General features: G+C 36.9%; 1 protein-coding gene across 2 annotated transcripts; it reads left to right on the forward strand.

Moving 5' to 3' along the window:
- The first annotated feature begins 3,772 nt into the window (after positions 1 to 3,772).
- On the forward strand, positions 3,773 to 60,567 carry CHD1 (chromodomain helicase DNA binding protein 1). Of its 2 annotated transcripts, XM_074931187.1 has the most exons (37): positions 3,773 to 4,102; positions 6,060 to 6,261; positions 21,295 to 21,499; positions 22,472 to 22,573; positions 23,852 to 23,919; positions 26,012 to 26,161; positions 26,436 to 26,713; positions 28,262 to 28,487; positions 29,325 to 29,425; positions 29,682 to 29,860; positions 30,892 to 31,019; positions 31,566 to 31,782; positions 32,370 to 32,459; positions 33,319 to 33,509; positions 34,603 to 34,791; positions 35,125 to 35,287; positions 36,899 to 37,051; positions 37,538 to 37,609; positions 40,665 to 40,814; positions 41,387 to 41,535; positions 41,820 to 41,916; positions 42,005 to 42,100; positions 42,965 to 43,141; positions 43,327 to 43,487; positions 44,712 to 44,753; positions 45,445 to 45,575; positions 45,998 to 46,136; positions 46,863 to 47,013; positions 47,596 to 47,718; positions 48,065 to 48,202; positions 50,409 to 50,660; positions 51,080 to 51,220; positions 54,955 to 55,133; positions 56,745 to 56,841; positions 57,054 to 57,111; positions 58,028 to 58,238; positions 58,449 to 60,567. In XM_074931187.1, the coding sequence occupies exons 2-37, from the start codon at positions 6,209 to 6,211 to the stop codon at positions 58,810 to 58,812; spliced, it is 5,421 nt and encodes a 1,806-aa protein (XP_074787288.1). In that variant the 5' UTR covers positions 3,773 to 4,102; positions 6,060 to 6,208; the 3' UTR covers positions 58,813 to 60,567. The 2 variants fall into 2 exon arrangements, with proteins under 2 accessions (XP_074787288.1, XP_074787289.1); XM_074931188.1 differs by lacking the exon at positions 50,409 to 50,660.
- The last annotated feature ends 381 nt before the right edge of the window (positions 60,568 to 60,948 follow it).

Genomic DNA, 60,948 nt, shown 5'->3' on the forward strand with positions numbered 1-60,948 from the left:
CTGCTTCCAAGTTTTGTAATTAGGAGTTCCATTCATATCCTGCAGAAACAGAATTGCTTAAGCCTTCCTTCTATTGCAGTGACTCCAAGTGAGGTTACCAAATGTGAGGCACCTTCATTTATGAAAGACAAATGAAAGGGCATGTGTAGCACATCCTGAGGAACAGCACTTCGGGACATATTTAGAAGACTTAAGAGAATGGAGGTTATCTCCTGGGTTGCAAAGTGTAGGCTAGTATTTTTAACTGCTGTGTTCAGGAAACCATTTATATTAGTGAGCACACAGGCTAGCAACCGCTACAGTCAGGAAGCAGAAAGATGTCTCATGCCTCTAACTAAATCATGCAACTGTGAAAAAAGCTAAGGATTGATCCTCATTGGAAAGGAGGTAAGTTAAACCTTATTAATTTGGATATGAAAACTACTGGTGTCGAAGTCCCAGGAGGACAAAAAAACAAAAGGACTGTTTATAGCAGACTACCCAATAGTAACCGCTTATGGTAAAGTGTACACATAAGTGTCTTTCTGGCAAAAGGGCATTCATACCAAGTGGTAGTGTGTCTGTATTGCTTAATTAATCTGAAACAACACTGACCATGACAGAACCTTCTAACAACCACAAGGCAGCTCTCCAAGGACAAATGATATGCTGGGCTGCATGCAAATGTGAGGAGGACAGAGGAGTTGTGCATCTGCAAATGGAACCATACATGAGAACAATTTTATATCTTGATAGTACTGTTGGTAAAATTCGCTAGCACTGACTCTGATTATTGATTTATACTGATGTTCATTCTGTTATGTGTTCGCAGTTATTTTTGATAGCTAAAATAAGCTATTACAAGTATACTTAATATAAGTACAGTCATATCTTCCTAACTGTGCAGACAATCTTGCAGAATATGACCATCTTATTAATGAAGCAGAGGCCCTAAACACTTGGAGGAATGCCAGGGAACTGTGGTCACATTTAAAAAGTTTGAAGATTTGGGCCCTTAACCTGCAAAGAAAACCATGTATGTGCAGTGTGATCAGTATTTAAATATAGAAACTGTCACATCAGTAACTCTAACAATGCAAAAGACAAAGTAGGGGTTGCCATGTGAAATGGAAAAACTAGCCTTTCTCCCTCAATTCTTTTCCTGAAAGAATACGTAGTTTCATTGATTCCTGTATTAAAAGCTAAACCAATATATTTGCCTTATAGGAATACTACTTTACTTTCATTTGTTAATAGAAGTTGATTACAGTTGCTGATGTTACCATGTGTTAAAAATCAATAAGTATCAAAATTAAATTATACACAGTACTCAAAGCAGCAGCCACCTGGAAAGATATTTTTTAGCAGAATAAAACTCTTTTCTACAACGATTTCTTACAGAAGGTTAGGACGGAGGAGAAACAAAGAAAAGAGAAGGATGAAAGTCACTGTATATCTGTGAATAATTAGAAGCTTGAAGAGAGGAAGTTGGATAGCAAAAATAGAGGAAGTTGGACAGCAGAAATAGAGGAATTTAACTAACATCTGCCCTCTTTATTGACATTTAGCTTTTTGGATGGTTAATAAGAATTGATTGCATTCTGTAGATAAGTAACTGGAATTGATGGAATTTATTTTGTTTTCTCTTTTTTGTTTCCCTATCTCATTTCTTACCTGAGCATTAGGTATCTCCAACTAGACAAAGCGTAGCAGTTTGTAAGAGAGATTCTGTAAACAGAAAGGGATGCTTATTTCCTTTTATTTGTATTTAGGTATGGTTGTATTATTAAAGGTTTTACTGATTCTGTGAATCACATTGATATTGAAGGTGTAAATTATGTATTTACATATTATATTGACCAATGGGAGTTTTACAACCAGCTCTAAAGCTCAATGAAATTTGTTTTGTTATTTGTCTATGCAACTCAGATTCTTAATCTATGTAAATCACATCATTTGTAGACCTAACACCTAGCATGTATCAGAATTCTCATCAACTTGGTCTTATCTCCTACTTGCTGCAGGTAACTGCTTTAGTTCACAATTTTTCCATAAACCCTTCTGGTTGAACAAGCCAGTGGCTTTTCACTGTTTCTTTCCTTAAAACTAACAAATCTCTAACAGTAATACAAATCCTTCCATTAGGGTCTGAATTGTCCTTGCTAAAGTGTTTTGTTATTAATTACCTTAATTTAAAAGAGTTACTTTCATTTTGGCACTCCTGAATTTAATCTTCAGTCCACTGATCTTGCAGTGTCCTAGTCTATCACAACAAAATATTCTCCCTTGAACAGACTTAGGCAAACTTCTATGCTTCAATAAGGAACATAATGTAATGAGCCTTCTTGTAAACTTTGAAGCTGTTTTCTTGTCTGAGCAATTCCTGGTGCATTTTTTTTTTTAACTCTAAGGGGGAAAATTATTCTCTGCCATCCACCACTGAGATTTGGGGGTACCTTCCTATATGGTGCTTGAGAGCTGGGCTAGTGTATATGCCTCATCTTGCCTCTGCTGCTCCTCAGATAGTGAGTCTCTGTGTGGCCGTAATCTCACAACTCCTTTGGTGGGCTGAAGGCACAGCTCCAGGAAACCCCAGCAAACCAGCTGAAGGGTGGCAGGTACATTGGCTACCCACCCTCCACTGAGCACTGAGGTAACCAGCTTTGCTCACCCTGGAAGAACAACCATGAGGTAAGCTATACCCCAGTATATACTTCACTAGTACAACTCTTGAAGCTTGAACTGCTGTAACCACCTTCCTCTAGTATACTCACACAGTGACTTGCTTCCTTCAAGCTTCCCTTTGTTCATGAGCAAACTGTGTTTTCATGCTGATCTTGACCTCTTTCACTCTTGCAGAGTGCTAAACAAATAAATATCCAAAGGTCAGATGTCAGTCAGTAATGACCTCACACTTCTTTAGAGTGAGAGTCTAATTGCACACGTGCCTCCAAAGGAAAGAAGGCGGGTAAACTGCTCTCTCTTTCCAGCAGTGTTTGGCTGTGGTGTGGTATTGCTTTACAGAACACTCTATCACTCAACTGCTACTACTTTCCATTGCTACCCTGGGAACATTTGGACACACAGCTTACATGACTTTTTCTTGTTTTATTTTGGTTTGCTTTGGTTTTGGTGGTGGTTTTTGTTGTTGTTTTTTGGTCGGTTTGTTGTTTGTTTTTTTTTTTTTTCTTTTTCCCCCAATAACGAAGGTGAGGCACCTTAAACATAAACAAACGTCTCAAGAGAGCTTTAGGTTCTGGAATGGAAGGAAGACGACCAGCGCCCAGCCAGGGGATAGTCATCACGGATACAATCGTCCTCCCAGCAGCAACATGTCAAGCCTTCTAAATACACCCCTGTACTACTTGTCACTACGTAGTTACGACTAAGAAATGCTGTCATCTTTGTCGCTGGCCTGTGATTTTACACCGAAAACCCAAGAGCAAATACAAAAACCCCACTGGGCAGAACGGCAACCGGCGGCCCGCACCAGGCGCGAGGCCGCGCCGCTCAGGTCATGGGCCGGGCCGGGCCGGGCCGCACCCTGCGCTTTCACACGCGCCAGTCTCCTCGCCCCTTCCATGCGGCAGGCAGGGAGGGCAACCGCGGCCTCGAGCCCACCGGCCTGCGGCGCGGCAAAGCTACGCATCCTCCCTTCACTGCCCCACTCAAGAGCGGCCCAGCAGCGCTGCCAGTCGCCTCAGGCCGTGGCTCCTCCTCCTTCTGCTGGTCGGTCCCAGGGCGCAGAGCTGACATCACGCTCGGGGTTTCCATCCGAACGAGGGAGGGGGAGGCAGAGCGGAACGGCAGCGTGATGGCGGCTGTTGGGAGGACTTAAGCGGTGGTGGAGCAGAACGGCGCAGCATCCACCTTGGTTCGCCCTGCGCCCCTCCCTCTCCGTTTCGGGGCCCCATTGTTTGAGCCGGCGAGTGAGCCCCCCGGGTGGAACTGTGAGGAGCCGGCGGCCAGCGGGAGGAGCGGCGGCCCAGGCCCCGCCGCGGCCGCGGGAGCAGCCCCCGACCCTAGGCTGCGGCACGAACCTCTCCGTGGGGCATAGCGCAGTCTTGGGCCGGGGCGGCCCTGGGAAGGACTGGCCAGGCCGGGCTGGGCTGGGTGCACGCAGGTAGGCAAAGGCCCGCCATGACTTTTCTCTTGCTGTCCGGGAGTTGTGCAGTTGCCTAAGATGGAAGGGGGAGGCGGGCGGTGCTGACGAGATGGGGCGCGGGGCCCGCTGTCGGCCAGCTGGGGGCTGGATGCCCGGTGCTGGGCTGGGTGCTTGGGCCCACTCGCTGTTTTCAGCGGAGGCAGGGAGCTGCGAGGGCCGAGGCTGGCAGCTGGGGTCGAGCCGCGCTCGTTGGCCGCCCGTTGGCTCCTGCCGGGGGAGCCAGTGTCGAACCACCCGGGAGACTGGAGAGGAGCCGTGGTTCTCCTCTGGCCATGGGGGGCGCCGCGGGAAGCGAGCATGGAGAACAGTGGCGGCCTTGGAGACGCTGCCAGAGAACCTTGGCCGGGAGTGGCGCCTGTGCAGGCCGCTCCGCTAGCGGAGGGCCGTCTCTGAGGGCAGGAGGCAGCCCTGGCCCGGGCTCCCGCGGGAGCGCCCTGGGGACTGGCGGAAGGAGAGCGACCGCGGGACCGCGGTCTGGACGGCCAGATCTCGGGGGAGGATCGCTGCGAGCAGGAAACGGATGGTAGGGAGAAAATTTGGCCGCGTCTCAAAGTGTTTTGCGGGGTCCAGAGGGTACCGGGCGTGGAGGCGAGGGGGTGTTTTTCCGCGCGGGAGGACAGACAGCGGGCAGCCTGCTGCCGGGGGCGCAGAGCGCGGCCTCGCGGCCGGGCCGTGGGGAGCCTCCTGGCTCGCCTCTTCCGCCGAGGAGTCCCCAACCTCGCTTCACGGACCGTCCGTGGTTGCAAGGCTCCTTCCTATTACTTTCCCTTCTTCATCGTCTTTGTTTGCTGGCCGGAGTGTCTCGGGTATCATCTGGTGCCTCAGCGCGGGGCATTTCCCTCGTCGGAGCTAGGCATCCCCCCGCCCCCAACCCGGTGAGTTTTGTATTGCCTGTTCGAGGAGAGCACCTCGGGGCAGGCAGCCAGCAGGCGAGCCCCTAATCGCTTTCACACCACTAAATCTGAGAGGCGCTGCTCTTTATCTGATTATAACTGAGTTTATACTTGCAGTCCCTTTACCGTGAGCCTGAACTTTATTTAGCTGCATCGGATAGTGCAGGGATCTGATTTAAGATGCCCTTATATGTGAAATAATGGTAATTCCATCTGTGGGATCTTGCTGGTTTTATTTAGTGGAGACACTTGTTTTAAACGGGACAGTCTTTATCTTCCTGCCTCTGCCCACAACTGGATATAAGCATTATGTGTGTATGTGGAAATGCTTCTGCTATGTTTTGTGCATGAAACACATTTTACCGAGCAGATCTTAGCAGAGCATTAGTATCTATGGTATTTACCTATGTGTTCATGGAGGCAGTTTTTCTTTAAAGTTTAGATGTACTTTGTCCTGAAGTCAGGACAAAGAATGACAGAAGTTAAGCCACAAAGTGTAGTGCAGACATACAGTAAACTGTTCTTAGCCTGCAGTGCTAAAGAGAATGTAATTTCTGTAACATTTCTTATTCTGCAGCTAGTGGTTCAGCAGAAATTGCCATCTTTATGGCACCATCAATTAAAAGTTGCATAAAGGAGAATTATGGCCGGTATGCTGGGACACAACTGCAGTTGAAAAGCTGGACAGGTCTTTCCTTTCATGAGTTTTGTGTATTTAATTTAGTTTTTTCATTTTTTTTTAAACTGTAACTAATGAAAGACTTGTTCTCTTCTGAAGATTTTTTTTTTTCTGGTTTTCTCGGAGATCAAGAAAGATTTTTTTTTTTTTTTCAGACAAGAAAATGGTAATAAAATGATCATCCATGAACAGGTAACACACAAAAAGCTATTTTTCAGTTAAAAACATTACATCAAACATGATGCCCCCTTTCAGTGTTAGTGAAAGACCAAGTTATTTTTGGTATCTTTTTAGTTGCAAACATATTTTCAAATTGTGTCAACATTTTCCTTTACTATTTTAGGTATTTGGGGAGAAATCTTGAATACCTGCAGAGAACACTAGAACAAACACGTAACCTGGAAAACGTACAGAGAATCAAGAAGTGGATCCTTGATATCCACCTTGTAACCTGAGTGGATTTTTATTTATCTTTTAAACTTAATATTTACAATGAATGGGCACAGTGATGACGAAAGCGTAAGAAACAGTAGTGGAGAGTCAAGGTAAGCACTTGCTCATTTCACATATTCATGACTATGTATTCTATATTTTCTTTACTAAAACTGTAGTTTTATATTTAAACTTGGTGCCAAAGCTTCCTGGTTAGCAAGCAGACCATAGTTAGGAGGACTGAACATGCTCTCCTACAGGTGCTTAAATGTGCTTGTTACATTCACACAGCTTCAGCTAAGAATTGTAATGATCTTGTGTATGCCTTACATAATAAAACTTACATAGTATTGAAACCACGTCAGCATCCAACGGAATAGCATTACTCTTCTGAGGAAAAAAATACGTTGAAGTGTCAAAAGCTGAAGCGTTGGATCAGAATGTTAAAATAAAGCTTTTGTCTCTAAAGTGCAAGACAAACATGCATAATACGTGTTGTATAAAACCCTAACTAGATTATTTCTAAAGGTGGAGCAGTGGGCTCATCATTTTAGTTTTTGTTATAGAGTATTTAATGATTCTTCCTTCTTTAGAGCTGTCAGAGCAGTATAACTGAAAGTTAGTTTTGTATTTGTTTTCTGAAATGAAAGTACAGCTTTTTAGCTGCTTTTTTAATTAAAAAAAACCCCACCAATCCTCTAATTTTGAATGCTAGTCTTCTAGCGTGTTCAGAGTGTTCACATTCGGAAAAGTCTGGTTAGAATGTCTCTGCATCCATGCAGGATGACAGCCGATTTGTAGGGGTGGATTTAAGTTCCCTCTCTAGAACAGTGCTAAATTCAGAAAGTTTGTCCTGGGCTAGAGAGTTTAGATTTCTAAAACTGGAAATATGATGAATGCTGAAGGTTTAAGAAGTCATAGTAAACTTGCAAATAGTAAGTGGCTTTAGACTTCTAAGAGGCAGTTAAGACCATGCTGTTAGTTTACCCATCTGTCTTTCTGCCCCTCTTTGTGATCATAGCCTGTTGAATCAGTTAGCTCATTCTGTCAATCAGAGGGTCATAACACTATGATCTACAGACTATGGAAACCTAAGTATCAGGAGGATGCATAATACTTAAAACTTGATACTTGGCCTGTGAAGTGAGACTGTTATTCATTTCAAATGTCCTGCTGAGCACATTTTAAAGCTTATAAGAAGTTTTAAAATGCTAAAAACTTTTTTCCTAGATTTGTATCAGTCATTAACCGTATAGCCTAACCCACAGGCAGGTCTTGGAAAGCTTATGCTCTTGTTTGCCATGTATTATCAGGAAACTGTTTTTGTAAGTGAAAGATGAAAGCTTTCCATTTTAAATGATGAAACACTCTTCTGTGTAGCCTAGTGCCATTATGAAAACAATTATTGCAAAAGGAGGGTGACATTTACGGAATATCTTTATATGTCTTGCACCTATTATTTAGTCTTTTTTTCTTCTTTGTAAGGTTCCAGATTTCTAGATGGTTTTTACTCAGAGGGGAGTTGCCTTAGGAAGCTGCAACTGCAGATAGATAGCTAACTGTAACTTGGCAAGCGTTGCTGTGTTTAGCCTTCTAATCTGGAAATGTGAATTCTACAGAATGGAAGTAGCTTCTAGTGGTCCTCTTCCACTTAGAATGCTAGAGGGAGAAGTGGAATGAGTGAAGAAAGCAATTGAGAATTGCTGCTGGGAATAAATTGCAAAGATCAGACTCTCGAGAATTGGTAGGAAAGAAGAAGAGATGAAGGTGAATACGGTGATAATCTAAACATCATCATTGGTGAAAACTACAAGAAATCTTTGAATTTTCCGGTGTTGTCTCTATTCATCTGTCCAGTAGATGAGTAGAAAGCTTTTCTTTGCTGCAGGTGTTTAGCCTGACATTCTGTTTTGCTACAGGTGGAAAAGTGCATCTCTTGTATTTTCACAGTTGGATAACTGGCCACACTATTTGGACTCTCCTTGTCTATTTCAACAACCTCTGAAACTATAAATCATAACTAGAACCAAACAATGATGGAAATTGTAGACTAGCATAAACATAATACCTAGTCTTGTTGCTTGATGTTCTGATTTCTGTGTAATAATTACAGTGGAGTCTTCTCCAGCTTCTTGTTTACTTTAAGTCACTACTCTGGAGTATTAACTAGCTCAAGGTAAAACATTGCAGATATATTTCACCGGGACAGCAAGTGAGTGTAGACACAAAAACTTTATAGCAATACTATGAGAAGCTGACTATTAAGCAAAGCATCTTTGTGTCATGTTCTTGAAAGCATTCTGTTGCAAACTTGAATATGAGTAAATACATTCTAGTTAGATAGGAATAAGAAGCTTAATCAGCAAGGAAGGGAAGTTATACCTGAACTGCAAGACAAGCCTCAGGTAGAAGAGGGACTGTAGAAGGGAAACACTGGTGCTAATTGAATAACAATCAGATTTCCTGTATCTTTGTTCTTCCTCTGTTTCCTGCAGAACGAGGTATAGAGGACTTGAGCAAACCTTCCTTCTCTGTAGGTAAAAAGGGATGTGCTCAGTGCAGCTTAACTGAAAGGTAGCTGGCTGGAAGGTATTGTACTCCCATTTTTTCAGAAAGCAGCTGCTTACACTAAGTAATTTAACCATTCTTTAAATACTTGAAAGCTGATGTTTATAGAAGATAGTAATTTCAGTGAGTTTAATTCACTTTGTGGATTGAATAGTCTGTGGACTACAAAAGAAAGTTAAGTAAAGGCTAAAGACTTTGTCAGCAGGTTTCAATTTACTGTATAAATTCATACCTTCCATAGGAGGTAAAAAAGATTACTTGAAAGCCATGATGAGGTTCTTGCTTTCAAAAAAATCTAAGTGGGAGTTAAAACAGAGATTCCCCAAGTATATTTGCAGAATTACTCCTGTATGCTGGCTTTTTTCTGGCAGAATTTTAATAAATAATATTAATGAAAATGTGTGTATATAGCAAGAGAGAGTATATACATAAAACTGTACATATATAGATACACCGTATATACACTAGAGCTATTCAGATGTGGCCCCTAAAGTGTTTGGGTTGGGTTTTTTTTAATTGAATTCCATTTAATACTTTTTTTGCTGGTGATCTACAAGGAGCTTCTGATAAAGACATCATTGTGTTGGCCCTGGAACCAGCTGCATGTTGCGAGGATGGTCACATTGTACAACAGAGTAGTAGACGCCTGGGGAACCACTGACACCTCCTGCCTGTGAAGGATGCCTGAGACTTCTTTGCTCTCAAGATGTGTGACTTGTGGTTCTCATAGACTTTCAGTGTGGTTCATAGGGTCATGAAAGTTGGTAGATGATCTGTGTGGTTTTGATACCTTTCCTTTGCAGAAAGTTTCTAGTGACAGCAGATAATAGTCAGCAGGACTGGAAATATAATGCATCTCTTCTGAGTTGTTGGTAGGTATCAGGAAAATTCAGTTGTGTTCATGCTTTGCAATAGCTGAGGACAAGAAATAACAGTTGGTAGCCTGGCTTCTTGTACTCTTTTTTCCTCTGCTTTTCATTGGTGGTGATAAAAAAAAAATAAAAATCCCTGTGCATATAAATCAAATTAGATAGTTAAAATGTCTTTAAAAATAAAACTAAAAACCACAGAGCATTTACCTAAAGAAACTTGCTTTTGAAGTTGCAATTTTAAGAGTTTGGCATTTTAGTGTCAGTTACTTCTGCACATTTTGAATGGGCTCTTCATATTCAAATGTTTACCTTCCCTCAGATGCTTTTCAAAGACCCTGTAGTGAGGTTCTGGTTTTTTTTTTTTTTCAGTGTCTTGAATTTTATTTTGCTTGAGTTGGTCCTCTTTCCTGATGTTCTTAAACCGGAAGATTCATAAGGTAGCTTAACCTAATGAATGCACCTGAAATCATCAATGATAAATTATCCACTCTTAGATCCATTATTAACCTAGACCTTATGCAGGACTCTTAAATGCTCAATCACTTCTTTTACAATGTGGCTTGTATAGCTTTCCATTTCAGGGTTTCTCTTCCTAATGCTTTGTGTAAATCAGTAGACTTCATTCTTCATTGTGTAATTCTGTTAGGGACACCTTGTTTTAAGGGGTTAGTGAAGCTAAATTTATGACTGTTCAAAAGAACTAATGACTGGGACAGGATACTTGCTTGTAATCTGTTCCAGTGATCTGTCTCTAAGCGTGTCATCTCCCAAAGCATTCTCCAGTTTTATTGCATAGGTATTTAAAAAAAGGTAAAAACAAATGTGAAGTATTGTCTCCTTTGATACTTTAATTAAGCTGTGTTGCTTTTCTTGCAGAGTAGCTTGTAGATAAACACTGCATTCAGCCATAAATTAATCTTGAATATGTAAGGGGTATCCAGAGACAGTGTTCTTAAAAAAAGAACAGACAAATACTTCAGTGTGTCAAACTTCATGACAAATCGGATTTGACACGTGCTGCTGTACAAATGCAACTACTTGACTCGAGGGCTAGGGGTGAGAGAGGTTTCTTGACTGCGTATCCCAGAAGATGCTCTTTATTGACTTCACACCTCAGTTTGTCAACATGCATGAAACTATACTTTTTCAATTAGGGATCCCATCCTGAGAACATGCTATTTATTTTTAGTATATACTGTTGCATGCCTGCTACTGCAGGTTATTATTGACATGTAACTTTGTCATTGCTGTGGTTTGTGTGTATGGTAGAGAAATAGTCTCACTCCAGCAGTGCTGAAGAGATCATCATTATTGCTTTAACCATCATGTTTGTTTCTATTTTCATAGCCTTATGATGCTCCACTGTTTTGTACAGTCCTGTGTATTGCTGTCTTTGATTTTTTTAGTGGCGGGTTTTTTTTTTTTAGTTGAACAAAGTACAGTGAATGTAATGTAAGGTTTTTAGTGAGGAACACCTCTAAACATGTAATGCTGTTTTCTGTGTACTTTTGATTGGGTTTTTTTTTTGTTTAGTTGGGTTTTTTAATAAGTAATATTATTTACTTGGAGCTGGAGGAAGGAAGAAGGTTTAGGGACTTTACAAAAGCAGGAATTTTATTTTGAGTAATAAAGTGCTTAAAAGAGCACAAATGGTCTTCAACAGTTAGTGTTACCAAATATTGTATTTCTGTATAGATTAACAACATCTCTATTTTGTAGCTTAACTTGCTTTGCCCTGTTGTTTCCATCTAGTCTTCCTATTATAGTCTTGATAATGTTTACAGTTTCTTTTGGCATTTGGTTTCTTGGAAGCCCCTGCATCAGTGAAGGAGGTAGGAAAAAAAGCAAGTTAGCCCACAAAATAGAGCTGGTTAGAGGAGGTCACCAGCATAAAACCAGAGCAAAGGGAAGACGTAATGTGACATGGTGAACACTGGTAATCTTGACAAACACAGGTGTATAGCTATTTAAGAATGAAGTCCTGTAAAAATTTGACTGTTTCTCTGATTATGTTGAACAAAGAAGGTAACCTCCAGCTCTGGATTGTCCTGCAGAGAGACTGTCTTGACTGTGTTTGGAAAGGGTGAGTGAAAGACAGGAAGGTCCTAATTTATGTTAGCTCCTTGGAAATTACGGAGATTGTCTCTGTCCTGTTTTAATCAGGCTTTTTTTGGAAGAAGCAGAAAAGAGGATATAGATGCACAGGCAAAAAAAGGTGGTTTAAGTTGTACCCAAACCATCTGTCTTACTCAGCTTCAGGCATCCACAGCATAGCAGGGTATGGTGTCCACTTTTCCTTTTTGCTGAACTATTTCCAATAAAAGCATCTGGAACAAAGACAATGATCCTGGCCTGTTCAGGAACAGAAACTGGCAAGAAATAATGCACTTTTGCCTCTCCTTCTCTTTAAGGGGATCTCTGAAGAGCAGGGGACCAGAACTGCTGATCCTAAGATAATATTTATGTAGTCTGCATTAGGCAGCAGGTGATAGGTAATTGTGACAGTATTTCAGGCCTTGGTTGAGGAAATATTTAATGTTCCTTGCATCCTACCCCTAGAGATACCAATACAGGAATCTCAGTAATTAGTAGTGCCAGTTCAGGTGATTAATTTTGTGGAGGTCAGTGGTGCAACTTTGCACTAATGGGCATTAGTTACTGCAAAAGTTAGTCAAATTATTGACCCCAGCTAGACTACATCAGATAATACTTAAAACTCTTTAGCAAGAGAAGGAATTGCTTATAGACTTAAAAAATGCGGGCAAAATAAAAGAATACCATAGGCAAAAGTGGAAAAGAAAGTGACCAAGGGTGTTATAACTACCTCACAGCTCCCTTTGTTTTATGTTTTAGTATCTTTAAACAGGATCTGTTTCTTGAATGAAAGTAAAACTGTCTTGCTATCAGACAAGGGTTTTTTGTCTTTAATGCAGCAAGTATTTTAAAAATCAAATTTTAGTAGGATGTGAAACACTGTCACTTATCATTTGGTTTGCAATGGTAGCTTCTATCAATTATAGAAAATATGCATGTATTCTTAGATTGTGTATCCTTTCCCTTTCCACTTCAAGGAAGATTAAACTGGTATTCTGCTGATACAAATTGTTAAAATAAGAGATTACTTATCTTCAGCTTGAGAGAGGTCTATAAGCTTTTTAGAGCTTGATTATGATTGTTTTTGCCTTGTTATAGCAGGCTTTTAAGGCATCCGTTTCATCAGATCAAAAAAAAAAATCATGAGCTACTAGAAATCTGTATGAAACTTCTGTATCCTATATATCTTCTCCTATTAACTTCAAAAACTCCCACAATTAAGTTTTAAAAACTTTGACAAACAAGGTCTCTAAATTTCTGGTGATGCTGGTAGGCACTGCAGTGTAATAGGAGTTCTGCATGCTGTTGCCCTTATTCTTAGTCATATCAGTGATGCCACACTCCATAGGAAAAGAGAGAAGCTATTACACTATCTGTTTAAGCACTTGGAAAAATGACTTTCAGTATGTCACGATACAGTGTGAAATCTGTGTGTACTAAAATTGAAAACTACCAAAAAATTCTTTTTCATTTGAAATCTATGTTTTTTCTAAATTCTGTATTGTTTTGCGCTGGTTTATACTTCAGTTTCAGGACAGCAATCTTAAGATATACTGCCTGTTCGCTTCTGCTTGTTTGTTCCTCATTGGCCCTTTAGAATGTTTATGAAAACAGACACTGTTTTAAAAAGATGAATCTGCTCTTCCTGATTGTTACTGATCCCACAGGGGGGATTAGAGAGGGCATCAATAACACTGTCAGAAAGTTATTGTAGAACCCTCACCAACGGGTGATTGTTTTGGTGAGGACTGAGAGTGTTTCATTGTTTAAATTGTGTGAAAATTGCTGAAACTCAGAGCAAAGGTAGGATTAGTTAAAGGGAAGCTTCTAAATTCCTTGTTCCTGAGTTCCCCCTTTACTGTCAGGAGGTGACAGATGTAAATTTCATTCCTGAGTGCATGTGTGTGTGTAAATGTGTGTACCTTTTCTTAAATAATTCCATCTTTACTCTTAGAGTAACTCTTAGATTAAATCCTGATCATGCTAAATGCTAACTCTGAGTTATTGCTTATGTGGAAGAGGGTTAATTCCTTTCATGGGATTACAGATTTATGTTAATTTTTAATAGCCAAGGCATGCTTAATGTGTCATGGTTGTGGAGAAAGGACGGCTTCTCTCCATTATGTTTTTTTTAAATTCCTTAGTACAGTGGCCTCAAATTTTTGTTTATGCACTCCTATCAATAAAAAATACTTGAGTACACATCTCTGATGTATGTATGTATGTAGTTATTTTTATATATATACTGCTGTACAAATACCTACATTACAAAACATACACAAGAAGTAGAAATTTTAGAAGGATAAGATAATTATTAAATCATACAAGAAAATATTTTACTTTGTTAATGGCAAAAAAACCCTTTTTGCACTCGCTAAAAGAATTATTATGAATATTCTTATTTATTAAAATCTTGGTTTAACACTTTGTAATACAGTGTTTTGAAGGTATGGTTCTAGGTTCAGTTTGTTTTGGTACTTGGTTTTAATGGCTGGCATAGCTGAAAAAGATATTTCACAAAGATACATGGTTCCAAATGGAAGAAGTGCATTGTTGACTGCACTTACTAAATTATGATACTAATTTTTTTTTCAATCCCATCAACTAATTATGCAAAGATTTTTCTTAAAACTTGGCTTGTAAATTTCCATCTGCCTTGGTGTCAGTCAGTTCTTGCAAATTAATCAGAAGGGGTTGCAGTTTTATGTTCTTAACAAATGGGTTCAAAACCCACTGAAACTTTTTGGAAGATTTTCAAGTTAGAAATTTCTGTCTCCAACTTTTTAAGTGTATAGATATGATGGCTTTTATAGGTGGTATGCATTGCTTTGGGCAATAAGAATCACAGTGGAAACCTTTCCAAACATCTGGTTTTAAAATGCTCTCTCCACAGCATGAGTTTCTTTAGAAAAGCAGTTGCTTTCTCATCATTAAAATGTCACCTTCACCTGGAGTGTAAACACAATGAGTGTGTTTATTTTTTCAAAAATACTGCTAGGTAGCATACTACTGGTGGCTGCTTGTTTTCACAGAAAAGATCAGCAAATTTGGAAGACTTGTGGGGTTTTTTAAAAGCAAAAAAAGGCCCCAGACCCCACCAAAAAACTAATCTTCAAGGTCAGCAATGCTTCTGAGCAGTGAACCTTACTTGGTAGAAAAGGTTTTTATGGCCACTCCTCATTTCATTACAAAGTATTGTAAACAGTTTAGTATTTAATGGTCCTGTTTTAATTAACCACATCGATAGCATCCTTTCACACTTTGTACACCTCTTGCTCCAGATTCTTCTGTGCATTAGCTTGTCTGTAGTTGATGCAGTGGATGAATTTCATGTATGATGCTATCTATATAACCTTTACTAGAATCTGGTTTTTATTCCAGTCAAAGCAACCACTCCGTCAGTGGTTACACTTGCACATTTTTTCCATAACACTTTCTTTGTTTTAATAATTTTAACACTTGTCTTTGTTTAAATAATTAAGTCATTTACTGTTGAGAACATTTTTTCTGGTACATCTTTCCTTTAGTGGCTCACAAAAAAGTAGTTATTTGTGCATTTCATCATTGAAACAGAAACTAGCAAATACGGTAAATTGGAACATCTGTACTTTCATCCAACTATAGAGCAAACTCCTACAGTGCATGATTCGTTTTCTTCAAATCTTCACCAGTGTTTTCTGTGCATCTTTCAACAGTGTTTGCTGACAAAGAAATGCATTATTTTAGCCATTTTTACAGCACAAGAAGTGAGTTCTCGAGTGACATGTGGCATTTTTGTTCCTTGCTCTTAGCTAAAAGAACGTCAAAAGAGGCTTCTAAACATTTATAGTTAAATTTAGTGAAATTTTGAAAAGTACAGGATAGGATTGAATATTGCATAACTTGAAACATTGCTGGAAAAAAATGAGGTTTGTCTTTGTGTTATAGATTTTCAAATGTCTTTCTGACTGTGATGGTTCATACTATCATGTACTATCTCAAGGCACAATATACAGATAGAGTGAAGTTAATTAACAACAGTGGATGTAAATACATAAATAGTCTTGATAATTCCAACTTTTTGGGTCCAGTTTATTGTCAGATGTGATTAGATTATCATTGTTTTTTTCATTGCAATGCAGCTGATGAAGAGCTTGTACAAGAGTAGAAGTGCCAGCTCTGCCACTTTCTTGTTGTTCACTTGCACTCACAGTATTAGTGTTATTTTCAGTCCACTGTTTTGGTTAAAATTAAGTAACATAATGCATAAATCCACCTAACCAGGGAGAGGCAAACTGCAGTTTGTCACAGGGCACAGATAAGGGAATGAAGAAATAATTGTGCCATTGTCACTCTTATGCACTGTGGAGCATATACTTCCCCCAGGAAACATCACCTAGCATATGTGACACAGGACCCTCAGACATACGGACTGAGTGAGATTGCCAGTGTCAATCCATATATAAAATGTTCATAAAGCTGAATTTGTGATTTGGTTTTGATTTGTGTTTTTTTTCTCTGGGTTGTTGGGTGTGTTTTTTGTTTTGGGTTTGTTTTGTGTTTGAGATTAAAAATAAATCAGAAGTTCCAGTATTTTCTTCACATATCCCATGGGTTGTCTTGCACACCTCCAAGGTGTGTGCATCCCTGTTTGGAGACAACTGCCTTCGTGTGCCAGTAGATTTGTCTTTACAGTGAAGTGTGGTGGGTCTGGGAGAGGGGGAAGCTTCTTCTGTTTCATGAACACTGTAGTGCAGCTAAACGATTGGCTCCTCATAGGATAGTAAAGCCTTTAGTTAAATCGTGGCATTCCTCACATCAGTTAGCAGAAGTTCTTCTCACCAGGGAGGCTGACTCAGAGATACATTTCTCAGTTAAGTCCTGAAGCAGAGTAACTCTGGATCCTGTTTATGTGATAATGAGAAGTGGTGACTCATTGTTAAATTTTGTCGAGGTCAGCACTACATGTAGGACAAAAATAAATAGCCAGGTAGAGAAAATGTCCTGGAGATTTTACATCTGCAGAGATGAAGTGCTAGAAATGGTTGGTCTCTGGATGATAAATTGATTTGATGTAGCAAACTGCTATCTTGACTGAATGAAGTTGAAACTGAGAACTACTTATACAGAGGTATCGGTCAGACTTTTTCAGTACCCCATTTTTTCATGATGGACACTGCTTAAGGAGACATAGCTGGGAAATGCCACAGAGTATTTTACTTTTCCATTTGTTGTGAGAGGAAAGGTACTCTTTACTTAACACTTTCTTTGTCCCAAGCAAGTATTTTCATATTTAAGTGGCTTTCTTGATTTTTTTAGAAAAAGTTATATAGGTCTATGTTTTTCCTTTATTGCTGCTGCTTTCTTACAAGTATTAATTAAAAACAAAAAAGGTGGTCCTTTATATCATAAGTTGATCAGTAGTCTGGCAAGTTGGTAGTCTAGTCTGGTGCTAGTCTTAAACTGTTTCCCATGAAAGATTTTAATAAAACCAAGAAAAAACCCAGTTAGTAATTAAGTCTGTTCTTTCTTTGTTTGCCTTGTAGATACCTTTAGAGATAATTAAGTCTTTAACTGAAAATTTCCATTCAGTTTCTGTTTGTATGGATGGCTGGCCCTTTTAGGCAGTAGAGGTTTTTTTGTGGTGTTGATACAAAACGGTTTTCTTTTAACTGCTGGCATTTTCAGGTAGTTTGGTTAGGGAATGAGTTTCCTTTTTCCCCCCTCTGCCTTTCTCCCTCTATTCTTTTCCCCTGCCTTATTCCCTCTATTCTTTTTCCCCACCTTTTCCCCTCTTTTTCTTTGCTGCCCTTTTCCCACCTTTGTCCTGCCTTTTTCCTCTTTTAAGAAAAAATTTCAGTGAGAGCAGAGACAGTGACTTTGATAAAGGGAATGGCTGAGCTAAGTTCCTTATTCTTCAGCCTTCTCATGATGAAACCTATGTTACTGTAAAATCACTTGAAATTAGCTAGTAGTTTTTCTTTGGAAAAGTAAAAAAAACAGTATCATAGCTTGAAATTATGATACTATAGTGTTACACATTGTGAAAGAAGACTGTCAATAGAAGTGCTAGACCTAACTTTTCAAGTACAGGAAAAGCAAGAACACAGTCTGCACCCAGAAGTGTGTGATATTTTGATTTTTGAACATGTTCTCTTTTGGATCTTTGACTGCAGTGACTTAAGTGATAAAAAGAAAAATTCCAATTTCCTTTCAAATTTTGTAAATATTTTTAATGCTGAAAACTCAGCACTTGTAGCTCATGCTGTATGGTGTGTGTTTTGCCTGGTGATCTCACTGTTACTATAGGTTCAAATCCTTTAAATTTCTCAGAGGAGAGTGCTTTAATGACCATTGCAACTATTCAGAATTTATAGGTATTGTCATACAGTCCTGCTCAGCACTGTCTCAATGATCTGCAATGTGTCTTTATTGCATATGTTTATGAAGAACTTCTGTATAACTTATATTACTTATGTAATATAACTTATGTATTAAAACTTATGTATTACCCCATTTCCTATCATTTCTGGGTTATAGTACAACCTCTACAAATACAGTCGAGGTTGTGCCTCCAAGTCAGTGTTCTGCTGAAGCCCTGGTTGAAACATCTTGTGCAAGGACACGATGAAATAAAGATGTGTTGGTAGTCCTCACAGCCTATCAGTTACTTGTATTGTGGCCAGTGAACAAGAAAGTTCTTCACAATTCAGTAGAAATGAAGTCATATCTGTTAATCTCTTTTTTTTTTTTTTTTTTTTTTTTTTTATACACACTGTAGTTGCATCAAGACCTCTGAGAGTATGTGGTACACATGAGGAAGTATACAGGTAGAAATGCTAGTGCATTTCCACGCATCTGTATTCATTTGGATGATTAGAGTTGAAGTAAACTCAACCCAGCATAGACTAGTCCACTGCTATAGTGCATTTTACTAGTTAATTTCAAACTCTCTTCAAGCATGTGTAAATACTGCCATAGCATCTTATGATTTGATAAACATTTTAGCAAGTCCTTGCTGTTTCCCTTCTTTTAAGATTACTTGCTGCTAGTCATTTTGCCTTTTCCCATTTTCTTGTTCTGGTTTAACACTGTGGAATAAGAAAGCATTAATAAGACGTTACAGAGGCTGCAGCATTTAATTTTTTTTTTTTCCTCTCTTCTATGTCCCAATTAGCTGTTAGTCTATAGTAGTGATCCTGTGTTGTCCTGCATACATGGTATGTTTAAGGGCAGCCCTAAATCAGTTGCGGTGAACCTTATTACTTGTTCTTTCTTCTTGGTTCTTGCAGTTTTCTTTCTTTCCCTATCCTTTTGCTTCTATTGTCAGGCTTGTTTGGAGTCTTGCATTTATTAGCAACGTGGCTGAATATTGACTAATACTTGTTTTCTTGTCAGATGTTCCTGTTAGTGAGTATGAAGTTGGGTTGTATTAGTCTGCTCTTGTCCAGATCAGGCCAACTTATTGTGAGAACCAGGGTTGATAAGCTCTTACTTTTCTCATCCTGCTCATAAGACTAATGACAATTCATTCCCAGACTCCCACGTCTGTTGAGAGCTTATTGGCAAGATAAGGAATTGATGTGTTTTGTCTGATTATTGGATTCACATCTGTTGACAGGTTGGTATTGCTTAATGGGGACATTGGATGATAGCTAGCTGACCACTTCATAAAGAAAAAGATTTGGAGTTACTTAGAGGTTTTTGCGTCCAACTCCAGAGCAACCAGCACTATCTACTAGACTTTTTTCCCCTATCTCAGTTCATTTGTTTTTGAACTTAGCACTTAATTCCTGTGTGGAAGAACATCAAACCATTTAAAATTTCCCATCAACTGTGATCTGACATGATTTTTGCTTGCTTATTTAAGTAAACTGGAATGTCTTTCTTCCCCCCGCGCCCTCCTTTAGTCTCTCCACCATTCTATCCGGTAGCCGGTTTACATGTTTCTCATAATGTTGGCAATTTGTTTGAGCAAGATGGCTCACTACAGTGTCGGTTCCCTCATGTTACCTTAGGAAAGAGGTACTTTGCTTTGGTTGCCTCTGGCCCTATGTGGAACAGAAGCTATGGTTAGCACTGTGTTAGTGTATATGGAAAGCTAACTTAATTACCATTCTCATGGCTTAGTGTTTTGCATCTTTTTTAAAATTTGGTAATTCACATTAGTATCGCCCTTTTTGAGCAAGCCTTGCCCTGCATGGCAGTATTTGATTCCCTTCTCCTCCAAAGTTATGTAGGATTTACACTTTTTTGATGGCTTTTTGTCACTAGGACTTGTCTGGCTGGTATTTTTCTCCATGCCAAATTTTCTTGTGATTCTCTTCATTTATAGCTAGTGCTGACTTCCACAGTCCCCCTGACGTTTATTTATGGCACTTAGCTGTGCTGAGGAATGCTGTTGTTTTATAATGGACTGATTTATCCAGCATTAAATGTGAGGTAACATTTGTGTACAAGAACACTATTACAATTAAAATCTCTTTGGAAGATAATCATGAAGTGCCATTAGTTTTTGATAAACAGTTTACACTCTAGTCATATTCTGTAGTGAGTGTCCTGTTTTATTTGACAAATGAGGTTAGTGTTATAGAACTATGCCTTAAGTAAGCCTTTGATGAAAGAAACAGGAAGTTTGGGAGCATCCTTGTTGCTTCCTAGTTTTCCTCTTGGCCTAAGGAAACCCAACAGAAGTATGTTTCTTCCTATTTTCCCCTTCAGAGCAAGGAAGCTTCACCATTGTCTGTTTCTTTCAAAGTTGGCAGTTGCAGATGACTGATTCAGGTGCAGTCTACAGGAGTCTGTTTATGGGTAGCTTAGTATCATCTTTACTGGTGTAGTTTTGTTGGTGTTAGCAAAAACAGAAGGAGGAACAATTTTGCTTTATTTTGTGGTTTTAAAATGTCAATTAAGTGTGTTCCAGGGCCGACAATGACCAGTCCGCCCTCTCCCCACTCTTTCATTGTCTCTGGCTGACTGTCAGCCATATGAATTGTGCTGGCAGAGATCAACTAGGGTTTTGATACAGGCTTTTGGTTTTATCAGTTTTGATTTTAGCTTCATGTTTACTTTGGTTTTTAAGTGTTTCCAGTATATGTGTAGGTAATTTTAAATTATTTTGGCCTGTGGTAGTATGATTCTGATGGGTTTTCTCATGAGGTCTTTGAAATATGGTAGTATTAACCTAATGAGTAATCTTATTAAAGTTTTAACCTCACTACTTTATGAAGTTGGTATAGAAAACTAAATGTTTCTAAGTTTTTAAGTGGTCATAAAATAAATATTTATCTTTAATTATTGTGGTTTCTAAGTATGTTAAATCTGGTGCAAAATTGAATATACTGGTAAAATAATCTGGCAGCTCAAGTGTATGCTAAGGAAAGTGCCCTGGCAGAAGTCATACCTTCAGTGACAAATTTAGAGTTGTCTGCATGGGGAATATTGCTGCTGTTATTTTAACAGAAAAATACAGTCTGCATAACTTTCTTTGTGCTTCTAAATTTAATTTTTTTTAAGGAGTACTGTTGTTCTTATAAAGATTGAAAACAATAATTTATATATAAGTCTTATATATTATAGTTTAATCCTGTTACCTTGGCAATTGTGTAATATCCTACTGACTTCTCATTGCAGCCGATCAGATGAAGATTCTGGGTCAGCATCACGTTCTGGATCTGGTTCAAGCTCTGGAAGCAGTAGTGATGGAAGCAGCAGCCAGTCAGGCAGCAGTGACTCTGACTCTGGCTCAGAGTCAGGCACTCAGTCAGAATCAGAGTCTGACACATCTAGGGAGAAGAAACAAATTCAGGATAAACTGCCAAAAGTTGATGGCTCTGAGGTAAACAAAACACATAAATGAACCCTTTGTGGGGGAAATAATTATTTAAAAAATCTTTCTGTGTAGTTTTCATTTAAAAAAATAAGAGGTAATGAACTGCTTTTGATTAGATTTTTAACTTGGTTGGGTTAGCGAATGCATGTGCTGAGCTGTCTTAAACATTGGGCTGAGTTGTTCATGGATAAGTACTTGAATTGATGCTTTTAGAATTCTCCCTTTTGTAAGTATTTTAAGTTAAATGCTTACCTAAATTTCACCATGCAGAAACATGCACTAATTTACTGGAACTTAAGGAGGACAAAGAAACACATAATGTTACTTCTGAAATTCTACTTTTACATTGTTTCTTTAATGCTTAGTCTTCTTGTATCAATGAATGATTGTATAAAAATTTCAGGCTTACATGCTGTTGGCTTTCTCTATCAATAAGTCAGCTAAATTCAGGAAACGGTGTTTAGAAATCTCTTAAATCCTGTGCACCAAAATTTCCTGCACTCTCTTGTGTTATATGGACTTAATTGGGGTGGCAGACAATATTTGTGAAAGGTAGTCATATATTAATTACCACAAAAATTGAAAACTGCTAAGTATTCTTTGTTACATTTTTGTTCATGTAGTTCAGTATTGTATGAAACAAAAGCATATCAGCTAAGTGGTCTGAAAGGATTTATCTGCGTCAGTTTAAAAATTTACTGTATAAATTTTTTATTTTAGCAACACTTACACAACCATTGTTAAACGTGCTATAGAAATTGTCCTGGGAATTATTACATAACATTCTCTTCTGCAGAAATCTTACTGCTTTAAAAATCTATCTGATGTTATTATTGCATGCAGTATTTTGTAGTGAATTTTTTTAATTTATAAAATTAAGCACAGTCTTAACAGTGATGCTATTCCGGAAAAGTAACTATGTGGTAAACTGGAGACTTACAGTATGTTTAAATGACTTGTATCTCCATTCCTGTTCAGTTTTGGAAGTCAAGTCCAAGCATACTTGCTGTGCAGAGATCAGCAGTGCTTAAGAAGCAACAACAACAGAAGGCAGCCTCATCGGACAGTGGTTCAGAAGAGGTGAATAACATAACTTAGATTTTTAAAATGTAAACGTGTCTGTCTCGTATGTTAGAATAAAACTACGTAGAGCCAAACGATATTCTCCCAGTGTTTATAAAAGTCTGGTTTTAGAAGTAACATTCAAATAACTGACATTCTTATAAGCAAAAGTAAAAATATCTCTAGTTACTTGTTTTCAAGTGAGTTGTGCCAAAATTATAGAAACCTTGACTATGCGGTATTTTTAGGTACATGTTCTGTAATGTATGGACAAAATATGCAAACCACACAATACTGACTTGTGTTGTATTTTTGGCTTCTTGAATTTTGTGAAGACTGTTAAAAATGCTAAAAGATCTTTTTTCAACTTGTTTCTCTATAAAGGTATCTGGTGTGGCTTACAAAAATTCTATATGGAGTAGAAAACTACATTTTTGCAGATTTTGTGACCATTACTACAAAAGACTTACTGTGTTTAAGAATGACACCTGTATCCCAAGTATTTTAAAACCTAAAACATAGGCTGAAGAAATGTTGACTTTGTGCAGTAAGAACATCTTTTAAGGACACTAGTGACTATAAAATGGAATTTATTTTTAAATGGAATTTTTCTTCATCATCAAAGTTATGCAATGTAGTCACACTCCTTTAGTTCAATTTCTGTTATTTGTGGCTTAGTAGCTCATTAAAACTTAAAACCCAGAATCACCTATCATTAAAACATTAATTTACAGCTGTTGTTCTCTCTTTCTGAAAGATGTTTTTCAGGATAATTTAAACCTAAACTTAATCCTGATGAGATTGTTTTTTCAGGAAAATCTCATTTTTATAAGAGGGTTCTTGGTTTTCCTTTGAGCATAGAGGAAGAAGAAAGATGCTATTCTCAAAATTTTCATAAACTCGTGTTTAAATGTGAAAGAATGTGGAAGGTGAGAAAGCTCCTAAGGGTAGGAGATTTTTATTAGGATTTTATTAGAACCATTGTCTTGATTAACTTGGGGCAGCTTAAACAATGCCTGTTTTTCTGTAGGCACAAAGATTATTTTTTAAGACAGGGTTTTTTTGTGATGCTCTGTAGAGCTGTACTAGTATAATGTATTCATAGATGGCTAAATACAGAAACAATAGCAATCTTTATCTAATTCTGCATTAAGAGCTACACTGTTGGGGATGAATAGCATAAAATATTTATAATACGCCTCTAATTTGGACGTGGAAGCTGATTTATCTTTTTAATGGTAGAAGTACTTCATTCTTTTTGTGATAATAAATTGGTTTTATTTTCTTCACCTTCAGAACTTGTCAAGTAGTCAAGATTCTGTAGATGATTCATCCAGTGAAACCAAGAAGAAAAAACATAGAGAGTAAGATATTTTCATAATATCTCAATTTTTTTTCAGTCACATACGCTCATAATTCATGCTTTGTTTTTTCACGCTTGAAGTTCTGCAATTCCCATTTAATTCATCTTGATCTTGCATTTCCAAATGACTTTTAAAATAAATTCTGAAAGGAACATACTAGTTTCTGAGCAAGAGTCTGTGGTATTGTTCAAAAACATTCATCAATGCTTTTATTTTTAAAATAATCTCTTGCAGATTATTTTTGAGATGAAGGCCCTCCCTAAAAATTCTTGTAGGAATGGCAAACTGCTTAAATAGGTTGTCTCAACAAATTTGTTAGAATCCCTTAATGCTAAATTCTTTTTTTATGTTTTGTTTTCCCTTGGACATGTTTAAAAGCTATTATAGTACTGATAGTAGTGAACTAGCAAAGAATTTTAACTGGAAATTAGCTCCTAAATAATCAAAAAGTTTGTGAAAACGATTATACATTGTCATTGTGGCAGTGAGAGGCAGTGACCTGTGTTTCTTATGAATGGTGTGTAGAAATTGAACTGTTGTATCATTCCTCTTCTCCCAGTTCATGAATCACCTCAGTGTTCAGGGTTGCCAGTATAATATGTTAAAATAAATGGTAGCTGAAAAAAAAGGCAGACACAAAAAAAAGCACTTAACTGTGCAAAACGGTGCTTTCGTGGTAATGGGCTGCTACCCAGTCTTTTGTTACTTAAGAATTTGCTTGCATTTAATGGCATACTCCATTACAAGAAAGATATTTACGTTTAGGAACCCATAACTAAATCATTTCATATATCCAGTGCCTGAATTTATGTCCTGTGGCTCTTCTGAACAAGTATGTTGTTGTCTGACAAGCAAATTAGAGATTTCTCGTATATAACTTGGTACATGATCAAGCCTTAGAGGATGGTACTTTAGATTTGTTTTTTTGTATTTCTAAATAAATACAGGTCATGGATTTCTATTTACTTTTTTATAAAATTTACTGCTTACAGGAAAGTATTGTAATAAGACACTCTGTACTATTGGTCATGTGCCATCTGTACAATAGACACATACATAGATTTGTCTTGAATGACTGAAACAGTGGGAATGTAATTTCCTCCAGGGCCCAATGTCCTGGAAGACAGGAAAACGAGAAGAGAAGGATCAAAGCACTAATTCCTAGGCTTCTTGATTGGAAATTTTAGGAAGAGATTTCTTGGTAATAATAGTTCAGTTTTGAATATTACTACTGCTGTAGCACCTTGGTCCAGTAGACCTAAACCGAATGTTAGTACAAAGATGTAGCAATGTTTCAGTAATATACCAGACTTTTTTTTTTTCCATTTCTTGAAGCTATTAAGTTTAAATTTGTCTGTATAAGGTCAGAATTTGAAGCAAGATACTGTCAGTCATCAGGTACCTCTTTGCCATTGCAAAGTAGATCTTGGGTAAGCATGAACAAGGAGATCCTGCTGCTCAGTCACAAGTGTCTGTCTTGTAGTATCTTGCCTGGTTGTGAGCCACTGGTTTGGGAGCTTAGTGGGAGCTTTTGAGAGCCAGTGCCACTCATAGGTTTCTGCAATTTGGGTTTTTCTGGACGTTTCTCAATTCTGCCTCTGTTTTTTGATTTCCTGTGCCAAAGTTGCTGATTCTTCACACTGGCCACAGGGACCACAGGCATTAGACAATATGGGACTCTTCAGAATATCACATGACAGGGATTTATGATTTGAGCATGTGTAAGTTCTGATAAATATGTATCTCTCCAGCTAGACTTGTTAAGTGCTTTGGTTTCTTAATGTCATGTTAATTCATTTCTTAATGATAAAATTCATATAGAAATCCAGATTTTTGTTTTAATTTGGATTTTAAGACTACCTCTTGATAACAAAAAGCTTAGTCCAACTGCCTTTGAAGCCATTGAGCATTTTTACTTACCTGTTATTCCTTGATGGCAATTTTTTGTATTATTGGCTGAAATAACTGTTACAGGATTTTTATTTCTGTGAAGAATGTAAAAATTACAGCAGATACCCTGTGAATGAAAACCTGATTTAAAAAAAAATAATCACAGTGTAAGTTACTCTTTTTTGTTTTCCAATACTTGTAGTGAAGACTGGCAAATGTCGGGATCAGGGTCAGTATCAGGTACTGGTTTTGATACTGAATCAGAAGAAGATAGGGAGAAAAGCAGTTGTGATGAGAGCGAATCTGACTATGAGCCAAAAAACAAGGTCAAAAGCCGGAAACCTCCAAACAGGTAAGAAATCACACATTTGGATACTCTGGTACTATTTCTAATAAAGAATTGAATATTTACTGCTACTATATGTGAAAATGAAAACATTAATGCTTATTAAAAATCGAATTTTTTCAAGACACAAAAGATGACAGTATACTAATGCTTTCTAGTGAATACCTTTTCCTGTCTTCTGTAACTGAAAGTTGCATTCATGAAACACATGTATTCAGAAAGCAATACAGAAGATTTAGAGTTGAAAATTGTTGTTCTGTTGTACCTTCTTGTCTTCAAGAATTAAACCAAAAGGTGGGAAAAAGAGTTCAGGACTGAAAAAGAGGCAGCTTGATTCATCAGAGGACGAGGAGGAGGAAGAGGAGGATGACGATGATTATGATAAGAGAGGATCTCGTCGCCAGGCAACAGTCAATATTAGTTACAAAGAAGCTGAAGAAACCAAGACAGATTCTGATGATTTGTTAGAAGTTTGTGGAGAAGATGTCCCACAAACTGAAGAAGATGAATTTGAAACTATAGAGAAGTTCATGGATAGTAGAGTTGGCCGAAAAGGAGGTATTTTTTTTTATTTTTTTTTTTTTTTTTTTTTTTTTTTTAGTGTTAAGATCCTGGAGTGCATTGTGGTGCAACTTCAGCCAATGTTCTCAGCTGTAGGTCACCTGTGGGGTTTATAAATGCTAATAATTTTAGGTTACCAAAACATTATCTTGTTTTGTCTGTCTTATTCATATGGATGTTCCTTTTAAAGTCCCTTTTAAGTATTGCAAAGTAAAATGTAGAAGAATTGCATACCTAAGTAGAAAATAAAAATGAAGTGGAAGATAACTCTGTATTGCATAAATGCATACCATATTGTTATGACACTCTTTATACAGTTTAGTGATACTTGGTCAGCATAAAACAGTGGAGTGGAGAAAGCTGACTAGACAGGAGAGCTAACTAGTAACCTGAAGCTTGAAAGATGGTGTTGGCAAGGCTGAACCACTAAGGTTATGATTTCAGTTATTGCTGTACAGATTGTGTCAATACAGTGCAGTGCGTGGGGTGACTACAAAATGCATCTGAAATTTCAGTGGTGCACTTGCATGTGAACTCTGAAAAGTTAGTGAATAGTGGTAGGCATGTCATATTTCCAACAATAATGGGATGCAGTGCCTAGAAGTTCTGTTTACGTGTTTGAGTCTGCAAGTCAGGATTTTAATTATAAAAACACACACAAAAACCCCCTCAAACCCTGAGCCCCTTGCACTTCAGAGCTACCTTTCTCCATTAGCTATGCTCAGTCTTTAAAGTTTCTGACCCATCTTAGGACTTGAACTCTACTTCCTCTCAACTTTCTCCTCCCATGCTGTCCCATATTCTAGTCTGTCCTGCTCCAGTACATAGTGTTACTGCTGTGGTCAAAGCCTTTGAAACTAAGCTTCTTATATTCTTCCTGCCCAGATGATGTTGCTGCTTGTGCTGTCTTTTGCTGTTGCCACTCTCTGTGGCTTTATCTGGCCCCTGCAGCTTGCTGGGCTCATTTCCTTACCTGGCTGTCCTCACAGAAATGAGCCTGTTTCCTGCTGCTAGTATGCTTCAGCTGTGATACAGACTGTTCTTAATTAAAAATTTTCTCAGGTAAGATAACAAAGGCAGAAAAAACATAGTAAAACATATTTAGGAAGAAATAGATTCATAGTATCCCTAGTAGTAGGTTATTGATGTCTCAAGGCTGACCAGGCATAATGTCAGATGTCTTTTGTGTGCTCAGAGATGAGAGCAATGTAACACAAGTCGACAAGCAACATTAGTGGAGCATTCCATGGTGATGATGTTAAACGCTAGGAATGCAAAGAAAGTTCTCATGAGAAAAGATTAGATATTGTAGGTTAGGTGCAGAAGTTTTGGTGTCTTTTTTGATTCTCTTTTGACTGCTTGTGCATGTGTTAACATACCTACATCATAATTCAAATAAGAGTAATAACATGAAACGTGTAGCATACTATTCAAGTATATGCTTATCTAAAAGTATCACTAATTGTTTTCTACAGTACATTTATTACTGGTTAATTTATGACAATGCACACTTAATTAAGGCTTATGATGTGGTTTCTTTCTCAGCCACAGGTGCTGCAACCACCATCTATGCAGTTGAGGCAGATGGTGACCCAAATGCTGGGTTTGAAAAGTCAAAAGAGCCAGGAGAAATACAGTATCTTATTAAATGGAAAGGTTGGTCACACATCCATAACACTTGGGAAACTGAGGAAACACTGAAGCAACAAAATGTTAAAGGAATGAAGAAACTGGACAACTATAAGAAAAAGGATCAGGAAACAAAAAGATGGTGAATATTTTTATGTAGACTTCCATGATACGTATTTCATAATAATGTAGATTTTCTGTTGTGTTTCTGAGACCTGTTACCTGGTTTTGAGGGCATAATATCAAGCGTTTATGCAGCAGAAAGACAAAAGCTTCAAAAGTTAAAGCATTGTGATCATGATCCTGTAAGATAATCCTCTAAACCTGATTTTAATGTATTTCTGTTACAAATGGAGTTTTAACAAGATGGGTAGTGTATAAAAATAAATAAGTTGTACCTTCTACTAATTTTGGTTTTATACTGTGATCAGAGTTCTTCAGGAATCTCTGCAGAGATTAATGTTTTCTTGATGCATTAGCCATTAGTTTGAAGAATTCAGTTTTCTTGGCTCAAACCTGAGATTCAAGCTTTGAGAACAAAACCCTGAAGAATCCATACATTTCGAAGTCACCTTTTCCATTTTATTAGTATGTTTATTATAATCAATGAATACTGGTGGGATTTTTAGCAGCTTATAAAATGGATTTTTGTAGAGTGAGCCACCCTGAATACTGTTTGAAAATACCCTGTAAAGTACACTGCTTATTGTTGAGAATAGATATTCTGTATTAGCAGCATGACTAGTACTACCTGTAGCTGTAGTAGTTGTGTCTCTTGAAAGCATTCTCAGTCATTAATGATGAGGCACCTAGGCCAGATGCAAGAGTTTTGTATTAGGATTTTCTAAACTGTCCCTTCAAAGAATCTCTTTAAGCAACATTCCTGTGATGCTTACATTGAGAGCATTAAGGCTGCCAGATTTTCTTAGTGTTAGAACTATATAGTGTAGTAAGTGTTGTAAATTAATTCCCATTACAGGCTGAAAAATGCTTCTCCAGAAGATGTGGAATATTACAACTGCCAGCAGGAGCTTACAGATGATCTACATAAACAATATCAGATAGTGGAAAGAATAATTGGTATGTTACAAGCTTATGGACAAAAAACAGTGCTGAGAATGCTGTATGTTCACTGCTTTTATGTTGCATTTGTAGTTAAGAAATTTAGAATACAAATATCACTAACATCTTAATCCAAAACAAAACTTCAGGTAAAGAGAAAAGTTGTCATAATGTCTGTGCTATGAAGCTAGCTTATGTTGTCTTATCTAAAATGAGTGTTTCATAAGATGCAGAAGTTAAATGCTGATCAGATACATCTGGTGCATTTCTGCAGCTCATTCAAATCAGAAATCAGCGGCTGGTTATCCAGACTACTATTGTAAATGGCAGGGTCTGCCGTATTCAGAATGTAGCTGGGAAGATGGTGCTCTCATTGCCAAAAAGTTTCAGGCTTGCATTGATGAGTACTTCAGCAGAAATCAATCCAAGACCACTCCCTTTAAGGACTGCAAGGTATGTAATTTGCAGTGGATTTATAATCATTTGTACTGCGTCTGGCTGAAATGCAGTTAATTTTCTTCGTGGCAGCCTGTATGGCCCATGGTTTAGATTTGTGACCTAAACTGTGATGATAATACATTGGTGTTTTGGCTGTTGTTGAACAGTGTTTGCAGTGTCAAGTCCTTTTCTGTTTCTTGCTGTGCCCTCCCAACCATGAGTAGACTCGGAGTGGGCAAGAGACTGCGAGGGAACACAGCCAGTGCAGCTGACCCCAACTGACCAGAGAGATATTCCATGCCACTTAATGTTATGCTTAGCAATAAAACTGGGTGGGCTGAGCAGGGGGTTTAAAGGTGGCTGTTGCTTGGAGACTTGCTGGTTATCAGTCTGTTCATGGGTGACTCTTGTCACTTGTGGGAGCCTTTTTGGTTGTTGGCATTTGTTTTGGTTGGTTGGGGGTTTTTTTCTTTCACCCAGTTAACTATTTATTTTGACTTAAAAATTTCTCTCACTTTCACCCTTTCAGTTCTCTCCCCTGTCCTGCTGGGGTGGGAAGTGAATAAGCAGCTGGGTTGTGGCTTAGCTGCTGGTCAGGTTCAAGCCACCACATCAGTTACAACAGTAAAAATATGGAAAAACTTCTATGAATCTGGAGATAAGATACATATTATGAAATACTTTTTGATGGCTGTTCAGTACAGTAATAATGATACATAGTAATATATATGGAAAATATCACTACTAGGAGTCGCTTTTTATATATACCTGTCCTGTGTTTACTGGCAGAGATGGGTGTGTTTAGTATTGTAATTTATTTTAAATTAGGTACTTAAACTTTGAGTGAGTTAGTGTCACTCCCATTATGAAATTTAAATTGTCAATAGAATTAATTTCAACTTACAAATTGCTTTGTGTTTTTATATGGCCTAGTTCTCATTGATGGATAAAGACTAGACTCAGTACCTACTGCTATTTTTTCTGTAGGAAGACATTCTTATAACTTCAGTCAATAGTAGGACTGATGATCAATTTGTTTTTGACAGGTTCTAAAACAGAGGCCAAGGTTTGTTGCACTGAAGAAACAACCCTCTTACATTGGAGGACATGAAGGTTTAGAGTTAAGAGATTATCAATTAAATGGATTGAACTGGCTTGCACACTCATGGTGCAAGTAAGTATAGTCTGGAATTAGTTTTTCTGTTTGTAAACTGTAAGCATTTGTAAAACTTTGAAACTGATATTTCTGTATATTTTTTTGAAGGTGGAGGGTTTCATTAAGCTCAAAGTAGAGGTCTGAGGGTAGTGGTTTTGCTCAATCAGTAGCAAAGCACATCATTCCATGTCTGTCCTGAGAAAACAGCTAAGCTCTGTTGTTGCTTTGATTTTAATTTCCTATGGGAGTAAGTCATACCTTTAAAAAACAAACGAGCTTAAAACAGTAAAATGAGAAGATCCAAAGCAAACTCTTCTGAAATGTTAACAGTAGTGTTATACTTCTAAAATCAAGACTCATGAGGACTACTTGCAAGGTTTTTTGTTAATTCAATTGAAGTATTGTGTAGAGGGGTTAGAAATTGTTTTTATGGAAATAAATGTCAAGGTTTACAGTTGAAAAATCTCAAAAGCTTGTATGAGTGGGCTTTATGCTCAAAGGATAATTTTACCTAACCCTTCCCCCTCTCTACATCCCCCATCTACTTTTTTTTTTTTTTTTTAGAGGGAATAGCTGTATTCTTGCGGATGAAATGGGTCTGGGTAAAACAATACAAACAATTTCTTTTCTGAACTACCTGTTTCACGAACATCAGTTGTATGGGCCTTTCTTGCTGGTTGTGCCACTTTCTACCTTGACATCTTGGCAAAGAGAGATTCAAACTTGGGCTCCTCAGATGAATGCTGTAGTCTACTTGGGAGATATAACTAGCAGAAATATGGTGAGTATTTCTCTTGCTCATTGGAACAGCTGGTAGGTAAACAAGACTCGCTTCATATGCCTGTCCTCTGCTAACGTCCAGTGTTTTGGCTAGGACTGATCAAATACTTACTGAAATACTATGTGTTTAAGATGCAAATTGAAAGTTTAGATTTTGATCTGATATAAATGTGTGTGACAGAGTTCCTTTCTGCTTAATAGTGAACAGGTTTAAAAATGTAGTCTTCATTTGAAGACATTAACCTGCCATATGATTCTTCAGGTGGATATAATAAGAATAAATGTGTAAGCAAGCCAGTCATAATCTTATTTCCTGAAAGGTTGTTGGTTTGTTCTCTCAATTTGTTTTCTGAATATTAGTAATCTTACTCATTAAAGTAAAAAATGTTTTGTAGAAATTATTTGCTGTTTCTTCAGAAGTTTAAACAAAACACTTCTGGAGTGATCAGACACATTGGAAGTTTATTCTTGTGTTTGTTAATGTGTTGTCCTTTGTTTTGTGTCATTACTGTGTGTCATATTACTGTATGTCATATACATTGCTGCATTTCATTCAACACCACCTTTTTCTTTTGATTCTTTTTGTAGATAAGAACTCATGAATGGATGCATCTGCAGACCAAACGGTTAAAATTTAACATACTTCTAACAACATACGAAATTTTGCTGAAGGATAAGGTAATCATGCTTCTCAGTGAGACAAAAGTAATTTCTCCAGCTTAGAACTCTGTAGACTTGCATGTATTTGGTTTGTGGGTTATTAAATTTATGAAGAGTGTGATACTTTTTGCTTTTGGAAGTATGACAGTGCATGGTTTGAGTTTTTGGGGCTTTTTTTATGTGACTTTCTGTTTTTTTTAAGCACTTCTAGATTTTCTGTATGTGTGGTGAGACTTTCAGCCTTTTTCCATTTTGTTCAGTGGTAACACTTATTTTTCTACAATTTGCTTGGGATTCTCATTACTGTAATAATCTCCTCTCATCTTCAAGAGCTCTACTTCTTTGGAGACCACCATCAAAGAACTGAAAAATAACCCAGTTCCTAGCCCCAAACATGATACAGAACTCTGAAATCCCATATAGTTTTTCTTTGTTATTGTGCTTATAGTAGTTTGTGTACATGTATTCATACTGTCTTTGTAGTGATAACACACAGAGTTATAGTTAATTCTTCTACTAGTATATGGAAATTTTCATGGACAGTCAAGAAGCAGAACATTTTTACTTCATTTTTTTGTACATGCTAAGAAGAAGAGGTTGATAGTGATTTTTTCCTGTCACGTAAAAATTAATGTAGGTCAGACTTTTGGCGTTCTTTTCCTTTTAAACTTAATTTATGCTTTCATGGGATGCTTGTACAGCCTTTCATCGAATCTGGCAAATGTAAAAGCATAGCTAGTACTAAAAACGTATAGCTGTCCATGTTCTGTTAAAATAAACCAAGAAGTGATGGTGTTTATAGCTTGATTATAAAATGTGGGAAATTATGCAGTGTGTTTATTTGTATAATGTTCCCCCCTTCCTCCATTTCTTTAAGTCATTCCTTGGTGGTCTGAATTGGGCATTCATAGGAGTTGACGAAGCTCATCGTTTAAAAAATGACGACTCTCTTCTGTACAAGACTTTAATAGACTTTAAGTCTAATCACCGTCTTCTTATTACTGGAACCCCTCTGCAAAACTCCCTTAAAGAGCTTTGGTCTTTGTTGCACTTCATCATGCCAGAAAAGTAAGGAAGCTTTACATGATTCTTTTTAACATTTTTTTGGTCAAGTTTGTTATTGTGAAGCAGTGTGGTGGTGATTTGAGAAACTAGAGGTAGAGAATTGTACTGAAAGATAATTTTAAGTATTCTGCATGAAGGAGATGCATATATTTTTTCACACTGCTCCTAAAAATTAACACTAGTAGCAGTTGCACTTTTTTCTATTTTAGCAGTCCACAAAAATGATGGATTGATATATGTCAGAACCTGGAAAAGAAGCTTTGTCTTAGTGAAAAAAATAAACACATATTGATTTGATTTGGAGAAATAGAATGGAATCTTTTCTGTGTTAATACTATTTATGAAAACAATTTTGTACCAGGATGACCAATATTGTGTAGTTCAGTCAGCCGTATTTCCCATACAGTTTGATAGAGTAAGCTTCTGTATTGACCTTATTTTGTATTGACCTCTGTTTATACTGAAGATAAATTAGAACTCATGTGTGAGCACACATGTTGCTGTCAGACATCTTGTAAATGCCAAACACCATAGCTCCATTTAGTTTGAGCTATGGATTGTACTGATTTCAGAACCTTACAAGCAAAGCCACGAGTATCCATTCTTCATTTGATCAAAAAATCTAGTTCTAGTCTGTTAGCACAAAATAATTAACTCTTCAGCTAGACAATATAAGCTGCAAAGTGTACATTAAATAGTCTCTTGTTCTCTTGCACACCGTCCAGCCATGCAGCTGCTTTTTCATGCTGCTCTTGATAAATGTAATAATGGAATTTCTTCAACCATCTAGGTGAGTATCCTTGAAGAAAAAAAAAGTTGGATTTCTTCTGGGGAAGTTAAAATTTGTAATTTTTTATATATTTTTTTGAAAAATTCCATTCTTATATTTATAGGCAGAGGGTTTTTTAATTTCTTGTGAGATGAAAATTCAGAAATTGGATAAATTAAACAGAAGGGAGTAAGGAAGAAATCCAAATGTGTGTGTGTCTTCTGGTATATATGTTCCATGTTTGTGTTATCTATCCTCTTGAATTTTGCTTCTTCAGGTCATTCACAGTATGTCACTGTTCTGTGTTCATTTACTCTTATGTTTAAGGTTTTCCTCCTGGGAAGATTTTGAAGAGGAGCATGGAAAAGGGAGAGAGTATGGTTATGCAAGTCTTCACAAAGAACTTGAACCATTTCTGCTGAGAAGAGTTAAAAAAGATGTAGAAAAGTCTTTACCTGCCAAAGTTGAGCAAATTCTGAGGATGGAAATGAGTGCACTGCAGAAGCAATATTACAAGTAAGTAATAACACTTCAAGTTGTGCTGTTTCAGTGATAGATCTATATGCAGTTTACTGAAGTACAGTTTTTATAATGCAGTTTGAACTTGAGACTTCTAGGGTTTCACAACAGTAAAATCCTATAAAGCAATGGCTCAAGAATTACACTGGTCTAACGTCTATTTGTGTAGCTTATTTTGTTTGGCACGTTTGGTACAACATTTTGGGAGCTGCTTTTTTTCTTTAGCTTGTTGATATTTAGAATCTTACATCTGTCTTACTTAAAAGATTACATCTGTCTTGCTTCCACATATGGTTAGAAATTACTTACATTGGTCATCTTATATCATAGGTGGATTTTAACCAGGAATTATAAAGCCCTCAGTAAAGGTTCAAAAGGCAGTACATCAGGCTTTTTGAACATCATGATGGAACTCAAGAAGTGTTGTAACCATTGCTACCTCATTAAACCACCAGATGATAATGAGTTCTATAATAAGCAAGAGGCCTTACAGGTAATACCACTTTTTAATCTAAAAAAAAAAAAGTTTTGCTTTACATCTATAATATTCACATAGTTTTATAGTGCTCAGGTAGTTTATTGTATAATAAGAAAAAACAGGTTCGCTGGAAAATGTGCATCCTGGGTTTTACATGTAAGAGAATTTGATTTTTTGCTTCTAATTGGAACTGAATAATTGACTGATAATTGACTAAATAAAATATCTCTGATTTTAATTACAATCAAAGAAAATAGTTTGAAACAGACTGTGTATTTTCACACACAATAGACTTAAGACCTATTTTAAACCTAAGTGAGATAAAGCCAAGCAGGTGAATGTAATGTGAGTGGAAATGCATGACTGGCAGTGCTACACAGTCAGTCTGTGTGACAGCAGAAGGTGATCTGCAGAATGCTTTTAAACCTTTTTTATAATCAAATACTGTTCTCTGTGTGCCTGCAAACAATCAGAGTGAAAGGGAAAGAAAGTAACAAGCATCAAAAACTTCTGATTTTGTTACTGTTGTAACAGATGGAAACAATTATCATTACAACCAAAGATGGTATGTTGTTTTACTTAAGGTTAACTAATACTTGTACCAAAACTGTTGAAGGGCACAGCAACAGATAAGATTGCTGTTGCTGATGCAGTTTATACCAACACAAATACTTCTAAAGATGATTTTTTTCCTGTCAGCTTTTAAGTTGATAATTTAAATACCTTCCCAAAGCTACTTGTTTGTTCAGTGACAAATACCCTCCTCTCTTCTGGCATAAAAAATAAAGGCACCTAATGCGGAATGCTTAATTTTGTAAGAATCTATCCCAATCATCTTCACCTAGAGACCTAATTTTTTCAACATTACATTTCACATAGGCTTGAGTTTCTGTTCTAGTTATTCCCAGTGGAGCTGAGACGGCTTAACAGGCTTTAGGTAGTTTACAGCATTAGGCACCACAAACAAGGTGCTCCTCACTTTATCTTGCCTGAGGAACTTGATTGATAGGCTTTGTTTAAAATTGCTTAGATGGTTAAGCAGCAATACCTAGTTTTTTTTCAGAAGTTGGGAAGTGAAGAGAAAGTAGTACTAAGACAGGGGTTTCTTTTCTCCATCTTATATTGGTTACAAAATTTTATTTTCTACTTGGCAGAAAAGAACTTGGGCCTACATCATAACTGTTTAAATTTTTAAGTTCATATATTTACTTCATATTTTGATGAGATGTGATTCACTTTGAGAGCGAATGGAACAGTGCATTTCCTTTAAAAATATGAGTTAGTAATCGTGTTGATTTCAGTTAGAATCCACTAAACAGAAATCAGAGTAAACTTCTGTGTCAGTTAATGCTGCATACTATTTATGAAAAAATTTATATAGCAGTATTGTCTTATGGTCATACGAATTTGGTGCGTTGGTTTGTGGTTTTTTTAGTTCTAGGAGACTATATATTGTATACACTTTTTAAAATATAAAATTCTTAAGGAACGTCAGAGGGTTTTTTTTTTTTCCTTCCCACATCAATAGAAGGAAAAGAAAACTTCAAATGAATGTCTAACCAACTGTAGTCTGTACTAGTGTTGAGATGAATTTATTTTGTAATATGCATTTTTTTCCATTTGTAGCATTTAATACGTAGCAGCGGGAAGCTAATCCTTCTTGACAAGCTACTGATTCGTCTGCGAGAACGTGGCAACAGAGTTCTGATTTTCTCACAGATGGTGAGAATGCTGGACATCCTAGCAGAATATCTGAAGTATCGTCAGTTTCCTTTTCAGGTAAGAATCTTGGTGGTAGTAGCCGAGAAACTTTGATCTTGAATATGACAAAAACCACTTCTTTACTCTGAAGGTGACAGAGCACTGGAACAAGTTGTCCAGAGGTTATGGAATCTCCATCCTCTGAGACATTCAAAAGTCACCTGGTGATGATCTTGGACAACCTGTTTTAGCTGTCCATGCCTGAGTAGGGGAGTTAGATGAGATGACCTCCAGAGGTCCTTCCCAACCTCAACCATTTTGTCATTATGTGGTCTTTACCACTTTGCTTAAGAAAAGATACAAGAAAATGTGTTCTTTTTCTAGAAAGAGTGGCGATTGCTATATGCTATATAGATAGTATTTTGAAATGAAACATGAGAGATTATGTGAAGTGTTGCATTACTTTTTCTTCACATAACAGTTTTGGCAGTTGGGAATTCAGGTTGCTCAGATTTTTAATATAGTATAAGAATTACTCTTTAACTGTAGTATCAATCTCTTCAGAGACTTGACGGATCAATAAAAGGGGAATTGAGGAAACAAGCACTGGATCATTTTAATGCAGAAGGATCAGAGGTATGGTTTTTTTTGTAAGGAATCTGTTTTATTTTTTTTCAAGAAATATAAATAAACATTGCATAAAAAATGAAGTCTGAGAAAAGGGAGGAATATATCAGTAAGGTGGAAAATTCATTCTTATTGCCTAGACTATAAGATTTGCATCTGGTTTTTTTTTTCCCTAAGAAGGGATTAAGTAGAAAACACATAACTTACGAAAGTGGTGTTTAATCAGTTGTGTAGCTATAATTTTTTTCTGAAGCTCTTTATCAAAATAATTTAATTACTATATAAATGCTGTAGAAATTTAACTTCTATTGCTGTGTAAAACTTAACCCAACAATGTTTACAAGACCATTGAACTTACACAAGCAGCATCAAAAACATCCTTTGGCATTGGGCAGAACTAATTTGTGTATATCCTTGCATGAACAACCATCTTCAGTTTCAAATCTGTCTTCTGTTGTCTTCATCTGTTGCCACCTACTTACATGCCCTGGAAGAAATAGCAAAGAACTGGTTTCTAGCCATTCTTTGTGAACATCATGATGCATATGTACATGAATATTCACACCTGTGAATATGTAGGTATCTGTTACAGATTTTTTCTTTTCTGAGTTTGAAGTTTTGTAGCTTATTTAGCATTCCTGATATGGAAGCCATCCCATACCTTAAATCATTTTAAATCTTTTGTCCTGCACTGGTAGATGTGGGGGAGGGGAGGTTGTTTTGCTTAGGTTGGTTTTCTTTAAGTCAGTAATTGAAGCACAGCATTTGTCAGTTGCTTATGAGCTTTGTTTCTGCTATTATGGAGGGAGAATGACTTAAGTCCAATAATGTAAACTTCAGATATTTGTTAAATACAGTAGTTAATTCTGTTTAAAATTTCTAGTGTTTCTGAAATCTCTGCAGTTTTTTGAAATGAGGACGAATTTAAACTTCAAGCATTTCAAAAAGGAAGGAAAACTGCATTTGTGCAGCAACAAAATTTTGTTCTCAGTTTTATTTCTTTCATAAAAATTCAGAACATTCTGTATGATTTTGGGCTGTTATTGACCTAAGGGCTACATGGGAATTTCTAAGACAATTCTCTGGAGTCATTCCTGAGTGTAATGGTTTGATATTTCATGTAACTGTACTGAAAATTGGGAATTTTTTTTAGCCTGTTTACTTTGAATTTCATAAGGTGTTCTGCAGGTCTTTGTAGTTGTATCCGAATGAATAATACTCTATCATCTACAGACTTTTCTACCTCATTGCTTATCCCATTTTCTTACTGTTCATGAGTATGTTGAACAGCATTGAACCTGGCAGAAGGCTTTTCATTTCTGTCTCCTTAACTGGTTAACTGTGGGCTCAAGGATCTTCCCTGCTCTGTCATGCCTGCTTAGTATTTCAGGGCTTAGGACAGGCGGTATGGGAGAGGGACTTTGTAGCATACAAAGCTTTAATGGTAAGGTTTTTGTGGTTTTGGCCATGCTTTTGTTTGGTATTTTTTGGTCAGTGATCATCATCTGGGATGCTGCTTCCTTTAAACTTTTGAGAAGTAAGTAAGTGAAGCTGATGGAGCAGCTCATCCTAAACACCATCATGCAACACATGAGGGACAACCAGATGCTCAGGCCCAGCCAGCATGGGTTTATGAAAGGCAGGTCCTGCCTGACAAACCTGATCTCCTTCAATAACAGAGTGACCTGCTTATTGGATGAGGGAAAGGCTGTGGATGTAATTTACCTTGACTTTAGCAAGGCCTTTGACACCGTTTCCCACAGCATTCTCCTGGCAAAAATGGCTGCTCGAGGTTTGGACAATCGGACACTTTGCTGTGTAAAAAACTGGCTGGACAACAGGGGCCCAGAGAGTTGTGGTGAATGGAGTTAAATCCGGCTGGCGGCTGGTCACGAGTGGTGTCCCCCAGGGCTCCGTTTTGAAGCCACTCCTGTTTAACATCTTCATTGATGATCTGGATGAGGGGATCGAGGGGACCCTCAGTAAGTTTGCAGACAACACCAAGTTGGGTGGGAGTATTGATCTGCTCGAGGGTAGGGAGGCTCTGCAGAGAGACCTGGACAGGCTGGAGCCATGGGCTGAGGCCAACTGGAGGAGTTTCAATAAGGCCAAATGCCAGGGGCTACCCTTGGGCCACAACAACCCCCAGCAGTGCTACAGGCCTGGGGAGAAGTGGCTGGAGAGCTGCCAGTCAGAGAGGGGCCTGGGGGTGGGGGTGGGGGGTGGGTGTTGATTGATAGCCGGCTGAACAGGAGCCAGCAGTGTGCCCAGGTGGCCAAGAAGGCCAATGGCATCCTGGCTTGTGTCAGGATTAGTGTGGCCAGCAGGGACAGGGACGGGATCTTGCCCCTGTACTTGGCGCTGGTGAAGCCACACCTTGATTACTGTGTTCAGTTTTGGGCCCCTCACTACAAAAAGGACATAGAGTTACTCAGACATGTCCAGAGAAGGGCTACAAAGCTGGTGAAGGGTATGGAGCACATCCTATGAGGAGTGGCTGAGGGAACTGGGATTTAGTCTGGAGAAGAGGAGGCTGAGGGGAGACCTTATCACCCTCTACAGCTACCTGAAAGGAAGCTGCAGAGAGCTGGGTTTGAGCCTCTTTAGCCTAGTAGAAAGCTACAGGACAAGAGGGAATGGCCTCAAGTTGCACCAGGGAAAGTTTAGACTAGATATTAGGAAGTATTTCTCTACAGAATGGGTTGTTGGGCATTGGAATGGGCTGCCCAGGGAGGTGGTGGAGTCCCCATCCTGGAGGTGTTCAAGAGTAGGGTTGATTTAGAGCTTAAGGATATGCTGTAAGTGGGAACTGTGCTAGGCGAACGGTTGGACTAGATGATCTCTAGGGTCCTTTCCAACCTAGATGATTCTGTGATTCTGTGAACTGTTTGTGAAATAAATTGATATCAGTATTTGCATTATACTTAAAGAAGCTTTAACTGTAGAATAGTATGGAATTGCTATTACATGATTTTGTAATATGCTCCATGGACTGCACAAATAAGTATCTTATTGGTTCCTTTAAGAATATTACAACTATAAAACTTATTTATTTTGATTTCAGGACTTCTGCTTTTTACTGTCTACCAGAGCTGGAGGATTAGGTATCAACTTGGCATCTGCTGACACTGTAGTTATATTTGATTCTGACTGGAATCCACAGAACGATCTTCAAGCACAGGCTAGAGCGCATAGGATTGGACAGAAGAAACAGGTATGCACATTCAACTTTAAGCTTCAGACCCAAAGGAGGGTTCTGTACAGTAGTACAATTTGGTCTTCATGTATTTTTGAGACTAACTAATACTTGCTGTATTTGTCAAAAAATGTTAGTAAAGCTCATTTAACCGTTTTTTAAAAAAATCTCCCTATATGGAGAGATAATATGATAGCTGTGGTATATGGATGGAAGAGGGAGAAGAGTTGTAGGCTTGTCTGCCTCACATTCATTGGCATCATGTTATTCTATTAAGTAGCTTCTGTTTCAGTCACATCCCCCTTGCTTAAATATTTCTTAGTTCTCTTCGGGTTTCTTTCTTGCAGAAGACATCATAAAAATATGATAGTTTTGCCTGTGGCAATGTTTATGCCAAATCACTGAAGTTTAAAAAAGACAGGTCTAAGAGTTTATTTCTCTGTTTTTTTAAAAAAAGCCCACATATAAAGACTGTGATAAGATGATTGATCTAGTATTTCGTATTTGAAACTAGTCAATAAATTCAGAAGATATGTAGTGAAGACTGAGATTTCTCCTTGTATGCTTACTTTTAAAAAAAATCTACACAGGTTAATATTTATCGGCTAGTTACAAAAGGATCAGTAGAAGAAGATATTCTTGAAAGAGCCAAGAAAAAGATGGTGTTAGATCACTTAGTAATTCAGAGAATGGACACTACAGGGAAAACTGTACTACATACAGGCTCTACTCCTTCAAGGTATATTTGTATTTATTTCCATACCAGTTTATCCTTAACTATATTTGACAAGTAAAAATGTAAGTTATTTCAGTTGACTAACAAAAGGCAAAATAAGTTTAAATAAGTAAAGATGCAAAGTATATTGTCTTTGTAAATTTTTATTTGCGTGTTAAATGTATATTTAAAATACATATATATAGTTTTTATTTATCAGTAATAAGAAAGCTTAATTGACTCGTGGTTATAGAGAACTTTTTCAGGTTAGTAAGATAAAGTTTTTCATGAGATATCCTTTATTTCAGCTCAACACCTTTTAATAAGGAGGAGTTATCAGCAATTCTCAAGTTTGGTGCTGAGGAACTTTTTAAAGAAGCTGAAGGGGAAGAACAGGAGCCTCAGGCAAGTAGTGTTTCTGGACTAAATAAGTAAAACAACAAGCAATACGTATGAGTTATTTCACTGTAAAGAGAAACTACTTCTTCTTTAGGAAATGGATATAGATGAAATCTTGAAGAGAGCTGAAACTCGGGAAAACGAGCCAGGTCCATTAACTGTAGGAGATGAGTTGCTTTCACAGTTCAAGGTACTGCTCTGTTCCCTCCCTCCTGCCATAATTACACTTTCCTGTATAAATGATACTATTTTTCTTTTGTGTACCTATCTGTCTGTTCATTCTTATGAAATAGATGCCTCAGTAAGTCAACTTTGTATCTCTTTCTAATAAAATGTCTTTTCAAATATACAGAATACCTACCATCAGTATAAACATTTAAAAATACATGTTGTATTTTGCTAATAAAATATTTATGAATGTGTTAATGATTAGAATTCTTGGCAGCTGTGTTATTGAATGCAAAATACAAAGTTTGCATTTCTTAGTTGATAACTTCTGGAAATAGCCTTTGGCCCTGAAATAAACTTGAATGACAGGTATTTTAAGTGTTGCCAGTTAAACATAGTATAATCTGGGTGGAAAGACAATGCAGAGCATGATGTATTTGTTTAGATCAGCAGATTATTAACGAGCTCTCCTGCTCATTGTTCATTTGCAATGTATTTTGATTTCTGCACTCAGTGTTTGGTTACTTTTATACTATTAGAGGTTCACGTTAACTCAGGCAATCAAATGTTGTTAGCCCTTTTTGAAGGAAGTTAAACAATGATCATATACTTGTCAGGAAGATGTTTAAGATTCTTATCTTTTCTCAGCCCATATTTCATGGAGTCTGTGTCTGTTTCATAAATGAATAAAAATGCATTAGAGGCACTGTTTCATGAAGCATTTTGTATGTATAAATTTTACATAATAGCGTACATATAAATACATAAAATATATAAATGCATAAAATAAGTCATCTAGACCTTTGTTTTCCTATAATATTAGTTTCTCAGTCTTTCAAATAAGTCACGTATTGCTTTGATGAAAACATGCATTCTGATATACAAGGTGGCCAACTTTTCCAATATGGATGAAGATGACATTGAATTAGAACCAGAAAGAAATTCAAGAAATTGGGAAGAAATCATTCCAGAAGTCCAGCGACGAAGAATAGAAGAGGAGGAAAGACAAAAAGAACTTGAAGAAATATACATGCTCCCAAGGATGAGAAACTGTGCAAAACAGGTGTCTCTTGGTTGTGACTTGTACTTTTACATTGCTGTTGGTTTAGTCTGTTTGCTGGGGATTGTTGTTGGGTTTTGGTTTGGTTTTTTTTTCCTTTTCTGAATGCGTATTTTTGACAAGCTAGGTAAAACTTTACTTATATTTGTTGATCACATAGCTTTGAACTACTTATTCTGAAATTACAGATCAGCTTTAATGGAAGTGAAGGGAGACGCAGTAGGAGCAGAAGATACTCTGGATCTGATAGTGACTCCATCTCAGAAAGAAAACGGCCAAAAAAACGTGGAAGACCACGAACTATACCTCGAGAAAATATTAAAGGATTTAGTGATGCAGAGATCAGGCGGTAAGATATGGGGGCACATGCATATTTAAAGAGACAAGACAATTTAAAAATTGTTATTATTATAGAGATTGAAAGTACAGAGGGCACTTATTTCTTTTTATTTTTCCTGAATTTACTTGAAATTTTTTAATTCTAGGCATTAAATGTTTTGCTTTATGTACTTTGTGGTGAACTGTCATGATAAGAATTTGAACCTATTCTAATGAGGGATAAAATTAGGTTTGAAAAATACTCCTTTTTTAAATTAATTCCTGGAACCCATGAAGACAGTGACTTCAAAACCCAGCTGTCATAGTGGATAAAGTTTTCTTTTAACATACAAGCAAAATAATCTGCTTCGCATCATTTTATCTAAAAACTGCAGTGCTGAAACAATATTTAAATCTTTTTGGTGACACCTTCAAAAATTTGAGTGTATTTTGCTTTTAAATTTATTGACACTGTAATTGAGTTAATCATATATCATGCTTGTTTAAACTAAAAAAATGCAAAATTCTGTTTGAATCTTGTAAAACAGGTCCCTTCAATATTTGGTGCTAAAATACTTTTTTGGTAGGAGGACAAATTTTTTTCGTTTGCATTTTTGGGTTTGTGAATTGCTACTTTGTTTTTCTCTAAAGCGCAGTAAAAGTTTTAAAATCTTCTTGATTAGAAAAAGTAACTAAAGATCCTTTTTGCCTTTCCATTTAATCTAACAACACAGTGAATGATATTTTTTCAAAGCTATTCTTGTGTTTGCTCTAGCAATTTGAGGCCTTGATTGTTGAGGAAATTTTTTTTTTTTTTTTTAATTTTATTTCACTTCCTTTCTGTCCCAGGTATCTTCAGTTTCTTTCCATCACTTACACGTTCCCACAGACAGTATCTTTCATGTAATATTTTCCAAAGTCCTCAAACTTGCAGATTGCTCCTTCTACTATTTAAGACATAACATAATGTCTGAATCCCTATTCACTGTAAATCTACATTAATTTTTTTATGAATACACACATCCAGCTGCTGAACCTTCTCTCTTGTGAAATTAATAAAGCAATTTCGAAAATAAATTTTACATCTATAAAACTCTGGGTTATCTGGATATACTAAGCTGTCCTACTGCCTCTTTTTATTTGTCATTGTCCATATATCATTATACTAAGGTTCGTATTTGTATTAATATAATTTTAAAACCACGGTATTTAGGTAAGCATACATTTAAATAGCAAATTTATTTTCTGTTACTAGGTTTATCAAGAGTTACAAGAAGTTTGGTGGCCCTCTTGAGAGGTAAACTTGTTTGATTATTATTTGTGTAGCAACTTTGAACCATGTTTTCATATAACAATATACTAAGAAACCTTAAGCTGAATAGAAGATGCAGTGTCTAGTCTTTTGTCTTGAATATAATATGACTTCAGCTTAGTATCTTCCCTTTCTTCATGTATGTGTGCAAATAGTCACACAACAAACCTTTCAATTTGCAGGACTACTTACTCTTTATTTTACCTGTTGTCTTGTTTAATCTCCACTGGTGATAATCATTCAGTTGTCTTGTTTGATAGCCTGTTGAAAGCCTATCAATTTATCCACTGTGACTGTCAAAGTTGGTTTTGCATTTTCCTTGTCAATTTTTATTTTTAAGCTTCCTTTATTCCATATTTTAAGAAAACCTTCCCATCCTTATTTTCCTTTAAAATACTTTTAGCCCATATGAACCTATGATTCTTTTTTTATTTTAAAGAAATATACAGTAATTTAACTAAACACTGTAGGGTTAGGGTCATTTACAGTTGTATTGTCCTCTGATACCTGAATCTTTTTTTTTTTTTTTTTTTCCTTGGATCAAAATTGTACACAGCATAGCAAGGCAGGTGACTGATAACTAGAGAAATGATCATGTAAGTTTCAAAGTCTGAAGGAGTCATTCAAAATACTAAAGCTTTAGAGCTATAAAAACCTGTATCTTGTCTTATTACAGGTTAGATGCTGTAGCTAGAGATGCTGAACTAGTTGATAAATCAGAGACAGACCTTAGACGTTTGGGAGAGCTTGTACATAATGGATGCATTAAAGCTTTAAAGGACAATTCATCTGGACAAGAAAGAGCAGGTACAGTGTGTTCAGGGGCTTGGGGGAGCAATCAAAAATGTCAAAAAGCCTGACTTATTCTTGCACTCTGATTATAATGGAAAACAGTTTTGTTGGGGAAGTGTAAACAAAAATATTGTAATGCCAGGGATTTTAAAAAAGGGTTATAGTAAGATAACTCTTTTCCCCTTTTTATGTGTGAATTGTCATTGGAGAATTCAGTATGGTTTTTGTCTTACTGTGAAATTTAAAAGTAATTTGTTATTTTCTGAAAGACCTATGCTAAGATTCTGGAACTTAATTCTAACATTTGGTTAAGAAAAGGTCATTTGGTATAATTGAAAGTTAGCTGCTATAGCATCAGTCTTACTTGTTTTCTTTACATTTTTCTGTATGATGTTCATAAAAGTAAATGTTTTAATAACTTTGTAATTTATTTTAAGGAGGTAGACTTGGGAAAGTTAAAGGTCCAACATTCCGAATCTCTGGAGTGCAGGTGAATGCAAAGCTAGTGATTTCTCATGAAGAAGAGTTGGCACCATTGCACAAATCCATTCCATCAGATCCAGAAGAAAGAAAAAGGTATGGAGTGGGGTTTTTCAAAGGAAATAGTAACGTAGAAAATTTTTATTAAAAAGTTTTATTAGCTTCTTTCAGACAACTTTGACTCAGAGCACACTGTGACAACACTGTCATTCCATTCCCCGTAAGAACTGGCAGCAATAACCTGCTCCACATCTGTTCTTCATTCTTTCTTCCCTTGCCATAGAAGCCAGTACGAGCTTTGGCTTCTGAGTTGTATTCACTGGGGACTGGTTCAGTACTAGTAATAATCAGGACTAGGATTCAGGCTTGCTGAGGGGCTGCTGTATGTGTCATCTCTGACAGATACTTTCCCCTCAAAGCAAAGTGCAGCAGAAGTTGTTTTTCTACCTTCTGAACTTTTTCCCTTGCCACCTTGTGTATCACAATCCCTAAACTATCTACTTAGCAGTTAAACTTGGGTGATGATTTTTGCTTTTATTCGTGGTTTGCAAACTCTGTGATACAGCTAATGGCCACAGACAGATGTCTGTTCTTCGTATTTAGTCTTGATCAGCTTTAAAACACATTTCAGTGCTGAATTCAATAAATAATTTATAGAATTGTTAAGAAAACATAAAGATAAATATTTGGATTGAATTCCTAAATATACCAGCATCTTAGCAGAGAAAATAAATCTAGTTGTATTATTTTTAGTATGTTGCCTTACCCCTTGCTAAGCTTCAGAAGTAAAAATCCCTTACTTGTCTAATTTATTTCTGCTAGATATGTCATCCCATGCCACACCAAGGCTGCTCATTTTGATATAGATTGGGGTAAGGAAGATGATTCCAATCTGTTAATAGGCATCTATGAATATGGTTATGGCAGCTGGGAAATGATAAAAATGGATCCTGATCTCAGTTTGACACAGAAGGTATGCCATCTATAACATTTAATCAAGGACTCTTTTCATCTAGGTAATAATGCTACTAAGAGTTACTGAAAGAACTTATTTTGATTACTGAAATTGCAGAGATGTAGTCAGCTGTAGTTCTTAGTATCCTTCTTGCGTTATATTATTACATTTTAAGGTCTTGTGTGTTTGGTTGAAGTATGTCTTCTTGCAGTCAATTATGTTGCCATATTTCTATGTAGTTCAACTTATATAATCCTGACAGAGCCGGGAGTTCTTTGCATGACCAGTGTAGGAGCTCAGAATTTCTTACATAAACTATCAGAGTGGAAAAATAAATCTGAGGCTGGTTTCTTGAGTTGCTTTTAAACTATGAGGCAATTTCTGAGACTCTGCCTTACCTGCATGATTGGAGAGAAATGAAAACATTTAAGAAATTCTCCATTGCTTCAAACATGCTGGCATATTTTCTAGGTATGGTTGAAGTGGATTGTTTTCCACTTTCTTTTATGCAGCTTTTACTGTTCTGTGTGCTCCAGGCTAGCATCTTCCAAACCCAGTAACATGTCCTCATAGCTGTGATACTACCATTGTTCTCCTCAGATCTTGCCTGATGATCCAGATAAGAAACCCCAGGCAAAGCAGTTACAGACCCGTGCAGACTACCTCATTAAATTACTGAATAAAGACCTTGCAAGAAAGGAAGCACAAAGGCTTGCTGGTGCAGTAAGTAAAATTTGGCATTCTTTAGTGAGATAAACCAGTACTCTTATGGACATGTTAGGTGACCTTTTTCTTCTTTAGTTCTGCACTTCTTCTTTGTATGGTGTTACTAATATTATATGAGACACAACTCAAGAAATTAATTGCAAGTTCCATTTTGTATTATAGTTAAGTTGTATGTATTCTCTACTGTTGCACTATGCTCTGTCTCCAGTCCTGAGAATAGTGGTGGTCATTAGTGGCAATAAATAAAACGAATCCTCTATTTGATGTAAAAAACAATCTTTTTTTGTAACTGGTTCAAGGATGCTTGTCAGTTGATATATTAAGGAGACCAATTTGTATTCAGGGCAATTCAAAGAGGAGGAAAACAAGAACTAAGAAGAATAAGGTTGTAAAGGCTGCAAAAATAAAAGAAGAAATAAAAAGCGATTCTTCACCACAACCCTCAGAAAAATCTGATGAAGATGATGATGAGGATAACAAGGTAAATATCTTCCATATGGTAAAGTTGGTTATTCCATTCTTCCTATTAGTATCAACTTGTATTTTATTTGCTGCCCGACTTAACAAAATTGAAGCACCTGAATGTCATCCTCTTCCTGTGGCCACTACAGTTGATATTACATCAGTACAAGCACATGGATAAACCAATAACTGAGGAATTATGAGTAGTTTCCCACATTGCATTGTAAAAAAATGTTGTGGTCTAATTACAAGTGGCATTGCTCAGTTTCAGCTTTCTTTAAAGACTTCAGCATTCTATCTGCTAGAAATGCATACCTAATACAACATACAATTATGAAACTACTGTTTCTGGCTAATATGTTCTAACTACTGTTAGTGGTTCTTCATGTAAAGTGTTTTATTCAGGCTCAGGAAAAAAACATCAAGCTCAATTAGAAAGAGCAGGATGAATAAATGATATTTCAAGACTTGCATGTGAAAGCTTCTGTTTGTGTCATGACTATCATTTATGCAAAAAATATAACTGACTGTTTAACCCTGTTGTGTTCTGTTACTTCTGATGTGTTCCTTTTGGCCTCTACATTTGATGGTTCTTTTTATTTCTAACATTCATCTCTATTGGTTTCTGCTGTGTGATAAAAATTTAGGTAAAGTTACAGCTAATTTAGGTCAAGTTACAGCTAATTTTATGACTTTGAAAGTAGTCAAAATAAATATGTATGGATCATTAAAATACTTTACTTGATTTAAAATAAACTAAATTGAAGTGTCATGTAAGGATTTTAAACTATTAAAAACCATTGTAATTGTCAATTCTAGAGGAAGAAATACTTACATGAATACATAGTTAAAATTAAGTCAGCCTTAAAAGAACCATGATACATCTATAAAAAATTTTCATTTTTAACTAGAGCATTCCTGTATGTATTTAAATTGTACTGTGAAGTATAAAACATAAAGCCCAAAAAAAAAAAAAAATTGTATGTAGAGTGGCTTATTTTTACAGATACAATAGTCTATCTGGAATGTAAGACTTAAGAACTGTAAGCGTTGTTACAGTTCCCAGTAAATTAATATGGGCAACTAAACCCTAAAACTAAGTAAAATAAGTGTTGAGGCTACTTAAAAAATGAGTGTTACTCTTCATCTCCACTCAAAAGACACTGCCAGACAGTTGATTGACTTGTTATGTTTTGGGAAAGTGCCTAGAATGCTGTCCCCTTTTGTATATTTAAGAATAGATATTAATCACTTTTATACTTTTGGACACAGACTAACAATTGCACTTCTGAAAACTGTACTATATAAAAGAAATGGATTTAACCACCACAGTGGTTGGCTTTAGCTACTTAGCTGCCATACTGTGTACAATATTTAAAACTTACCTGTTTAACCACTAGGAACAGGCAGGAAACCCTTGGAGTCAATGGATTTTTGCTGGGAAGTTTTCATGATACCTAAATTCTGAAGTCCTGGTTGGGCTAATTACTTGATACTTCATCTAAGTACTGTTCAAATCCATGTATTAAGCATTCTTTCATCTGTTTTTCTGCAATGGTTTCTATATACACCTTTCCAGGATGTATTCAAATAAATCAAATATGATGATTCTTTTGTTACTTACTGTGTTTTTCTCTGTCTGAAAGGATTTGAGTTTCCATCTCAAACCTTATAAGTGAATATTATAAAAGACCAGTGGAGTGTTATTTTGTTCACCTTCAAATAATTAAATGGGCCCCTATCTAAGATTTTTTTTTTTAAGCCTAGTAAAAAGAACACCTCTGGAAAAAAGAAAGTCGAGACTCTGTTACCTTCTCCTGTGAATGTTTAATATGGGGTTGATAAAAGCATACCTGGACAAAGCTAACTAAAACAGAAGTCTTCTAATATCCCTGATGAACACTCAGCTTAGTTTTGCCAAGACCTACTTTCTTATAGTTTTAATTTGTCAGAGCCTAACTAACTTTTAGAGGAACAGAATTCCAAGTTAATTCTAAGTTAATTTCTCACCTTACTACCACTGCCAAATCAGTACTTGCTTTGTCATATCAAGGAGGCGAGTAAGTACTTCTCCACCACTTCATTCAGTTGTATTTGATAGGTGTTAAATTTATGTCCCAAAGTAAAAAAATGCACAGATAAAAAGTATCTTTTAATCTGATAGTTACAAAACTTGTATAGATAGGAGCTCAGTTTGATGTGACATATATGCTTGCGTATTGCAGGATGAGATTGTTTCAGTGAAACATCCACATAAAAAGGTTAAAGCAGAAAAAGAAAATGAAGAAAAGCCTGAGCCAGATACTGGTATAAAGAAGGAAGCTGAAGAAAAAAGAGAGACAAAAGAAAAGGAAAATAAGAGGGATATGAAAAGGGAGAAAAAAGAAAAAGATGATAAGAAAGAATTAAAAGATATTAAAGAAAAGAGAGAAAACAAAGTAAAAGAATCCACACAGAAAGAAGTAAAGGAAGAGAAGGTAACTAGGTTTACTTATCTTATACAGCACTAGAAAAGGCCACTAGGTTCATATGAATGATTTTGAGATGAAAAAGTGTTTTGGACCTGATCAGTCGTCATCTCATTGAAGTCTTTTATGCCATTTGAAGTTTTATTTTTACTACCTGAAACCATGAGGATAGGCATATGAAGTGGGAAATTACATCTTCAGTAACACGTATCTTAGTTGGACTGAGTACAAGTGTCTGCAAGAAATTCTTCTGTTCCTTTTCCATTCTCCTTTTCCATCCCACAGAAATAGTAAAACGCTCTGTCATTGAATGTCAGCATAGTTTTTATTATTAGAATGCAGAAGTTACGGGGGGGTTGTAATTTATTATAGGATAATTCTAGAGCCAAAATAAAATTTGCTTAAATATTTTTATATCTTGTTCTTAGGTAAATGAATTCAAATCTGAAAATAAAGAAAAAACTAAAAAACCTCCGTTGTTGGATACTCCAGTTCATATTACTGCAACTAGTGAACCAGTTCCTATATCAGAAGAATCTGAAGAACTGGATCAGAAAACTTTTAGTGTGGTAAGTTCCTTTTTGATAAGAGTGTTTACTTGATCATCTAAATGAGGAGAATTTCTGTTCTTGATTCTGTTATTGGGCACAGGAACACAGATGATCTTTTGCTAGTAAAGTCTCAGACCAATGAATGTTTCTGACACTGTACTGAAGTAATTTTTGTCTCGAGTAGTTTTATTTTGCTGTTTACTCTTTATGCAGGATAGCAGGAAAACTTACCAGTGGTCTGTGTGCCTCATAGATTTAGAATATAGACTTTAAAAATATATCATCAAGAATAACTTCTGTATCCTGCTTCTTAAAGAACAGACATGAATGAACTTCAGCGTAATTTCTGGAGTCTCTGGCTTCATGCCTTTGTGAGATAACAAGACAAATTAAGTTTCAGCACTATCTGAAGTATTGCAGACTTAAATTAGGAGACAGAGGAAGGAACAAATGCTAAAGGCCTTAGAAATAGCTTGCTGGAGTAATGTCTCTGACACCAAAAGAATTTAGTTTAATCACAACTTCTGACTAAGAACATAATCAGTATTTGAGGAAAAAAGGTATGTACACACACTTCATGTAAAGTTTTATAGGTTGGCTGAGTCCTGTGGAAAGCTCTCAGTGACTACTAGAGCAGCTACTCTCCTGTGGGTATTTAGTCATTCAGATTTCAACAGTTGGTTGTTTCAGCCAGTCAGGTTTTATTGTGGCTGTTGTGGGTGCTGGCTGTGGCACACAAATTAGATTCTTTTGAGTATGGCAGTGACTGGTCTATGTATGGCTTTATTCTAAACATTCCAAGTAACCTGCGGTTTCCAGGATAAGCCTTGAGTAATTCAGGTGGGTATGTTTATGTGGCTGAGTGACAGAAAATCACTTGATTTCCATGTACAGTTCCATTTTTCTGTTCACATCTGTATTTAAGCAGTGCACTTTGTAATCTGTCTTCTAAAAGCTACTCTAAGCTGTGGCTAGTGCAATATGTAACGCAGCTGCTTAATTACTTAGTGGCATGATTAGGCAGTGGAACAGCTTCCCTGATTTTTCTGAATTGTCCCTAGATGCCTACATGGTAATGGTGATATTCCATTTCACAAAATACAGAATCATCTAGGTTGGAAAAGACCTTGAAGACCACATAGTCCAAGGATTAATCTAGCATTAGCAATTCTGAACTACATAACCCGACTCTTAAACACCTCCAGGGATGGGGACTCCACCACTTCCTTGGGCAGCTGATTCCACCGTTTAACAATTCCTAATATTCAGTCTAAACCTTTCCGGGCACAACTTGAGACCATTACCTGTTGTCCTATTGCTTGTTACTTGGTTTAAGAGACTCCTGCCCAGCTATCTGCAGCCTCCTGTCAGGTAGCTGTAGAGGACAGTGAGGTCTCCCCTCGGCCTTCTCCTCTCCAGACTGTCAAGATCTCTCTGCAGAGCCTCCCTACCCTTGAGCAGATCAACAGTCCCACCCAACTTGGTGTCATCTGCAAACTTACTGAGGGTACACTCAATCCCCTTGTCTAGATCATCAATAAAGATGTTAAACAGGAGTGGCCACAAAACCGAGCCCTGGGGGACACCACTCGTGACCGGTCGCCAACTGGATTTAACTCTGTTCACCACAACTCTCTGGGCCCAACCATCCGGGCAGTTTTTTACACAGTGAAGTGTGTGCCCACAAGCAGCCAGTTTGACCAGGAGAATGATATGGGAAACACTGTCAAAGGCCTTGCTAAAGTCAAGGTAGACAACAACATCCACAGCCTTCCCTCATCCAATAAGCAGGTTGCCCTGTCATAGAATGAGATCAGTTCTGCCAGGCAGGACCTGCCTTTCACAAACCCATGGTGACTGGGCCTGAGCATCTGGTGGTCCTGCATGTGTTGTGTGATGGTACTCAGGATGAGCTGCTCCATCAGGATTCCCAGGCACCGAAGTCAAGCTGACAGGCCTCTAATTTCCTGGATCATTCTTCCAGCTCTTCTTATAGATGGGCATCACACAGGCCAGTTTCCAGTCTGTCGGGACCTCCCCAGTCAGCCAGGACTGCTGGTAAATGATGGAAAGTGGCTTGGCGAGCACCCCAGCCAGCTCCTTCAGCACCCTTGAGTGTATCCCATCTGGCACCATAAACTTGTGTGTGTCTGTGTGATGCAGCAGGTCACTGACTGTCTCCTGGATTGCAGGGGGGTCGTTCTCCCAGTCTCTGTATTCTGGCTGAGGAGGATGGATTCCCTCAATACAATTAATCTCGTTATTGAAGACTGAGGCAAAGAAGGCACTAAGCACCTCAGCCTTCTCCTCATCACTTGTTACCATGTTTCCTCCTGTATCTAGCAGGGGATGGAGAGTCTCCCTGGTCTTTCTTTTGCTGCTCACATACTTACAGAAACATCTCTTGTTTTTGACTGATGAAGCCAGATTAATTTCTAGCTGGGTTTTAGACTTCTCGATTTCCACCCTGCATAGCCTTACAGCATCTTTGTAGTCATTGTGAGTCACTAGCCCTGTCTTCCAAAGGCTGTAAACTCTCCTTTTCTCCCTGAGTTGTAGCCAAAGCTCCCTGTTCAGCCAGGGTGCTTTTCTCTGGTGCTGGCTTTTCTTACATCACCTGGGGACAGGCTGCTCCTGAGCCATTAAGATTTTCTTCCTAAAGAGTGCCCAGCCTTCCTGGACCCCTATACCATTCAGGATCGTCTCGCAAGGGATCCTGTCAAGCAGGTGCCTTAACAAGACAAAGTCAGCCCTTGGGTAGTCCAGGATTTCATTCCATTCCAAACATTGTTTTGGTTTTCCAACATTTTCCCTGTGTATAGAGAAACATAGTTTTCTCCAGGGTTTTTATTCTGTAATGTGTGTTTATCATTATGCCAAGTTCAGATGCAGCCTAACTAGCATATTTAACTACACTTTCAAATGGAAGTTGCTACTGTGTGTTGTTCAGGTTTAACTAATTTGGCTCTTTGGCAAGCAGAATATGCGTTTCATCTGTTTACCATGCCATTTTAGTTGGATGGTATTCTCAAGCAAGAGTGTGTAATTGAAATCATTCTAACTGGTCTTATCTGGATTTACTATTAAAACAGTTGATTCAAATTGTGAAAATTCAAGAATGCACATATGACATGTATCTTGTGTTGCCATGACTGCTACTGCTAATCTAGTCATACCCAAACTGTAGCTTTACAAGTAACACAAGTACTGGTAGTATCTGCATAGGACAGAGGTTTAAAAACTGCTCAGAGAAGCAGTGCTGATCCTCTGCTGAATGCCAGGTTTAATTGTTGCAGAAAGTAGCTGTTTGAAACATTCTGAGGACGCATCTTTAATTTTGACATTGAGTCTGTAGAGCTTTCAAGGTGCTAAAAAGTGTAAGTCTTGCCCTTTATGCTTGTGCTGAATGTTGCGATTGTAAAACCCAGTTGTAATGAGTACCTTTCCTCATAAAATCCCTGATATTAAACTAGTGCTTTCTTAAATCCTTGATATCTCTATTTTGTCCAATCTGATGCTTTCATGGAGCAGTGAATTTCCAGCTGGGTTTAAAATACAACTTTCTCCGTAGGGAACCTGTAAAACACTTTTAATATCTGTGAGCAAGTCTTGTAACTTTTGGCTTGTAACAATACCATCTTTGTCTATATATATATATCTCTATATATATTTATCTCACAGAAAAGGGTGTGTCATGTTTCAAATTCTGTTTTTTTCTTTGAAATAATACATTCCTTTTTTCCATTTTACAGTGCAAAGAAAGAATGAGACCTGTCAAAGCAGCATTGAAACAGCTGGATCGACCAGAGAAGGGCCTTTCTGAAAGAGAGCAGCTGGAACATACTAGACAGTGTCTAATCAAAATTGGGGATCACATTACTGAATGTCTAAAGGAGTATACAAATCCTGAACAAATTAAACAGTGGAGAAAGTAAGTTGTTCTCCATGGGTTTTTTTGAAAAAGGAAAATCTGTAATTGCTTCTATCAAACAGAATATTTTAAAATTATTTCTCTCACTTTTTATTTTCCCTTTCTTGAGTCTTTCTGCTGTTTTAAATAGGAATCTGAAATAAGATGGTTATAGATGGTTCTTTTAATGGATTTTTTTCATACTGTATAGCAATGCATTTTGTCCAGTAGGTGGAGTCATCCCACTTACAACTGAAAGCCAACACTAAATACTTGTTACTTAGACTGTGTTTAGTGGAGAAGCATTCTTGTCTTTAAGCCTTTGGTTTTTTCAACTTTGAGGTTGGGTGTTTCTTTTTTTTTAAATCCTGCTAAAAATAGACAATTCTAAATTAGTCTGGCACTTGATATGCACTTGATATGATTTTGAGTTGCAAAATTATTTATGCTTTTATAAATATACTCTAAAAAAATTATATATTAACTATGACTTGATAAAGGTATTTATCATAATGTGTACTCAGATACATTTCAAAAATGAAAGATGAATTTGCATCTTTGAGGTGACAATTTAAAAAAATTAAGAAAAAAGAAAAGACCCATATCTTACAGTTTGAAAAATACTGTATTTCTTTAAGTGGAAACTTATAATAAAGCTGCTACTCATATTCTACAATATTATATGTAGATTAATAAAATAAGTATTTCAGCTATCTTTGATAAGGAGTGTAGTTAAGCTTATATAAAGTTATACAGGTGTTGTTAGGCACACCATTGACTGGTTGTCTATTTTTGCAAACCTCTAGACCAAAATCAAAATATTTAAATAATCACAGTGAAGGAGCAGACTGTTGCTTCTTGAGCCTGCACACTTCAGATACTTCTGAACCACTAGTATATCAGTCTCTTCTAAGCATTCTACCTGCAAATTTGACTAAAAGAATTCTAGACTTTAGATCTGTTACCTGTGATCATAAAAGCATACGTTTTCTTCAGGGTTTTGGCATCTTGACAGCAAAAGACTTGATCTTCTTTTATTCATTCGGGCACAGGTTAGGCATAAATTTATTGCCACGCCACTTCAGTTCTCTTTCACAGTTCTCATTAGGTTTCAAAAGCTTTGACCAGGCTTTGGAATTCTGTGGAACAGTTCTCTTACTGATAATTTCATTAAATAAGACTTGTAGGTTAAATGTCTTAACGCTGTAAGAATTTTCAAATTTGGAAGAATTTTTATTTCCTTTACTTAAATTTTTATTTACTGAGTAGTAAATACTCAAAATTCAAACAAACTTTCAGAACACAGACATAAACTGATAGCTACATTTTTAAGTAGTTGCACAAATAATTCTATTAGCAAAATTGTTATTAGTACTACTTTTCCATGCACTTTGCACTCTGAAGTACTTATGATAAATATTACAACGTGACAAATTGTTAAATTAATCTTTCATATATTTGGAATATAGCTAGGTAATGTTTGCTGTGCACCTAGGCAATACTGTGTAAATTTTATAGTGTTTCTGGTTTACTAAAGTACTGTTTAAATATTTCCATTAAACTCATGTTCTGTTGCATAATACAAGAAAAACTTATATAGAATAATTATAATTGATTTTTCTTCCTCCTCAGAAATTTGTGGATTTTTGTCTCTAAGTTTACAGAATTTGATGCCAGAAAGCTGCACAAACTGTATAAACATGCAATCAAAAAACGCCAAGAATCTCAGGTAATATTTTCAGATCCTTTCTAAATACACGAATATCTATTTTAAGTATTATAATCCTTTATTAGATTTAAAGGATTATAAGGAACACAGAAATACAGTTCAAGTAGCATTTGTGTTTGTAGTAAAGTAGTCTCTTTTGTTAGGATATTTTTCTAATTAATTCAGATGAACTTTGGGATTTAGCAATGAGTTTTTGTACTTGTCTCTTTTAGCAACACAATGACCAGAATATTAGCAGCAATGTGAATACACATGTAATTAGAAATCCAGGTAAGAAAGGTTAAGTATGTTCTTGTGTTAGATATATTAGTTTTCGTGCTTATTTAATTTCACATGTCTCTTAGATCTGTCTCCCACACTGCTAAGTATCAGAGATAGGCTGATAAGGAAAACTTCACTTGTTTACTGATGAAATCCATCTGAATGCAGACTGAAGCTGGTACTTACTGCTTTTAGTAGCAAGTTGTTTGACCATGCTTTAAAAAAATTGTGGAAACATTCTTTGTGTTTAATTTTGGGGAGGAAGAGAGGTCTCCTCAAAACCTGTAAATTTCTTGGAAATTTAGTGCCTGATTGTAGCTGTTGTGATGTCACTACTGTGTAAGAAAGCAAGCTATTCCTTGAAGTCATAGTTTATAATTAGATGGGCTGTCTTTTGTTGTTGACAATAACACTGATTTTTTTTTTTCTATGCTCCCACACCTGCTGCCTTCTTATACTTGCTTTTATCTTGTGTTTTGTCGTGGACTTAAGATCAACAGTAATGTATTTCAGGAATACCACTGATAGTTTCATTAACAAGGCGTACCTTTAAAACTTACTCACATGCTAAGGCCATCCCTTCTTAGATAGGAAGTTGCTACCATTCTGTCTTAAAATTTCTCTACCAAAGGCATCTCTATTCACTGCTCATTTGGACCACACTTAGCTTTGTAGACTGAATGGAGAGCTTGAAAAGTTCAGTTTCTGAGTCCTACACATCTACATTCTAGCTTGCTTCCCTCTTCTGAGGTTTCTTTCAGTTCACTTGCATGAGTGCATTTGTCCTTCATCCATTTAGATCTTGTTTCTGTCAAATTATAATGTCACTTTTGTACTGCTTTACATCTGACAGGTAGAAGGGCTGTTTGAATTAGGTGAAGAAAAGACTTTGAGACTTCCTTTTAACCTCTACTTTATTAAACAGATGTGGAAAGACTGAAGGAGAATACAAACTATGATGACAGTAGCAGGGACAGTTACTCTTCTGATAGACATCTATCACAGTACCACGAGCATCATAAGGACAGGCATCAGGGAGATGCTTACAAGAAAAGTGACTCTAGGAAAAGGCCCTATTCAGCCTTCAGCAATGGAAAAGATCACAGAGACTGGGATCACTACAAACAAGATAGTAGGTGAGTCTCTTCGGTAATTTAAAAAATCTGTTTGGAACTTCCTTCCTGTTTCCGTAGTATGCTTGTAGCAAGCACCAAAAAAATATTTTTTGAGTAATGCAAAATTGCAACAATAATATCTCTCTAATGCAGTTCTGATGATTTGACATAATTGTGGCTCTTAAAGTGTGTTCAGTAACACTAATACAAATAATTTATATTTTTTTTTAGATACTACAGTGATAGTAAACATAGAAAGTTAGATGACTACAGGAGCAGAGACCACAGGTCAAACCTGGAAGCAAGTTTAAAAGACAGCCGGGCTCATTCAGATCACCGTTCCCATTCAGACCACAGGATACATTCAGATCACCGTTCCACTTCAGAGTACAGCCATCATAAATCTTCTAGAGATTATAGGTACCACTCAGACTGGCAAATGGACCACAGAGCTTCAGGAAGTGGCCCAAGGTCACCATTAGATCAGAGGTCTCCATATGGTTCAAGATCTCCCCTAGGACACAGATCTCCATTTGAACACTCATCAGATCACAAAAGTACACCTGAACATACATGGAGTATCCGGAAAACATAACAAAGACTGACGTTTTCTGGACCGTCTTTTAGCCATATACAGTAATCTAACACAGTAATTGCCTTACATGACTTGAAAGATATGGACTGGATATTCTATCAGTAGCAGTATTGTTACGTCTTTCCAGGATGCAAGGTCTGTTATCCCAACAGAAGAAAAATATTTTTGTATTTAAAGTTTATGCTGCACTGTGCTGCAAATGCTGTGGCACTCTTTTTTTAAGAAATGGAACATGTTTACTTTTACAGGGACCTCAACACTGCCCCTTTCAGACTGGATCTTACTATAAAACTCTTCATGTCAAAGTGGTTTTAGGCTGAACATATTTTAAATTATGTTTGTAAATGAACTTTTAAAACACTGATCTGTGCTCATATTTCAGGAAGGAATGAGGAGTTTATTTTCTTTTGTTTCTTAGTAAAGAACTCTCAAGGACTTTGTTCACTTTCCAAAGCTACTTGTTTACATTGTACACTGCGACCACCTTGCCGCTTTTCATCACAAGCTTGAATATTTAAATTCTGTACTTATAACTGTAAAATAGCCATGATTTCTTCAGTTTGTTATCAGTTATAATGCCTTTTTATGAAACAAACAAAAAATTAAAACACACAAACAAATGGCTGTAAATTATTGTAAATTAATTAAATGAGCTTTTTTCCCCTCTCAGGCTTTTTTTGACTGTTCCTTTCCTCACCAACTCAGGCCTTCTTGTCAGAAGTATGAAACAAAATCAGTGTATTTATATGTTGTAATAAAATATGTTGATGGAATCACTGTTCAGAATGTAAAAATGGGGAAAGGGAACATTTTATTTCCATTCAGTGCTCCATTTTTATTGGATACTTTAGATACAAGGGGGTTTTTTTTGGTTGGGTTTGTTTTTTTTGGTTTGTGGTTGGGTTGGGTTTGGTTTTTTTCTATTAAACTTTCAGTGTTGTGATTGTAATGAAATGGTAAATGTCCAGCTAAACTGTGCTCTTGAAAGCTTTTCAGGTGCATTGGTTTTAAAGTGTTAAATATCTGAACACCTCAAAATCCAAATCAGCCAAAATTTATTGTAAATCCACTTGTGTTCACTTTTCAACATGGGCAATAATGTAAAATGTGCTATGCAGCCAGTTAATATTTTAGCAGATTTGAATTACTTTATTGACAGAATTGTTACAATGCACACTGATTGTACATAGATAGCTTATATCTGACAGATTAAATTTAAACTGAAAGGATATGTGGGCTCTTGTAGTTTTCTGCTGTGTTTTTCTCTACAGTGTTACTTTTTATCAGGTTTATTCATAAAAACATTAAACTCTCAGGTACTAAATCTTAATACACAATGTGGTCATTGGGGAAGATACCAAGCCTGGCATCATGTGATTGGAGCTACATCTGTCACTTCAATTTTTCATTGCTCTTGCAACATTGAGCATTTTTTTCCAATTAAACAGGTTTTTATGAAAGTATAAAAATACAGAACCAAAATCTGTTCACAGATGATGTTAGGATCTCACTGTAGGCAAAGTTGCTGCGTATTAAGCTTTTTTAAATGTAGCTGAGACTCAATGCTGCTTCATTTCTTAACTCTTCTCAGGATCTGGAGGATTTTGAGTTGTTCTGGAGGATTTTTATCTTATTGCTGAAGTGGTTTTTAGGCAGTGGAGTGGTGTCTAAGGTGTGCATGTGTGCCATGTGTCTTTCACTTCCAATAGTGAATATCTAGAAATTGGAGCATCTTCAACTACTGACTGATTCTTGCTGCTTGGGTAGTGCATAGATCCATCCACAGAGCAGTCCCACTAATCCTGGTTCATCGTTGTAGCTATCTTACTGCACTGTGGCGGAGTATGTCTAATGTGACATGGTTAGTCTGTATCTGTTTTCATTAAAGGTATCTCAGGTTCCTCTGAAATAAGCAAGAAAGATACTTATTTGATGGGCTTGATGATTAGGATTCTTTGGCAGTTAGTCTATTTGGGCTGTGTCAACTTTTTTTCAGTCTTATTTACAGATTTACAAATCACATTTACAACAGTTTAAGTTTTTCCCCTCTGGTTTCAATTAAGTCTTAAGTACAAAGTTTGATGGTGGAGACAGCCTCCACTGCTTATGAGGCTGACTGTTACCATGTATCTATTT

The sequence above is a fragment of the Athene noctua genome, chromosome Z (genome assembly GCF_965140245.1).
Source record: "Athene noctua chromosome Z, bAthNoc1.hap1.1, whole genome shotgun sequence".
NCBI classification, from domain to species: domain Eukaryota; kingdom Metazoa; phylum Chordata; class Aves; order Strigiformes; family Strigidae; genus Athene; species Athene noctua.

Excerpts from the sequence above, each read along its gene's own strand:
- CHD1 (XM_074931187.1), top strand. The coding sequence starts at position 6,209 with ATGAATGGGCACAGTGATGACGAAAGCGTAAGAAACAGTAGTGGAGAG. Across the intron at positions 45,576-45,997 it reads ATCTGGACAAGAAAGAGCAG|GAGGTAGACTTGGGAAAGTT; the intron begins GTACAGTGTGTT and ends ATTTATTTTAAG. Across the intron at positions 57,112-58,027 it reads ACATGTAATTAGAAATCCAG|ATGTGGAAAGACTGAAGGAG; the intron begins GTAAGAAAGGTT and ends TTTATTAAACAG.